General features: G+C 29.7%; 4 protein-coding genes across 4 annotated transcripts; 1 reads left to right on the forward strand and 3 right to left on the reverse strand.

The window, feature by feature from the left end:
* Window positions 1-6,137: 6,137 nt before the first annotated feature.
* LOC113865496 (3-ketoacyl-CoA synthase 9-like) lies at window positions 6,138-7,664 on the reverse strand. Its single transcript, XM_027500091.1, has one exon. The coding sequence runs from the start codon at window positions 7,662-7,664 to the stop codon at window positions 6,138-6,140; it is 1,527 nt and encodes a 508-aa protein (XP_027355892.1).
* A 4,494-nt stretch (window positions 7,665-12,158) lies between these two features.
* Window positions 12,159-22,112, reverse strand: LOC113865803 (protein RADIALIS-like 4). Its single transcript, XM_027500567.1, has 2 exons — window positions 21,855-22,112; window positions 12,159-12,173 (listed from the first exon to the last, which is right to left on the reverse strand). The coding sequence occupies exons 1-2, from the start codon at window positions 22,110-22,112 to the stop codon at window positions 12,159-12,161; spliced, it is 273 nt and encodes a 90-aa protein (XP_027356368.1).
* A 14,808-nt stretch (window positions 22,113-36,920) lies between these two features.
* Window positions 36,921-40,002, forward strand: LOC113865279 (transcription factor bHLH63-like). The gene is made up of 7 exons (XM_027499723.1): window positions 36,921-37,606; window positions 37,713-37,943; window positions 38,028-38,162; window positions 38,476-38,547; window positions 38,683-38,916; window positions 39,005-39,107; window positions 39,669-40,002. The coding sequence occupies exons 1-7, from the start codon at window positions 37,199-37,201 to the stop codon at window positions 39,704-39,706; spliced, it is 1,221 nt and encodes a 406-aa protein (XP_027355524.1). The 5' UTR covers window positions 36,921-37,198; the 3' UTR covers window positions 39,707-40,002.
* A 6,427-nt stretch (window positions 40,003-46,429) lies between these two features.
* LOC113865665 (probable pinoresinol-lariciresinol reductase 3) lies at window positions 46,430-49,076 on the reverse strand. The gene is made up of 5 exons (XM_027500373.1): window positions 48,723-49,076; window positions 48,340-48,474; window positions 47,486-47,729; window positions 47,027-47,230; window positions 46,430-46,844 (listed from the first exon to the last, which is right to left on the reverse strand). The coding sequence occupies exons 1-5, from the start codon at window positions 48,900-48,902 to the stop codon at window positions 46,678-46,680; spliced, it is 930 nt and encodes a 309-aa protein (XP_027356174.1). The 5' UTR covers window positions 48,903-49,076; the 3' UTR covers window positions 46,430-46,677.
* Between the last annotated feature and the right edge of the window lie 11,066 nt (window positions 49,077-60,142).

The raw sequence follows: 60,142 nt of genomic DNA on the forward strand, positions 1-60,142 counted from the left end.
CTCATTGGGCACTTCAACGATTATTCAATTGAGTTTCAAAGTGAAATAAACAGTTGATCCTCCATTGTTTGTTTTTATATTAGTGGTTAACGTTCCATACTTAACATCCTGCAAATTAGCCTGATTAATAAAAACATTGCTCAAATCCCCATGAAAAGAAGTTCACGTTGATCATCTCTTGTTTGTTTTGTATCAGTAGTTAACGTTCCATACTTAACATCTTATAAAAAGTTAGCATGATTAATAAGAATATTGTTCAAATCCCCATAAAACAAAAATCTTACATTGATAGTCTATTGTTTATTTTGTATGAGTAGTTAACGTTCCATACTTAACATCCTGCAAATTAGCGTGATTAATAAGAATATTTCTCAAATACCCATAAAACAAGAAGTTCACATTGATCCTCCATTGTTTTTTTTGTGTCAATGGTTAATGTTCCAAACATAACGCTATACAAATTAGCATGATTAATAAGAAGATTGCTCAAACTCCCATCAAACAAGAAGTTCACGTTAATCTTCCATTGTTTGTTTTGTATTGATGGTTAACGTTCCATACGTAACGTCTTCATGATTAATAAGAACATTGCTTAAATTCCCATAAAATAAAAGTTCAGGTTAATCTTGTATTGTTTGTTTTGTATCACTGGTTAAAATTCTATACTTAATATTATGTAAATTAGTAGCTTGATTAATACGAACATTGCTCAATTTTTCATAAAATAAGAAGTTCATATTGATCTTTTATTGTCTGTTTGACTTTGTCAGTGGTTAACGTTCCATACTTAACATGCTCGAATTCCTATAAAACTAGAAGTTCACATTAATCCTCCATTATTTATTTTGTATCGGTGGTTAACGTTCCATACTTAACATCCTCATAATTAATAAGAGTATTGCTTAAATCCCCATAAAATAAGAAGTTCACATTGATACTCCATTTTTTGTTTGGTATGAGTGGTTAATGTTCCATACTTAACATCCTGCAAATTAGTAGTGTGATTAATAAGAACATTGCTCAAATTTTGATAAAACAAGAAGTTCACATTGATCCTCCGTTGTTTGTTTTGTATCAGTGGTTAACGTTCCATACTTAACATACTGCAAATTAGCGTGATTAATAAAAATATTGCTCAAATCCCTATAAAACAAGTTCATGTTAATCTTCCATTGTTTGTTTTGTATTAGTGGTTAACATTGTAAATTGCATCATAAGTAGTCACAGAAAAAGGTAGTAACATATACATACAAATAAAAACGCATAATAAACCCCACAGCAGAAAAAGGTAGTGACATATACATACAAATTTAGGGCCTTTTATTTGAGTCACTTGCAAATCATATGCATAAAATAATTAAAATTCATGCAGTTTAATTATGTTTGATAGCGAGTGACGACCACCTTTTCTTTTATTACTTTCTTGCCAATCTTATATATAAAGCTCTGCAGCAAAGACAATAATCATAATTCAGAGTTCATAATTCATACACATACACACCATGGCTTCCAACACCATGAACTCTAATGACAAGCAAGGTCTCCACATCAACCACCCTAGCAAGCTCCCTAACTTTCTACATAACCTAAGCATCACATATATAAAACTTTGGAATTTTAATTGCTTTGAATTTTAACAATAGCACATAGAAACATGCAAGTTGCTCAAGAATCTACAATAATTTCACTTTCAAAGGATGAAGATGAACTGAAATGCTTATCAATTTCACAATGAAATGCAACAATCCATACATTCTTGATTGACACCTTGTTCATGTAATGTTGATGAAAGTAGACAGAAATACAAAATTAAGATTAAGAAAGTGAGATTTATGTTTTTTTTTTTAATTTTTAATAAATTAATAACTAACAATTTGTTATAGAAGTAGTGTCAGGAGACGGCAAGATAAATTTCAATTATCCTATCATAGAGCGACTCACTTGCACTAAAAATTGACTAAGCAAATTGAAAAAAACTACAACTATTGTTAACCTAATATAGTAATTATTGTAATTATTATTGAACTATTTCAATTCTCACCAAAGCTCCTAACACTTAATCATATACCATTTATCATATAAAAATCATATATTCGCACACATTGAGTGTTACGTGTGGTCAGAGAGAAGAGAAAGATAGGAAGAAAAAAAAAAGCTTCAAAAGGTAAAAGATGTGATAGAAAAGAGAGAGAAAGGTAAAAAGAATAAGAAAATAATAAACAATATAAAAATAAATGTGAAAATTTGACGTTATTATATCTATTTGTTTGTATCACAAGAGTGTATATAATTACGAATATGTCAAACAAACGTTACTTATTAAATTATATGATCTATAAGTGGATTATCTTTTAACACTAATACAAGTGAACTTATATGTAAAATAAAAAGGGTTATTTATTTTTAAAATTTTATGAATTAAAATTATTATATACGCTAAATTAAATTAAATCTACACATTTTTTACTTTTTCTACTTTATAAATAAACCAATTTTAGTAGTAAATTTTTATAAAAAAATAAACGAAGACTTGGAATTTGAAACCCATAAGAGTCACAACTAGATCCAAACAAAAATTTGTAAAACAAACATCACTTACGGAATTATGTTATTCCTTGGATTACCTTTTAAGATATTCATCTTATAACAACCTATTTTAAAATATAATTTTTCTGCAATATTATACAGAATAATAAATTATATATAACAAGTTTTTAATAAAAAATTTAAATTTAATGCAATTCAATGCATTAATAGTATTAAATACTATAATTTTAGATAAAATTTTATAATATATAATTTTTTATCCTGTACAATATTGTATAAATTTAAAAAATAATTTAAAATATATACATAATATTGATAAAAAAATATATCCATAGAAATATTTTAAGACATACAAATTTAGAATTTTAAATAGCTTTTAGTGTCATAAATGTAAATCCGAACATATTTACACTTTATGTGATAAATCGACCTAGTGATACATAAAAATATTATTCACTTTTAAAATTAAACAATTGTATAAAAAAGGCTAAATATACCAAAAGAAATAAGTAATTCTATGGTTGAGATTTCAAACTTACTCACAATGAATACAAACAAAATTATTGTGTGTGTTTTTTATGGTAATTGAAAATAAAGATATGTGCAAGTTTGAGAAGTAAAGCTATTTTCAGCAACTTTAAAAATATGAATATCGACTTCAGTGGTACATTAATAAAAATATCGCACATTGAAAACCGTTTCATAAAAAAAGGACAACTTATGTAAATCAAAAAGGGTAAGATAATTAACCTTTTTCAATCTTCTTCTTTGCGTTGCACATACTCCGCCCCTTTTCTTTCGATTCTTTCTTCTTTATTCACAATGCCCACACACAGTCCAATTCTTATCGTCCTCAGTTTAGTTCTTGCCCCTCACGCACGGCTCAATTCTTGTCCACCTTAATTTAGTTTTTGTCAGATTCTCTCTTTTTTTTTAAGGTGAATATTCATTACTTTTCTTTAACTCATCCTTTTAATATTTAAATTTTTTTTTTATATACATCAAGTGAAACTATTCTTGTCAAGATTAATTACAACATAATATACATCAAGAAAGGGACTATCTTTTAAATAGAACTACTCTAAGAGAGAGTCCGCCATTAGGAGAATAGAGATATCAATAAGGTGGATTTGCCCTAGACTTCAGTTCTCTCATGAGTGATTCTCATAGTATTACATTGACATTTACTTTTATGATGTTTTAAGAAATTCTTATCATTTAACTTTTGTTTATGCATAATTTATTACAACACTCTTGATTGAAACTATATTGTGAGAGTGTGACTCAAAATTGGTTAACGGTTGTTTTAACCAATAGATAACCACCTACTCTGTATTTTTACTACTTTATCCTTGCACATTGTATTTTACTTTTCTTTTGTCTTTTACATATCATCACAGCTGAGCATATATATGACAACTAGTTATATATTTTGCATGGAGAAAAACAAAAACAAAAAAAAAGTGAGATTATAGTTCATCATAGAGAGAGTGAGAGAGAGTGAACTTGGATTTTCTCTTGCAGAGAGAGGTTGTTGAGGTTTCAAGCTGAAACCTAGAGAGATCAACAAGTCTATAGCAACTTTGTTGCACTTGTAATACTATGGTGAATGAGAAATTAATTGGCAACTCTTTCCCATGAATGCAAGTCAAATTGGCTAAACTACCTAAATCTTTTTTATTCTTCTCCTTCTCTTTATGCTGTTCTTGACATAATTTTGTTGATATACTATAGATTTCTGTAATTTGTGATTTTCTAGTTTATAAATTGTTACAACAGTGGTTGGTTATCTATTTTTTGTTTTAGATTGATTGTCTGTTGGGTTGGTTTCTTGTTCTATTTCTCTGTTTCAGGTTCATAAAGATAAACTTATTCAAATCAATTCTAACATATATTTTTACTTAACTATGTAAAATTATAAACTTTTGATCATAATCTAACTTTTAAAAGAATAGTTGCAATGAATTCCTTTTAAAATAGTATGTTTTAAGTAAGTTCCATGATTGCGAACAACTCGTGATATATTTGTTTCGCTTTCTTACTCATTGTGATTATTATGCTCACATTGAGTATGTGTGACTAACAGCTGTTTATTTAATATTTACATATCATCAGGTAGCGGAGTTACAAATTAGTAGGAACATCAGTCCATCTCAGTAGAATTTCTATTGATAGGTCTCTATTGTTTCAGTGATATTGATACTTTTCTTTTTATTTTTGTTATATTTTGGACATTTCATGGCTCATTAGAAGTTATACTTTTTATTTTGGATATATATTAGATGTTCTAGTTTTGATATTATAATATATTAGAGTTTGATTAATTTTGGTTGAACTATAAATCAATCATGATAAGTTATCATATTTTGGGATAATGAAAATATAGAAAATATTCTACCAAAATTTTGATAATTTTGTCATACTACTTGATTGAAAAAGTTCATTGTCTAGTGTGTTGGTTTCTAAATAGATTTGATAGTTTAAGTAGTGTTTCCCGTTAACATAGCCTATGCTTAGCCACGGGTCCATTTTTGAGTCGTGACACACATTTAGGTTTGATTAGTAAAACTAGCTAAAAGCTCATTTAACTAAAAGTTGTAAGCTTCTAATCAGAAGTTGTAATTGTATTTGAAAACTTATATAAATAATTTTCATATTTAAAATTATTTGGCAAACTAATTATACAATTATCTTATTTGTGTTAAATGAATTGAAAGGATATATAATTTTTCATTAATGTAGTATTAAAATTAGATATTTTATTTATTTACTATCAATTAATTAAATAATTATATAAAAAAATAAAATTCTCTTTATATATTTTGAATATGAAATATTCTAAGTTATATAATAAAATAATGAGTTTGGTTTTTTTTATAAATATTAATTTTTATATAATAAATTATAAAAAATAATGAGTCATTGAGGCATTGAAAAGGAATGTTACAGCACTGCATTGAAAAGGAAAAATAAGATTTTCTATTGTCAAATGCTAGTTTGCAAGGGTTGGCTGTGTACTTTCTCATGCTAGTATCTAGATTACGTGTAAGAAATTCTTTGTCGATGTGTGGGTATAAGATGCTTTTCACATGCTTAATTGTAAAATGATATTGATGCTTCAATGAACTAGCAGTACTATTATTCATTAACAATTTCGATATCACAACAAAGGGCAACTTTATGAGTTGAAGTTCCAACGAAATTCTATTTTTGGCAAGCAAAGTTATGGCAAAGTTGAAACCAAATTAAAACAATTACTTTTGTCAATTTTTTATAAATAATCATTCAGATAATAGATGTGTGTGGCTTCTATGCATAATAATATGTTTCAAATGGCAACAAACAAACAATATAAAAACTACTTTTATTACATATAATAATGACTAAAGATAACAGTTTATAAGAAGTACCAGAGGTTGCATAAGACACTAGCAACCCAATACATTATGGACCAATTGACTCTAACTTCTCAATAACAAACAGAAAATATCATGTGACAATAAGTTGGTGAATAAACAAAGATAAATACCTGGCTGAACAAGACATTTTAATTCTTTTATTCTTTTAACTCATAATAGCTCAGAATAGAACTATGAAGTAACCTTAATAGGGTACCTATGAATGCAATCATCCCAAGGACTTTTTGGTGAGGGCTCCACATTGGTCAAGGCCTTCCAGACTGCGCTGTTACACTTGAATCCACTGCCAAATGCAACCTGCCAGACTCGGTTTCCCTTCTTTATCCTGCTCTTTGCTTCCATGTAAGCTAACTCATACCAAATAGAGCTGGATGAAATGTTCCCAAACCTGTGCAGAGTCATTCTCGATGCCTCAACATGCTCACTCTGAAGTTGCAGATTCTTCTCAATCTCATCAATCACTGCCCTACCACCAGCATGAATGCAGAAATGATCAAAAGCATGCTTGAAATTTGGGATGTAAGGCTTTTTAGTTGAACCAAATATCTTCTTGATCACCAAATCATACAAGTAGAGAAGTTGCTCCCTCATGGGTAGCACAAGGGGACCCAAAGTTGTAAGGTTAGTCCTGAGGGCTCCACCAGCAATAGTCATGAGATCCTTTGACAAGGACACACCAATTTTTCCAGCATCATCCTGCTTCTGATAGACACATCTGAATGCCTTCTCATCTGCACCTTTATGAGTCCTCACAGTGTGAAGAAGCTCATACTTAGCTTGAAGCCTATCACAAGCCTGGTTAGAAAGCAAAATCGCTGCACCACCAACGCGAAACAGACAATTTGGTATCAACATGGATTTCGTGTTCCCAAAGTACCAATTCTGAGTGATGTTCTCAGTGCTAACCACTACAGCATAACTGTTCCCATAAATATGAAGCAAGTCCTTAGCAAGATCAATAGCTATAACACCGGCACTGCAACCCATGCCCCCTAAGTTGAAGCTCCTGACATTGCACCTCATCTTGTACTTGTTGACAATAATAGAAGCTAGGGAAGGGGTGGGATTGAACAAGCTGCAATTCACAACAAGAATCCCAATGTCCTTTGGATTGACTTTGGTGTTGGAAAAAAGTGCATCTAGAGCACCAAACATGACTTGCTCAGCCTCATTTCTTGCAGCAGCCATGGTTGGCGTTGGTGGGATGTTGTGCATTGCTTGAGGGACATAAGTTTCCTCTCCAAGGCCAGAGCGCTCGAGAATCTTCCTTTGAAACTCAAGTGAAGAATCATTGAAGTCCCTAGTGAGAACGGTGTGATACATGAATTTGTCATAGTTAACTTTAAGTTGAGCAGGGGGTTTGTAACATGCAAAGTCTACCAAGTAGATAGATCTTGGCTTCCTTATGATGTAAACAGTGATTCCAAACACAAAGACAGTGCAACAAAGGACAACACTGACCAAGTTGTCTAACAAGTGGTACTGCAAGTTGAGCCAAAGCTGGTGAATCTTGTCTAGAGTCATGTTGGAGGCTTGAAAGATGATGAGAGCAGTGAGAGGAATCAGGCACAGAGTGAAAAGGTAGGAGATCAAATAATGGTATACAACTTTTACATATGTCATGTTCAGGTTATGTAGGAAGTCAGAGAGCCTGCGAGGGTGGTTAATGCAGAGGCCTTGGTTGTCATTGGAGTTCATGGTGTTAGAAGGCATGGTGTGTGTATGTGTATGAATTATGAACCCTGAGTTATGATTCATGTTTTTGCGGCACAACTTTATATATAGGATTGGAAAAAGAGTGAGAAATGAAAAGGTGGCATGTGGCTTCTAACTATAACTCGCTACCAAACAAAATTGAACTGCATTTATGTAGTGAACTTCTTGTTTTATGGAGGATTTGAGCAATGTCCTTGTTAATCACGCTAAGTTGCAACATGTTAATTATGAAAAGTTAACTACTGATAATACCAAACAAACAAAGGAGGATCAACGTGAACTTCTTGTTTTATCAGAATTTGAGTAATTTACAAGATGTTAAGTCTGGAAAGTTAACCACAACACCTCTAACTGTCACTCGCTACCAAACAGAATTGAACTGCATTTGTCTCATGAATTTGCATGCACATGATTCGCAGGTGACTCAAACAAAAAGCCCCAAATTTTAGAATAAGACACACCTTTCCCGATGCACTTTTTATTATGCTGCGTTTTTATTCGTACGTATATGTCAGTACCTTTGCAGTTTACATCGTTAACCATCAATACAAAACAAACAAGAACTTCTTGTTTTATGGGGATTGAAGCAATATTCTTATTAATCATGTTAATTTGTAGGATGTTAAGTATCGAACTTTGACCACAGATACAAAACAAATTAACAGAAACTTCTTGTTTTACGAAGAATTGAGTGATATTCTTATTACTCACGTTAATTTACAGGCTGTTAAGTACATAACGTTAACCACCAATACAAAACAATCAATGGAAGATTAACACGAACTTCTTGCTTTATGGGGATTTGAGCAATGTTCTTATTGATCATGCTTAATTGCAAGATGTTAAGCATGAAACGCTAACCACATATACAAAACAAACAAGGGAGGACAAATGTGAATTTTTTGTTTTACGAGGATTTGAGCAATGTTCTTATTGATCAAGCTTAATTGCAAGATGTTAAGTATGAAATGTTAACCATCGATACAAAACAAACAATGGAGGACTAACACGAACTTCTTATTTTATAGGGATTTGAGAAATGTTTTTATTAATCATGCATTTGCACGATGTTAAGTATGGAATGTTCACCACACCACCGATACAAAATAAATAATGGAAAAATAATGAAACTTCTTGTTTTATGGGGATTTGAGCAATATTTATATTAATCACGTTAATTTGCAGGATGTTAAGTATGGAATGTTAACCACTAATCCAAAACAAACTATAGAGGATTAATGGGAACTTCTTCTTTTACGGGAATTTGAACAATATTCTTATTAATCATGCATTTGCACGATGCTAAGTATGGAACGTTAACCACCGATACAAAACAATCAATGGAGGATTAAGGAAACTTCTTGTTTCATGGAGATTTGACCAATATTCTTATTAATCATGCTAACTTACAGGATGTTAAGTATGGAACATTAATCACTGATATAAAAGAAAAATGGAGGATTAAGGTGACCTTTTTGTTTTATGGAGATTTGAGCAATTTTCTCTTTAAACAGTCTTATAATTTTTTAATGTGTTCGTATAATTTTTGTTACAACTTATAAAGATAAGAAAAATTATGAGAAAATAGCGATATGATAAAAAAGGATAAAATAATTTGTTGTACAAACTTTTTATAAAAATGTGATAATTTATTTTGTTTTTTTATTCTTGTTTTTTATAATTTTTTAATGGTTAATCTTTTTTGATAAAAGATAATTAGTAAGTGATATATTAAAATATTTAAGTAATATTTTTTAGTAAAAATTAAAACATCAATCATTTTTAATTTTTGTGGAAATTATTATAATTTATTAATAATATAAAATATTACAGATATATTTTTATTTTTTGTTATAAGTTCATTATTAATGTATATAAAATTAATATTTGAAATTTTAAAATAAATTTTTAATTTATTTATATTTTTAGTCTCTATATTTTAACGTGTGTTTAAATTTAATTTTTTAATATTAACTATTAATATTTAGTCTCTTCAATTTTTAAATTTTTAAATTAAATTTTGTAGCTTATAATTTTATCTTATAATTAATAAAATATATTAGAAGTATGACATTTTATTGATTACATAAGTAAATAATAAATAAATAAAATATAATTAAAATTGTAACTTTTAGATAACCTTAATCTCATAATTTGAAAAATTAAAGAAATTAAACGTGAATAGTTAAAATTAAGAGATCCAGTTCTTTAAACTAAAAGAACCAGAAATAAACTTAATAAATCTGAATTTGTTTAAAAGTTTAAGCCTATTTTTTTTATTTAACAGATCAAATTATCAATAGTGAGATTAGTACTAACAAATTATTTTTCGTTAAAAAATTACAGTATATTTATTTATAATAAAATATGAAAATTAATTTTTTAATTCTATAATGATAAAATATAATTTTTTAAATTAGTATTATATATATATATATATATATATATATATATATATATAATACTAGATATGATGAAAAAAGAAATCGTTTTTAAAAATATTCATGTTTAAGAGTAGTTTTTAAACATTTCTTGAAGTTGATAAAAATGATTTATAACTTTGTTTTCTTTTTTAACTATGCTGTATGTGAGTTTTTTTCACCTCAAACATTTAACTCTTTTTAATTTAATCAATTTATGATTTAATTTAATTTTTTTTGACATATTCTTTTATTATAATTATTATGTAAATCAATTAACATAAGATTCTTCTATCCTAATTATTAATTCTAAGCTTGAGTACGTATACAAGGAAATTGTACGACAAATACTTTAAACGTCAAAGAATTATTTTTATTAACTAAATTACTTTTAACAGTTCCATGATTTCTTTATAATTTTAGTTTGAAATTAAAATGAGTCTCTATTAACTTAATTTTGTTGAACTAATTTATGTTTATAAAATTTAAATTTAAAATATTTAATTTTTATTGCCTGACATTTTATATAATGTAAAAAAATAAATTTTATAAATATAAATGTAGAAATTTTATAGTCATTAACCATTAAGTCACTATTATAACAATATTACGTATTCATTAAAATAAAATATTTATTATAATAAAAATTAACGTCACTAATATATATATATATAAATATTAATGATAATTTACTATTAACATACATATAATAATATATGAGATGATTATTAGTCACTATTATTCTAAAGATAATAACTATTTTGTTCATCATTACTAGAAATTATTTTAAATAATATTTTTATAACAATTTTTTTTTTAAAAATATTTAATCAATAATTACTTTAAAATAATATTTTATATATTATTACTTAAATTTATTATTATTAATGATATTAATTATCATTTTTTAAAATTAACGTTGCGATTACCATACTAATGTTGTTATAACAATTGTTATTTTAAATAAAATAAATATAAATTAAAATTATAAATAATAAAATAATCATCATATATTAAAATTTAAACTTAAATATAATAAATATCCAATAAAAGTTTACACATGAAATTATAAATTAAATTAAAATGCATCTCTTATTTTATTTATACAATTTATGAAATAATTTATGTTGAAGAGAGAAAATAAAGTAAGTTTACTTATACTCTTAATGTAAAGTTCGATAAAATTTAGAACTTTTATCCTTGTTATTCATTTTATAAAATGTATAAGTATAAAAAATGATAAAAGATGAATATGTATAATTTCATTACAATTTATAAATAAATTTACATTAAGGTTGAACTAAAATATACATATATTAGCTTTAATTAATTACAAGAGTTGATAATTACAAACTATAATTTCAAAAATACATTAAGACTTGTATACATAATTTACAAGAGAAACAAAATAATTCAATTCTTACTGAGTAGTTTGTTTTCACACCAAAATACTAAGGAGTTTTGAGTTGTCATCTTCAAACTAACCCTCAATCGTAGGTCAGATTCTCATCCTCATCAAGATCACTCGTATCAGCCCCAGCCTTAGTACCAATATCTTGCTCAAAGGTGAATTGAGTTGGTCTTCCAAAGTAGTCGTGGTCATGAAAAGTGTATACAAAATTCGTAGCTGATGGAGTTCTCAATATCCCTCTCTTTCTCTCTCTCTCTCTTTCTATATATATATATACTAAAAGTGTGGTGAATCCCATTATTTACAAGATAATCAAAAAGAACATTATACTTTTATTACATTTCTAAGGTAAAAACGTCTCCTGATTCATTATTACAGTCAACAACAAATCTACAATAACATATATGTTATTACTCCCTAAATACGCAGTTTAATATACTACTAACTAACCACTGAGATAGCCTAACAGATCTCTCTTCTCACTACTAAATATGATTAAACAATAAATTTCAACCATACATAAATGACTAACACACCAATCAATCCTTAAATGACATATATTCCACAGCAATTTCATATCCACATAATGTTCATTAATATTATATTTTATTTTATTGTCATTCTTAAACTTTTCAAGTCCTTGTCTCAATTGTTTATTGCCTCTAGATTCCTTTGAGGTTTTTCTTAATATAGATAGTTGTTGGTTAGCCATAGCAATACATATATAATGTGTACCAATGCGGTCTCCTTCTAGTAAAAGTATGGTTAGAAGTTTAAGTTAAGAAATAAGTGTTATTTATTTTTATTAATCTTGCGCAATCAAAGAAAAGCATTCGTTACCCTCATTTTTCCTAAATTTTTAAAATTGCCTCCATCTTCCACACTCCCAATATATCTTTGTACTATCCATATGTATCCTTATCCCCCTATCATTTCTCATTATAACTCCTCTTGCATTTCTCATCATATCATAAATTTTTCATTTTCATAATAACATAATGTTCATCCTTTTCCTTTTCTATTTTATTTAAGTTTACTCTTATATCATAAATCAATCAACCATACTGGAGGTCAGACACCTTCGGACTCGGTCAAAATTGTACATATTCAATACAACATACAATTGAAGTCATCAAGAATAAGAAAAATCATACTTTATCAAAAGTTTAATTCAAACACATATTTTTAAATAAGAAACACACAATAGCATTCTCGTGAGCACAAAATGATTACTATCAGATGTTCATGAGTACAAAAATACCTCATGTTCTTAGTAATTAAATAGAGCTCTACTTACATCAAAGAGAGTTTTGTGGAAGAGATCGTCTAAAAGATCAAGATCTTCCTAAATATCACAAAAGAGAGTATTTTTTGAGAAAGAGAAAAACAAGAAAAATAAAGACGAGATTGAAGAACAAAGCTCTGAGAAACTTACCAGAGATTAAATAGAAGGATGTTTGAGTTCAAATTCGGGACAAATTTGGAGCTCAGCGGTTTTCTCTGGGAGAGAGGAAAGAGAGAGTTCAAAGGAAAAGTTAGAAAAATTTTCATGAATTATAATGCAAGTTTTAAGATTAGAAATTCTTTAAATACTCTTCAAAACTCGCGAGTTCTCGCTTGAACAAAATTATTCTTGCTTGAGCGAGAAAATCAGATAGAAGGATTTTCTCAATTTTTCTGATATTCTCGCCTGAGCGAGGTATTCTCATTTGCGGGTGAGAATGGGTTCAAGGAGCTCTACTTTTTCTATGACTCCTTACCTGAGCGAGCCACTTCTCGCCTGAGCGAGAGGATAGTTGAGACAGTACTATCATTTTTTGCTTGAGTGAGACTTATCTCGCTAGAACACCCCTAAATGCCTCGTTCAAAATACTTTGTCTTGCTTGAGTAAGCCATATCTCGCTTGACTGAGATCCCTACAACTATCACATTTTAAATTCTTCTAATTCCAAGCAACATACGCAATCAATCAACATAAAATGTAATAATAATAAATAAATAAAATAAGGGTGTTACATCCTCAACATATTAAAATTCTAAAATAAAAAAAAGCCTAGTATTAAATTAAATAACTAAAAGTAGGGTAAGAAATGCTCTCATGGATTTTGATACTGCAAACAAGGATGAAAGAAAATAAAAAAATTAATATTAATAAATACAAATCAATCAATTAATAAATATTTAAGAATGTAATCGTACAATAATTGAATCATGATGACTAAAGTAATTAATAAACTTACATGAATAGTTGGAGCACGTGAGACACTAAAGAGATCATTAAATGACAATTCTTCCAATAAGACACTAAATAGACCATTGAATGATATTTCATATGTGTCATGAGTTTGGTCCTGAGTTTTAGAATTTTGATTATGACATGCATATGATTCACAAGTGACTCAGACAAAAGGCTCCAAATTTGACAATAAGAAACACCTTTCTGGTTGCGGTGTTTATTATACTAAATTTTTATTTGTATGTATATGTCACTACCTTTTTCGTGACTAGCTACTTATGATGCAATTTACAACTTTAACCACCAGTAAAAAATAAATAATAGAGAATTAACGCGAACTTCTTGTTTCATGGGGATTTGAACAATATTCTTATTAATCATGCTAATTTATAGGATGTTAAGTATGGAACGTTAACAACCAGTACAAAACAAACAATAGAGGATTAACAGAAACTTCTTATTTTATGAAAATTTGAGTAATATTCTTATCAACCATGCTAATTTACAGGATGGTAAGTATGAATTTTGCAATTTTCAAAACACGTTTGAGCAGTTTGAACCTATGCTTCATGCATTGGTTCATTTCTTAAACGGTCTTATACTGTTTTACTAAATTTGTTTGAGAAACCTTAATGATATAAAAAGTTGTATAATTTTTGTTAATACTTAAAAAAAAAAGAAAAACATACAATAAAGCAGTGATATGATAAAAAGGATAAAATAATTTGTTTGTAAAAATTTATTGTAAAAATATGATAATTTTTTTTTTGTATTTTTGATAATTTTTTAATGATTAATATTTTTTTATGAAAGATAATTAGTAAGTGATACATTCAAATATTTAAGTAATATTTTTTAATAAAAATTAAAACACCGATCATTTTTAATTTTTGTGCAAATTATTAATAATTTATTAATAATATAAAATATTATAGATATGTTTTATTTTTCATTTAAGTTCATTAATAATGTATATAAAAATAATACTTGGACTTTTAAAAATAAATTTTTAACTTAATTATATTTTAGTCTCTATATTTTAATGTGTGTTTAAATTTAATTTTTTTAATATTAATTATTAATATTTAGTATCTCCAATTTTTTAAATTTTCAAATTAAATTGCATCCAATAATTAAAAATATATAATAAAAGTATGATATTTTATTAATTAAATAAGTAAAAAATAAAATTGAAATTTTAACTTTGAGGTAAATTTAATTTAAAAATTTGAAAATAAAATAAAATAAAATGTAAATAGTTAAAATAAAGATATTTAAGATCATATTGTGTTAAATTAAAAGAACTAAAAACAAAATTAATAAGTCTAAATTTATTAAAAGTTTAAGCTTATTTTTTTTCATTTACCAGGTCAAGTCATAAATTATCAATTACGGATTATTTTTTGTTAAAAAATTAAAGTATATTTATTTATAATAAAATACGAAAATTTATTTTTATATATTATAACGATAAAATATAATTTTTTTCATTTAGTATTAATTACAAAATAAAATAATCAATGTAAATTACATTGTTATATAATCACTTTGATTTTTTATTAATTTTATATTATAATTTTTTTAAAAAAATTGTTATTAGTGACTTAAATAAATTTTTACAAATATTATATATATATATATATATATATATATATATATATAATATTTGATATAATGAAAAAGAAATTATTTTTAAAAATATTAGTAATCGTTAGAAAACAGTGTGGAAGTTGATATAAATACCGACTTCATGATTGTGTTTTATTTTTTAGCTATGTTATATGTGGGTTTTTTTTTACCTCAAATATTTAATATTTTTCAATTGAATTAATTTATAATTTAATTTATTTTTTCTCCTTAACATAATCTTTTTATTATAATTAATCATGTAAATCAATTAACATAAGATTGTTCTATCATAATTATTAATTCTAAGTCTGAGTACTTATCGTATTTGAGTGAAATTGTACAAAAATACTTTAAATGTCAAGAATTATGTTTGTTAACTAAATTACTTTCTATGTAAAAACTTCTTTCAAAAATGGACAAAACTCGGTCATTTCTCAAGAACAATAGTTAAGAGACCTGATACTACTACTTGGATATGGAACCTATATGCTAATGCTCATTATTTTAATAGCCATATAAAGTATTCATACCAAAAAGGTTATATCTATTGATAAGTTGTAAAGAATTTAACTATAGATATCTGAAAGGTAACTATCTCGATTTCATATATCATATACTTTCCTATATGATATATCAATTTTTATAGAATCCTTAAAAAAAGACTTTTTTTTATAATAAAGAAAAAATTTACTATCTTTAGGATTTGATACTACACCATTGCGAGGGATCCACTTTATTACATAAGTGAATTCCTAACTTTTCTATCATGATATAAATAAATAGTTCTTATTGTATCTGCTCAAAACTTCGTTAATTGATCCTTACGATGCTTCCTCTATCAATTAGATCTTTTATCCATAGAAAAAAAAAAAGTATCTAAACATATATATTTCTTCATATTTTAACTTTTATGAGGTTTCTCTCTATGCTGTAGTTGAGAAAAATAGTTATTTTGTACGATATATATGTAAAAAGTCTATCTTTTCAAGTATTTATTAAACTAGTATTAGCGAATTTGCTCGTTCTTTTTTTTTTTCTCTATAGTGGAGATAATTGCACGTAATGACAGATCACGACCATATTATTAGAAGTTTGAGATAAGTAGGGTTTCATTCGAGTGCCCTAAAATAATATTCCAAAGCTTTTTTATGTTCTTTGTTATTTGTGTGGATAAGACCTATGTTATAAAGTATATAACTTCGATCCTAGGGATCAATTTCCAATTGCATAGTCTCATATTTATTTCTATTATTTGACATTTTATATAAGGTAAGAAGATAAATTTTATAAATATAAATATAGAGATTCTGAAAGAATTTAACCATTTATTTATTCTATATAAGAGTAAGTTAATAACAATTTTAATTTTTAAAATTTAGAATAAAATGAATAAAAAAGTGAACAAAAAGTAAACCATTATAAAAAAAATATAAGTATATTTTACATATTATTTTCTTACAATTTTTATCTTAAAAAAAATACATGAAAAATTATGAGAGATAGTAGTTCCACCTATCCATATAAAATATTTGGTATCAGCATGAATTTCTTGTTCCCAAAATTCTTTTCGTGCTAACCACACAAGATAATTGTTCCCATGAACTAAAATAAGTCCTTAGCAAGGTCAATAGCTATAACACCCCACACTTTAACCCATGCCTCCAAGTTGAAGCTCTTAACATTGCACCTCAGTATTTGTTGATAATCATAGAAGCTGGGGAAGGGGTGGGAGTGAACAAGCTGCAATTCACAACATGGATTCCAATGTCCTTCGGATTGACCTTGGTATTGGAAAAAAGTTCATCTCAGCCTCATCTCTTGCAGCAGCCATGGATGGTATTGGTGAGATGTTATGCATTGCTTAAGGACATAGGTTTCCTCTAGCCAGAGTTGATACATGAATTTGTCATATTTCAGCAGGTGGTTTGTAACATTTAAAGTAAGTCACCAAGTAGATGGATCTTAGAGGTAAACAGTGATTCCAAACACAATGACAGTGCAACAAATGACAAACCAAGTTGAGCCAAAGCTGGTGAATCTTCTAGAGTCATGTTAGAGGGACGAGTCAAGCACAGAGTGAAAAGATGGGAGATCAAGTCATGGTACCCAGGTTTTATATATTTTATGTCGAGGTTATGTAAGAAGTCAGGGAGTAGGGTGGTTGATGAGAAGGTTGTCATTGGAGTTCATGGTATTATTGGAAAGACGTGTATATATATGTGTATGAATTATGAACTATGATCTATGATTGATGTCTTTGCTGCACAACTTTATATATAGGAATTGAAGGAGTAAGAAGCAAACATAATTAACTGCATTTATGTAGTGAGTTTGAGTAATATTCTTATTAATTACGCAAACTAGTGGTTAACATTCCATATTTAACATCCTCGTTATTAATAAGAACATTGTTCAAATCTACATAAAACAAGAAGTTCACATTGATCCTTCCTTGTTTGTTTTGTATCAATGGTTAATGATCTATACTCAACATCCTGTAAATTAGCATAATTAATAAGAATATTACTTAAATCCCCATAAAACAAGAAGTTCACGTTTATCCTCCATTGTTTGTTTTGTATTAGTGGTTAATGTTCCATATTTAACATCTTACAAATTAGCGTGATTAATAAAAACATTGCTCAAACTCCCATCAAATAAGAAGTTCAAGTTAATCTTTTATTGTTTGTTTTGTATCGGTGGTTAACGTTCCATACTTAACATCCTGGTGATTAATAAGAACATTGCTTAAATCTCCGTAAAATAAGAAGTTTACGTTGATCCTCCTTTGTTTGTTTTGTAATAGTAGTTAAGGTTTAATACTTAACATCCTGCAAATTAGTAGCATGATTAATAAAAACATTGCTTTCTATAACTAATCATTCATTGTGTTGGTGGAATGCTGTGCATTGCTTAAGGAACATAAGTGTCTTCTTCAAGGACAGAACATTTAAGAATCTAAGTTGAAACTCAAGAAAAGAATCATTGTGAAATGATACACAAATTGATCGTATTTAAGTTTATGATAAGAAAAGGGTTTTTAATACAAGAAGTCCACCAAATAATTTAATATATAAAATAATTTAATTTAATATACAAGAAGTCCACCAAAGTTTATGAATCTTTGCTTGATAATTTCAAACATATATTAGATAGGGATCAAATAATTTAATATACAAAATAATTTTTATCTATCTAACTATTGAATCATAATTATATATTACCTATATTATTAATGTCATATTTTTATCAAAATCGATCATAGATAAGATTATGATTCTTATTTTTACATATTTTAATGTATATACTATGTTAAATTTGATGCGTATAAATAAGATATTAAATAATTTTGAATCGAAAGTTCTTAAAAAATATAAGAATAAGTGTAACTTACACTTGTATAATTTGATCCTCAAAAGTTATTAGTGTTAAGCATGCAAAGCTTAAACTTGACCCATGTAATAATTAAGTCTAAATTTAAACTTGTGTTTGTTTGTTGGAATATATAAACAATCTTAATCAAAGATTTAACAAACTAAATTTTGATGGTTTTGAATATTTTACAAATAATTTAACTCATTTACATCCTATTAGCCATTGTAATCAATAGTGCAAAGCATTTTATGAAAGAATCCACTTTTGAGAAATCATCCCATACATTAATAGGTAAAAAATTGTTTTCTTAATTTTTAAAATATCTCTTTTGTATATTTCTGTCTTAATTTATTTTTATCATTTATTACTATAATATTATATTTACTACCATTAGCTTTATCTTTCTTGATTAATATTTAAAATAATTAATAGTTGATGAAGATAAAAGTATAATTAAGTGAATATATTCTTACATTATAGATCAGATTCACTATTCTTAAATGGAAATATTTGATTTTTTTTATTAATTCATATAATTTAATTTTTTTAAATAAAACGTTTTAAACTAGCTAATAATAACTATGAATTAACCTCTGTATATAACTTTAAAGTTCTAATTCTTGAACTATGCTATTTTTCAAAAATATTTTTAAATACAAGCATTTGCAAAAATTACTTCTTTAGAGTTTAGCATGATAAGTAATGTTTTCTCTATATTATATATTTATTTTTTATTTTATTTTATTTTAAAATTTTATTTATTATAATAAAGTATTTATCATTAATAATTATAATATTTACTTTTAAAAATATATAAATTTTATTAAATTTAAAAATAATTGTATAATATTTTTAACTATTTATTAATTTTTAAAATTTAACAATACTTGTACTGTGCATGTATAGTGCACAAAGATTATTTGCTAACATTATTAGCAAATTTACTAATTTCAATCAGTTGAAACTTAAAAAGACATTTAAATCTTGGGTTACAAAAAAATTATTACTATTTTGTCTTGACTGTATTATTAAAATTCCAAATTTCAGAATAAGAATAAACCTTCTCTGGTTCTTTAACAGTCCTAACAGGTACCACTAATGTGAAACATATATCATCCTAAAGCATGTTGTTTTTTTGCATTCCATAAAAAATAATATAATATCTGTAAATTATCATAATAATTATGTCATTAGTTATAAGTTACATGTATATATCAGACACTTGTGTTGAAGCATTTTCGCAAGTTACATGTATATATGTAGAAAAAGAAAGACATGATGCACTGAGACACTCTTCTGATTTAACTTCTAATAAATTATCTATTCTTAAGTTATGGTATAAATAATATGAAACCAGATGAATTTTATTAATTGTTCACATGTTATATATATATATATATATATATATATATATATATATATATATATATATATATATATAGTTAAGCTTTTATAAATTTTGTTTATACTTTGTATGTGTATGTGTGAATTCTTTTTATCAATTTAAATTCATATTTTTAAAAATATTTTATTTTAAATTGTATTTAGATCAAATAAGGTTAATTGTTAGCATATTTTTTTAGTATACTGGTATCTTTAGCAACTAGTTAAACAATATTTAATTTTGCTGTTAAATACTGGTTTGTCTTGGTCCTTAAATCAAGTTTTTCCATAAAGCCTGAATTCCAATTTGTTGGTTTATAGAACTAGTCCTAATTTGCAAAAACACCGTTAGCCGAAAAAGTAAAAGTGTATCCTGCACGACAGACACTCCAATCCAAAGTTGAACAACAACAAAATAGTTCACGTGATGACTATGGAATAGGGCTTCGTTTGTTTGATTTGTACGAGGGAATATTAATGGGACGGATACTGTCTAATGTTTTACTAAGCTACAACATAGAGTCATTTTTTACTTTTCTCTTTTTATTTTCCTTTTTTTATATATTAGTTAGAATGACATTTTGCAATTAATATGTTTTTGCACAAGACAAATATGGTTAAGAACTTGATAATGTTTCTAGAATCGGATAATTCATTGAAAATTTGAAATGATTTAAATTACAATAGCAGGAAATGGAAAAGATAAAGACATAGGACGCAAGACATTTATAACACCACATGAATGCTGCCAACAGCTGATGATAATTGATAACACACATTGCTTCCATCAATCCAGCTTAAAATACTTCAGAAGCCTGTGGCAACAAAAAAATTAAAATCAAATAAAATTACTTTGAGTATATAATAAAATGACACATTCGAAAACAACAACAAATTGTGACGAGTTGAGACAAATTGTGACGAGTTGGACAAATTCCAGAGCAGATGTATGACTGAGTCAATTTGTCGATCCCGTGATTTATCTGAGAGGGACTCATTAGTTTGACGGTGAGTCCTTGTTTTGTGTTCTGCTTTTTAGACTAGAATAAGTTAATTTTTTATCATGATAATTAATTCTTTTGGTATGAATAAAAAGTTGCATTGAAATATTTTCACTTGCTTTTATAATACTTCATTTAGTACACTTCTGCGTGCAAGGAGATTTTGTTATGACTTACTGTGTGGTGCAATGTTCTTTGCTACAAATTTCAAAAATAATTTGACATAAAGAAATGATTTAACTGAATGCATATGGTATATCTAATTGCATTTGCTAGGCTGTCAAATTGAAAAGGTAAGTGTAGAAATTTGAAACCGAAATTTGTAGCACATAAGGGATCATTTTTATATCTCATTGTCAACAAGTTTAAGTGTAAAAATATTCAAAATTGACAAAAATGCCAATGGTTTTATATCTCATTGTCCTTCTTTTACGCTAGCAATGAATCATTTTGTATCAAATATGATTTTGCAAAGAAGTTGTAATGATCTTTATTTATACGTTGGACTGTAACTTCAAGTCAAGTCAAGACCCTTTTGCTCAGCCTTTATGTATAAACTAGAGTTATCAGAGAAGTTTAATGCATGCATGAGAAGGATGAGAATTTAGAAAGGGTTGTGAAAAGGTAATTAGTTAATAGTATATCACTTAGCATTCAGAAAATGGAAGAGAAATGAAGTTTTTCTGTTAGGATGCATTACCTCTCTTCTTCATCAACATTGGTACTGCTTCCTGTGGACTTGTAGTTGGGAATAGGAACACGACCAGCTTCTATGTGTCTGAGATCCTCCAAGAGGATCTCATAGTGTCTCTTAACTTCTTCTTCTGATTTTTCACCAACTGCTTTGGCTACATTCTGCCAGCGATCAGGGGTGTCCTTATCAAATTTTGCTAGTGCTTTTTCAAACAGCTTATTCTGTTTTGGTGTCCAGGAGGAGTCGTAAGATTGTTGTTTGCTGAGAGAGCTTGAAGCCATAAGTAATATTTAGTTTACTCTCTTAATAGGTAAACTTGTTGGAAGGTAAGAGACTAATGATAGTTGGAAAAAGAAGAGAAAGGTTAATAACGCAAGGAGAAAGGAAGGAGTTTTTATTTGAAGAGAAGGCTGTGTAAGAACATGCAGCTGGTACTCTACTTATATATTGCTCAGGACAGTGGGTTGTAGCTAATTAGGGAATCTAAATTGCCAAAAGTTGGAAGGTCTTGGGACCTGTCTACTTTGGAACCACGAAATGAAGCTGGACAAAGAGATTTTATTGGGTAAGTCAGAGAGGGGAATCAATTTCAAATGAATACGGTTCCAAAGAAGACTTGATTAGCTTCATGGTTGCATATTCTGTGAAGTTCATTAATGCTTGGGAAATTTCAAACTTAGCTTTGTTACTTTACAAGCAATGGTTACAGAATTAATAAATAAATATATTTTATTAAAAAAATTTATTAGAGTGAACTAATAACATTAAATATGTATAATCAACTTGTTAAAATTATTGAATCCAGGTGCGTGTCAGGTATGCCTAGGCTGACTAAAGTTATGAAAGAATAAATAATCTTGTCATGTTTAAAGCATGACATTGTTTGATTTAAGCATCAAGTAAGGAGGACCGTTCGAAGAAGAAAGAAATTCGTAAATACCAGCAATTAAGCTACGGCAGATGAAGAACACAAAAGAATCATAAAATAGAGGGTAAAGAAGAAATGAAGAGTACTAAGAATCCACTCTCAATCACAACTTATACAATGCAATCCTTTTAAATCAGTTAAAATTTATCGAAATTCACAAAATTATACAAGTTTACTTTTTATGTAAGAGTCTATCTCATAATATCACAGATCTTAAAAAATTTCAGTTAAAAAGAATGTAAAAATAATAGTAGAATCTAAGTATATTCAAGTGGGTCAATTTGCTAGCTGGACTGTTATGCAAATTTAATCATCATTTTACCTTAAAGGGTGTATCTGACTGTGATGTAACACAAAACATTGCTAAATTTAACAAAACTCTTAAGTTCCCAAATAAGGTTTGCAGGAGCCAACATTAGAGAATCCTCTCTGTCATTTACTGCTTGCTTGGATTGCTGGAACTTGTTGATCTTTAGCTGGCTAGTGTGTTTGCATTAACTGGTTTATATTACTTGGACAACATTTATAAAAATTATTTTTGGATGTGTAACCAAAAAGGGTTGTCTGGTTTTGCATGATTGTTTTAGACATTATTTTTGTAAAATATAAGCCAAAATCTAGTGGAACAGTATTTGAAACAAACAACATTTGAGTCGTTAAACGTCATGAAACACTAGTGAATCTTCCGTCTAGTGTACATGAAGATGACCATCAATAACATTTGTTTTGGTATTGGAAATGTGATCACTACCAAGACTTTTATCTCAATTATAACTTGAAATTAGATCCACCATCTCAATTCTCAACTATCACTTCCTCACTCTCACAAATGCAAAACATCAAACAAATCAAAGTAGCAACGACCAAGCTACATCATGTAACTTGATTGGATAAGACTCATTTCTTAATGACCATTTTGGTATTCCATCCTAGTTAGACTCAAATCTTTGGCTGTCAGAGATAAGTGTTCATCAAGTATCTGGAAAAAGTAGTGGTCATGAGTCATCACTTATGTAATCTTTTGGACAGAGAAAAACAGCCAAGAGGGGGAAGGGGTAAAGTTCTCGGATATTTGAATTGAGTTTTCCAATCTTTGCTCAGCAACATTCCAAAATGTTTTAGCTGGCTACCTGAAACCGTACTAAGATATCACCATCACATTGTTTGTATCTGCATGTTTTTGGTAGGATTTTAACAGGTCCTACTTCTTTTATCTTTTCTGTTGGTTTGTGTGTTGAGGGATCGCGTGTCAGCTGATTGGTGGAAGACTAAGGTACGGTTTTCATTAGTTCATGACAAAGATAAGCTGATAAGCTATTCCACTTTTTGTTCCTAAAATAAATCACATTCTGCCAATAACCTTATGACTTTCCTACATAATAATCAATATAGTTAATGCGGTAACTTTCAGAGGTTGTGCAATCTTTTCCTAATGTTAGTGATCATTTCTTCAAGTCTCTTGTGCAGTCTTTCCTGCATATTAAGGTTACGATCATTTCTTCCTAATGCAGAGGTTGTGCAGTGCATGTGCATGTCATTTCACTTTTATATTTCTCATTTTTTATTATTATTATTATTATTATTTTTTGTTTTCAACATGAATTTTCACCCAGTTTTACTCTGAATTCCCAAGTCCAATTGCATTGCTCCTTTAAATTTTCCCATAGCCATCATGATGATCTCAGTAAATTCCATAAATTTTGGCCCTCGTCTTCATTAATATTCCTAAACATAAATGATGAATTTAGATTTTCTGTTACAATAACCTCTATGGTTTTTTTATGAAGAAAAGAATGAAGGTTCCTCTTTCCTGTTCATTTTTAAGAGTTGTCCACATTGTTGCAAAGCAAATAGAATTCCAAGTTTGATAAGCATCTTTCAAACACAAGTTTACTTGGCTAGTTAACTATTAGTAGTAGTTATGTTACTTTCTAAGGTGTCAAAAGGGTTGATACACAAGTTTCCTCTACCTATTCTTCTTTTGCATTTTCTAAATCCTCTAGGAAATGGCATCTCCACCCACCTAGCACTTTTTTGTGATACGAACCTTGGAAAAGTTTATATTCATTCATGAATTATTAGTTATTCCCTTAAATGGAACTATCTACTAAGGTGGAGTGGTCCTGATTTGCATGGTCTAAAATTTGAATAATGTAGGTTAAGTGAATTATGGGAGTGTCTACGTTGCTCAACAAAATCCAAGGTCCCAAATTCTTCGGTATTAAAGCTCACAAAAAAGAACTTAAAAGTTCACCGCTAATACCTGGTCCCTGCAATCCTTAGCAAAATTTCAAAGAGAATCTTCAAGAGATAGAGTAATTGCAAAGTAGAGAAGGACGGATTGGTGATAACTAGATAAAGGTTCCAATTTTGGGAACCAACCAATTAGAATCATAATATCTCAGTAACTCTTCCTACATAGGTGATAATTATTTTTTTATACACAAGGTGGTGTTTATTATAATGTTACATGCTAAAAGTGTAATGAAACAAGAGGACAAGGTGACTGTAAAAAAAAGCTATAAAAAGATGTGTAACAGTTGATAAAATATTTGCCGCTTAAATTATAATCAGTCATGCCACTTGATTTGGGTACAGACACTAGGTATTGACACTTCAATGCATCAATTTGGACTTATGCTACAGTAAAATATTAATAAAATTGTTAATCGATTCAATGATAGCCTTGGAAATAAAAACAGAAATTTAGTTGCATGACATTCAAAGAGGATTAGCAAGTCTTATGGTGAGCTGGTAGATATGCTAAGAGTATTATAAAGAAGTTCATTTTGATGAAACAACTATTGATGGCACTCTCATAGGACCCAATAGTTTTGCCCCATCTTAGGAATAATTGAGGATTATGAAGATCACATTACACCTGTTTTGTTTATTTTTTACATTCTAGTGGGCTAAGCATGGGTTCCATTTTCGGGTTTTATCTGCTCTGTCCCAACCCTATCCAAAATGGGCTTTAAATTTAACTTCTATAATCCATTAACAATTTTTCTACAACACAATCTTAGAATTTGAACTTGTTACTCCTTGAAAAATAACAATGATAAAATTTGATCCCAAAGAAAAGCATAAAATATCAACAAATCATAAATTAATTTTGTAAATCACTTTCATAAATTAATAAATTCTTAAAAGGCTCCTAAATCATTCTCGTGAGTTATTCAATTCTTCTTTTTTTTTGTGTAATTCACTTTTTTTTTTCTTTCATGTAAGTCGTTAGTAAATTATGAGTATCTTTCTGAAACCTTGCATAACGATTAAATTTACATAAAATTAATTTTTAAAATATTTAAATTTAAAAATATATAATTAAATTAAGTATACTTTCAAAAATATAAATTAAACTATTTTGAATATATTAACAAATTAAATAAATAAGAAAGTATTAACTGAAAATAAATTTAATTCATGGCATTGCATAATTAGGGATAATTTAAGTTATCCGTGGCTGTAAATTTAGATAAATTTTCAATAAAATGACATTTTTAAAAAAATTTATTCAAAAATTACATTTATGTATTACATACACACTTGTTTGAAATAAATTTATAATGAAAATTCAATGAGAGTGGTTTTAAAAAATTATTACTGCCGAACCAAACATGCAATAAGACAGATTGACCCTTGCATCTAGGTTTCTCTAATCCATTTTGAGCACCAGTTCAATCAGTTGCAGCACTAATTTGCAAAGGAGTGTTAGATCTACAAGTAATAAGACATTAGTAGTTATTTGTTTTTACCAAAAAGAATATTTTATGCACATTTGGATTAATTTACATTTATATTAGTTTGTAATAAAAAAAATATCTTTTGAAAAAAAAAATTGTCAGAATCAAATATGCAATGGTACATAGAGCATCTAAGTATCTGATTTTGGAAACCGGTTGAGTGAGTTGCAAAACTGGCCAAATGGAAGGTGCAAGCAGAAATCTAGTCACATTAGATTTAGTTTGATGCTTAGTGTGAACCAGAAAGGATGGGTCTATATATCTTTCTATGAATTAATCATTTGATGCTCCTAGAAATTCATTAAAGCCTTCTGGACTCTGATATCCAATCTACAACACATGACCTTTCTATAGTCTTTTCTAACCATCACTTCAGATTGAGCATCTAATATTGAGAATATCTGGTGTACTTCCACCATTTGGAGTGGTGTACAGACCCTATCTATTCACAAATGTTGTTATATGCTTAATAAAATTAGGATTTTTTTTTAATATGTACATTATTGCACTGGATAATGGCAATGGCAATAATAAATTATATAGGATAAGTTTTTATTTATATGGAAAGTTTTTATTAAAAGTTACTTAATTTAATATAAATTAATGTATTAATAATATTAAATATTACAATTTTTATAAAATTTATCTTGTATAAATTTTTATCTTGTTGAATATCAAAAAATAGATAAAGTTAAATACAACAAGTACAGCTGGCCCCCTGAAAATCATATTGACTTTGCTTACACCTAACCAGGCATAATCATATTATTGAATGACTTTATTCATTCCCCACTATCTTTTACTTTCAAGGACACAAATATCAATAGTTCTCTTCACTTCACCTCATCCTCAATAATGTGTCTTCGAGGAATCCTCTTCAGTAATTCCACATAATTTTGGGAGATTATTGTGTCATGAAAGTAAAATTTGTATTCCTAGTGTATCAATGTGCTATAATAATAATATCAATCGAAATCATAATTTATTTGTATCTGAAAGGGAGGATGTCTTTTCTATGAGATGGTAACAGCTACACTGTGGACCACATATGGATCACTGAATTATCTTTGGTTCTGAGGACTATTAACTTACTTCTTCTTGTCCAATTAGTTAAGGTACTTAGTTGAGACAATGGTCTTGGAAGGCAAATGAAACATTGCATGTGTGTTTGTTGGGGATGGGGTCCAAGGGAAGGAGGTTGTGATCTAACAGCAAAAGTAAAATTTGAGGAAATTGATTATAGAATGACTTCAAAGGAGACATGCTTAACAATCATCAGTCAATTAACCATTTGGATTTGATTATGATGGCTGGCCAGCGAACATGTGCAACTTCATGACGTTTAGGAGGGGGTGATTGGTCTCAACATGATGTTCTTTTCCAAACATTACAATATGGTACAAAAAGAAGTGCGAAGAGGGTCGATCATTTCGGGCTACTACTTGCCCATTTATTTAATCCACACACGACATTTGCTAACATAGTAGATAATAATAATAAAAATAAAACTGGTTATTTATGTAAGTGCACGTAGGCAGATACATATATGTATATCTTTAGTAGGTATACAAGGGGTTTGGACAGAAACACAAATGAATAATGAGTTGGTGCGCATAAAAAAAACTAGCAGAAATACAATGAAATGAGTTAGTTTTGTGCCTGCAAGAAATGGGAACAAGCCCATATGCCTTGTTAATTAAATGTAGCAAAGATATTGTATACACTCCTTTGAGATCTCACGGTCCCTCTAGTCCCAGTCACTTGTTTCTCTCGGTCCATGATCTTCTAAGAGTACCTCACTTTGCTGACTACAAAATTCTATCTTTTCAAACATATGGTATAGTCCTACGCCTTTCATGTCTTTGTTATTAATAGTTGTTCCAAAACCTTCATGTGATATTGTCTCTATCACTCCATTCATATATCCTTATTTTTCTCCAGTTCTGTTCTCAAGCTACATGGGTTTCCTTCTTCTATGTATCTGATTTTAGGAGCATTAATTTAACTAATGAAATTAGTATGATGGTGGTATCCCCAAAATATATGAATCTGAAAGAGGTTAAGTAATACTAGAAATGGCATTGTTAACTAAGGAAACAGCTTTTGAGAATATGAATGTCTTTATGAGGTTCCACCTATTAATCCAAAGCCACTTTAAGTGAAGTTAATTCACTGGGAGGATCAACTCCCAAGCTAGCTGGAAGAATTGGAATCGAAGGACGACTGTATTCTTTGAAATATGCCAATTCCTTTGTTGCTGGTCGATACTAATGCATCTTATTCCTATTCGTACGTGTAGTTTTGAAGGTAGAGGGGTTGAGATTTGAGTAATAAAGATATGACTTCCTTCATTTATTTTAACCATATAAAATTAACACGCATGTGACATAGTATATCATTAAATCAAGGAAACTCAAGTCTTATCCTACTCAGCCAGTTGTTTATACCCATCACACAATATTATTCACTATTTTTACTGGTGTCTCACAAGTCACTTTCTTTTGCACATGTTTAAATTATTTTAATTAATTTTTTATTATAAGTATTCAATATTTTAATATATATAATCAGTGTAAAGGCAATAACTTGGAGTGAAAATATGGGAGGTTGGTCAAATCTTGTCACCATCATGCCTTCAACAGTTAATATGTTCTCAAACTGTTAATTGAAGGCAGCATTCATTGTGGACAAAGCTTTTACCGCTTACCAGTGACCCTTTTCAGTCTGGTTCAGCCTCCCCCTTCCCTCCCATAGCAGACATTGTGCCAGTTATATCACGTTGCAGCTGCAGCAATACTGCTATTCATTGTTTATGGTGTCTCCACAGTTGAATTATGTTACTCTTTTAAGTAGTGAAAACTTAGGAATACTTGATTACCATTTCAGTTATAAAAGGCTGCAAAAAGGACAACAAATTAAATAACAATGTGCTTGCGAATTATTATACACTATAATTAGTTTCTTTCACTATAATATACGATTTAATGTATCTAAAAATAATTTGATATAAATTTTAATTATATTTACTAATTCAAAATTAATTTTAATTAACTTTAAAACAAATAGCCCTATGTTGTCAAAACTTGGCTTGATTGTTAGATATGATCAACATTAAGCATAAAGTACAGTTAAAACGTAGTCCAATACTGAACCTAGTTGAAACAGAATAGCAAAAACACAAATTAATTGTCTTCCAATAACACACTCTTAAAAGGTAATATTTTAACACATATTTATCATAAAATATACTTCATATTCCCACCGTTTCATATGTTTTATGTTTTAACCTTTTAATTTTGTTTTATTGTTTTAGTCTTTCAAGAATTATTTAATTCTTTTTTTTAATTTTACCCTTATTTAATGATTATAGATGTACAATTTAATTCAATTAAAGACTTCATATCTTATCTATCATATTTAATTTATCAGCATAAACTTGATCTATATAATCAAATTTAGGAAACAATTTAAAAAATTCAAAAATTAGATTGAGTGAGAAAATTTTAATTTTTGTAATAGGAAACCAACTATGCAGGACTTGGTGGCAAAAATTTTGATAAGAAACAAAATATAAATTATACTCCCGTAAATTTAGGGAAAAAAAAACTGCCATTAAAACTCATTTCAATAAATGAGAAAAATAATATGACTAAAGATATAAATGAGAGTATTTTAGTAAAAAATATATTAATATACTACATAATTAATATTTTCTAGTGTGTAGAAACCTTAAACAAAAAAAAATTAAATACACTTTCTATAAATATCATTACATGAGATTCTATGAAAGTTCTACCCAATAATAATATTGACAGAATATATTAAAAAATTAAAATATAAATTTGATCTCTATATTAATCACATAATTTTAATTTTATTTATTCATAATTTTTTTAATTTAGTACTTATACATTAAAAAAATTTGAAATCCAATCCCTAATTGTAAAAAGTATTTTAGAATAGTCCTAATATTTTTCACAAAAATTAGCAACTAAATTAAAAAAAAAAAACTATATACGTAAGGACTGATTAAAATTGTGTAATACATATAAAAATCAAATTAAAGTATATTATAATACCATTATAATATATCTTAATATTAGAAACTATTTTTACAAAAATCACTTGACAAATAATATAAAGATAAAATTTATATATTATTACATTTTTCATGTGCCCAAAATAAGTGTAAAAGGATATATCTATGAATTGACTTTGGGAATCCGTATGGCATCCTTATAGAATTAGGTTTGAACTGAATCTTACTCCTATTCCTGGAGTCATGGACGCCACTAGATTTATTACGGGTAAAATCTGACGGACCCAATTGAATCACAGGTTCATGGATCCAATTTAATTTAATTAATAATTTTTAATTGTAAATATAATTCATTAATTTATTTATAATTTTTTTGTAAATTTTGAATAATATATTTAATATTTTATGAATATTTTTATACTAAAAAATAAAATTACAATAATAAATTTTAATTTTATGTACATAAAAATATCTTAAAAATAAAAAATATTATAAAATAATATAGTTTCTTAAAACAAATTACAGTAATTTAAAATACAACTCTTAAAAATTATAATTATACATATATATATATATGAACTATTATAAAATTTAAATTTAATTTATTTATTTAAATAAATTTAATCAAATATTTAACGAATCAAACTCCAACAATCTATAATTAACTCAATTTGCATCTTTCACCCTCAACCGTGATATGTTACAATCCATGTTTGAAGAAGAAGAAGAAAAAAACAAAAGGAGTGTGCTGAGATTTTAAGAGGTTGGAAAAAAGGTATACTCACGGTGTCACTCCCTTGCTTGTTTGGCCATTTTGTAGCACTGATAGAAAGGCACGAGGAATTGTTTTAACCAGGGAATTCACGAATCAACTAACTAAACTATGTTACTTTTTTCAGTTAAAGATAACAGTTTAGTAGTAAAAACAATTAATAACTAAAATAATAATAATAATAATAATAACAATATTATAATTGTTAAATGTTATTTTTAAATTAACAGAAAGGACTGCGATTAATTGGAATCCAATTATCTGGAGCAGGCACATATGTTGTCATTGACCAACTCTTCTGGGCATTGACTTTTGACTCATCTTCTACAAATGCATGCACCCATGTCGCATTTCTTTTTAAGAAAAGTTTATAGTCGCATTCATGTTTCTTCTTATCCTTGTACTGTTTGCTTAATTATTATACTTTTTTTTTTGTCTTTTTTATAATTTTGATTTATTATTAGCACATTTTTTTATATTTCATTAAATTATGTCATTGTATATCAGAGAATTTCGCTGCAGTAATAGTATTTAAAATTGAACTTATTTAGTGACATGATAACATATAAATGCTGATAATAGATTTTGTAATGTTGGTTAACACTTATGATAGATTTTATTTTGATTGTTTCAGGAACTTGGGATTAAAACTTGCATTGTAGGAAAAACAATAAAAAACTGTATTAATCCCTTATAGGACTATCAATTGTGAAATGGTTAGGGCAATATAATTAGCAAATTAAAGCTTATACACAACAAAAGTATCAAAACAAAACTTAATTTAAAATACAAGATTAACAATATTTTTAGTTTTTATTGTTAACATTTACTTTTAAAATTTCTTATTTGTTAAAATTGAATATTTCATCTCAAAATTTTGTTTAATAATTAATAAAAGTGTAACAGAAATATGAAAAGTATTATTTTGAATGTATTGACAAAAGAAAAGTATAAAAATTAAAATAAAGAAAAATAGAAAACATATGGAAGTTTTTATTTTTATATTTTTTATCATCACTCCATATAAACCAATATTATATTATTCTTTTTTTTAATTATACAACAAAATTTTAAGTTGAAGGAATTATTTTTAACAAAAAAAGAAAAAACTAAATATGAATGATTAAAATAAAAAGAGTATGAATCCAAAATTGACTGCTGATGGTACAACTTGTCTTTGATGAAATTATGGTTTTTTAATTGGTGGGCGTTTTATCTAACATATATTTCATGTGAAATGGGTTCAAAGTAAAAGAAATAGAAACACAGAATCATTTCCAACCGCGTGTGGAGATATATTGTGTTCACTTTCGAATGCTTCGCCCTGTCTGCTATCACAAAGAAAGATACCCTTCTATCATTTTCTTGCTCGTACTAGCTAGGGACACTCATTTTCATCTTCACAATTTGGAAATTAATTGGGGGATTGAGACCCACTTCACCACCTCATATTATCTCTTTAATTAACTCCCTTCTTGTCTTCACTAGCAACTCTAAACATCTAATTTCCTTTCTAATTATGACCTACAAGCCTAATGCTTTCCTTTTAAAAATAATTATTTTAATTTTTACATTCGAGCTTAAATGTTTAAAAACAGTACTATTTTTATTAAAAATATTTATCATTCTTTTATATCTTTAGTGTGATGTTTTAAATATTTAAACTCAATCTTAAATTAGAATTAACAAAATCATCAAAATAAATCATTGCAACTAAGGAAAAGGCTGAATGAATTATTCACATTGCTAACAAATTGTTTTCATTCTGAAAGGCTCAGGAGCCAGAACAAGATTGGAAATAGACATGGTAGTCTATTTGTTCTTTCCATTCTGTCTATATTGAAGACTCTGCAAGTCCTGAAATTTAATTGATTAAGACTACAAGTTCTAAGATTTAATTGATTAACCTTTAATTTGTGTCACTTGATAATACAATAAGGTACAAAGAGTGTATGAGTATATGACTATTAAACTCCTATAAAAAAATTTATGATTATATAATAAATACTCAATTAAATGATTTACCAAACACACCATAATCTAAGAAAATTATGAGTTTTATTGTCAGGTTCCATGTCCAGCCAATTCAGATGCTGGAAACACTTTCAACTATAATAAATTTGAATTACTTACACAATCTAACATCCATAACTTTTTATTGTATACAATTGATTTAGTTAATGTACTTTGTGTTGATACAAGGAAAAAAAATGGTTGATATCATTGCCAGATATTATAACAAAAAGCAAGACAAAGTCAATTTTAATGAGTAGAGAGGGATTGTTTGGCGAAGGCATTGAGCATGTTTGTGCATTAAAGAAGAGAAGGAAGCCCATAGCATCCATCTGTTTGATGATGAACTGCAGCTAGCAAGTGGACTAATGGAGCAACAGATTTTCCAAGAACCCAACTTTTTTCTTACTTTTTGGCCACTGGATATATTTAATAGGGGAGGGGGGGGCCTGCAAGAACTAGGATTCCCTATACATCGGATCTGCTGCTCTCTTCCATTGCTTCCTCATATGCCATCTCCCTCTCCCAATTATTATTTTGGTTCATATACATACATATCAGTTAGATAAGATAAGAAGCCCTCCCAATTATTTTTCCTATATATTAACATATGCCAGGTGGGACATTTTTGGAATTTAAAATTGGCCTTGAAGGGGGCAAAGCCAACAGCAGATACAGAGATACTTACAATAAAAAGATACAAGAAGAAAAGCAATTGCAATAGGGTACTATTACTTTGTGACAATAAAATGCTAATGAATTGTAACTAAACTAAACAGAATTAAGCAATGGCTATATCATAATATTTTGTCATAAATAAAATATAGTTACGAAAATGTGTAGGGGATTGATCATGAATGCCATTTTGAGAAAAATACACAAGGAGAATATGGCAATTGCCTAACTGCATAAATATGACATTGTTTATACAGGGTGTAAGGTGCTGCCTCAATGATAAATGTAGTGTGTAAGGAGAGATTAGTCAAAGAGAATATAGGATGGAAAGCACTCAAGAAACCAAAAGAATGACTCACTAGAAAAACAAAGAGGGGGGACATAGTAGTTTTCTGTTGATGTATACCACAAAGAAAATGATTGAAAAAATGAGATTGAGAAAGCAGGACCCATTTGCCTTTAGCTGTGGTATAGGGTCATTTTGAAGTGTATGCAACTGGTACATAGGAAGAGGGGACCTAGAGAGAGAGAGGAGGCGGGGAGATAGAGTTGATAGTGATAGAGACTTGATCAAAGACTAAAGTTAGAGAGAGAGAGAGAGAGAGAGAAAGGTATAGGTAAGAGAGGGCCCATTAGGTGATAATGGAAGTTGCCTTCATCCTCTCTGGACTTGTTCCTACCAATCTGAAATTATATTTGGTCACCTTTACCTTCCTATATTGCTTCAAGCTTCAAATCACAGCACAAATTTGCAAGCAAAGCATGATTTAGACAATAGTGTTAATGTCATGTGGCTGCGTTGAAATGGTTGCAGAGCCTCATCCTAATGCATGAGATTTTACCTACAAGAAATCTACCATTAAGATTGCAACAACGTGTTATAGCAAATGTGATTTCATTGACTGCTTAATTTGTCAGTGACAAGTAACGAAAACAAAAATATCTCTGTGGTGTTTAGCAACTAAGTAAAAGGTCAATTCCTAACCTAGGATTGGATTAGTAGACACAGCTGTTAATCCATCAATCCCTTTCCTTAAAGTGTAACCTCAAATGTATGTAGACTTTCTTGTTCCTTAATCAAACATAAGTAACTCGTTGAAATAGATCTGTGTCCATAATTCAACGTTAGCTTATGCTAGAACTTTCTCGGGATCTATTGGAATTTTTTTAGTTGGGATACATTCTCATCCTTTGGAATAAACTTCTTTATCTAATTTCACCAATTTTGAGGTCAGATGCAAACAAAATATAAGCCACAAAGATTAGATTATTATTGGACTCTGGACAAATCAACATATTCTTTGAAAATACAAACGCCACAAGTATTTGTTTGAAGAAGAACTGAGAATAGAAAGAAACAATCATTATGAAAGTACTGTTATTAAATTATTTAATTAATTAGAAAGTTGATTGAGAATATTATTTTGAGGATGAAAGGGGTTACTACATTTAGAAGGGGGCTGAGGAATGAGGAATGAGGATGAGACCTTGATTCTCTTTGAATGTAGAAGAGAATCTCAAGCAAGCAAATAATCAAAAGTAATCACTGCGCAATACAGTTACATCCACGCGCCTCGGGAGGGAGGTGTACGAGTTTGTGGGAAATTGTGTGTTTTCTCTCAACTTCTGTATTTACAAATATTTTCAAATTAAATCAGTCATTTGTTTAAACTTATAAAATTACTAATTTACAGTTTATTGGTATGATCATAATTTATCTAAAGTCAAATCAGTGATGATAAAATATATAATTTTAATATTATATAATATTAACTAATATATTAATATAAAATTATAAAAAATAAAGTGAAATTATACTTAACATAATAAGATGATGTATATATACAACTAATTATAAAAATTCATATATGAGTTTTATTACGAGCATTTATTTATTTTAAAATATTTTAGAACAAAAGTAAAAAAGTTAAAAATTGATTCAAACATATCTTTTTAATCAGTTCTAAATTGATTTTTATGGATTTTTTCATGTTGATGACTTATCCAGTTTATAATTGTTCTAGTTCAATTTTAGTAACTGTCATGCCTATTCAACTTTCCTCCATATTATACATCAGACTAAATTTAATAATATCTTCTTAACTAAAAGGTGTTTTGAAGAGAATATTTAACTTCAAAATCACAAGTAAAATATGTTTATATAAAATTTATCTGTTTAAACAGTATTTTGGATTTTAGAATACACTGTTTAATAATCTCAGTTATTTTATTATGCAAGTTTTTTTGGGTATAAGTGCATTCCACTTTTTCGGTCGATATTATTACTCTTTATATAATTTCCTTTTTTCTGATGGATTATTGGAATAGGGACAATGTAATATTCAAAGATGCATTCTTTGATATTAATTTAACACCTGATTACTCAAACCAAATATAGTTAAAAAAATTATTTTAATTTTAAATTTGATTAACTTAATTCGTCAAACAACTTATTTGGGCAATAATAATGTTGATAATCAAATAAAATAATATAATAAAGAATATTATGAAAAAACAAATAACTAATATAGATAAAATAAAATAAAACAGGTATAAAATATTATCATCAACCTATTTCTACATCTTCATTTTATGGATAATGGTGCCAGTGGCAGTGGCAAAGCCACCATAATCCATATGCAACGTGAATATGGAGAAAAAAGAAAAGAAAGAAAAGGAAAACACCGTCGTTTTGAAGTGTTGGACATGCCCACGTGGCGGTCATGTCAGTGGGGCCCAATACCCACAGCTTCGGTTATGGATACATCACTTGGCACTCTTTTCCTCTCTCTCCTAATTATTCCGGCCACTACTTCACATATTCCGGCATTCTCCGGCCTTTTTTTTATTCTCTTTTATTTATTTATTTATTTATTTATTATTATTATTATAAAAGAAATAAATTTATTTCCCTATACCTTTATATATATACTCAACCTCTCTTCCTCTTCGTCCTTAACAACATTTCACTCTTTCTCCTCTGTTTTCTTTTTCTCACTCAACTTACCTATCCTCTGTTCTGTACCTTCTTCTCCCGAGACCTTCACGCGTTGGGAACGAAGGATTGCTGACCCTACTTCGTTTTTCTTTTTGTTTTCAACACAGCGCATAGAAGCCACTACTTTTACTCTTTTTCAAGAACTTGGCACTGCTTATTCCTAATAAAGATAACGAATAACGATCACAAGAACACGATGTTGCATTGTCTGAACACTTCGGGGAATCTAGTAGGAGCGAGCTGTTCGGAAATGACGGTGTTGGAACGGCAAAGGGAAAGGGTGAGGTGGCAACAGCAGGATCACCATCACCAACCCTTCTTCTGTTCAACGGAGCTTAACGCCGTTTTCTCTTCTTCTTCTTCTTCTACTTCTGCTACTACTTCTCTGCAAGCTCTGAATATTCCTCACTTAGGTGACTCCGCGCTTGGAGAGGTGCTAGCTCATACCGTCAAACCCGAATTGGGAACCGGGTTCGGATCTTCTTCTGGTTTCGTTGCCGCTTCTGCTATTTCGAGGACTTGTAGCAGAGACAGAGACTTGGTTTCAGCCACGGAAAAGATGGTGGTTGGGAAAGAAACCTCTAAGAAGAGGAAAGCTGAGAAGGTATTATTTTGGATTGATTCTGTTGCTATTTGCTAATGTTAAGGTTGTCATGTTATGAACCTTAGATTAAAAAGAGGTTAATTTATGGTTTGGTTCGTTGGTTAAGGTGGTTGCGGATAGCGATAAGAGACTGAAAGTGAGTGGTGAAGAAGGGGAATCAAAAACAACGGAGCAAACGAGCAACAAAAATGCCAAGTCCAACAACACTAACAGAAACAACAGGGAAACATCCGCGGATACTTCAAAAGGTTCAGAGGTTCAAAATCAAAAGCCTGAATACATTCATGTGAGAGCGCGTCGTGGTCAAGCCACTGATAGTCATAGCTTAGCTGAAAGAGTGAGTGCATATCAATATCATAACTTGTTTTGATTCACTTTTTCTCTCTACTTGTAGTTTAATCACACGTTCTGTCTCGTGCAGGTTAGAAGGGAGAAAATTAGCGAGAGAATGAAGTATTTGCAAGATTTAGTACCCGGGTGCAACAAAATTGCAGGAAAAGCTGGCATGCTTGATGAAATCATTAACTATGTTCAGTCTCTTCAACGACAAGTTGAGGTTAGAGTCGTTCCCATTTCATTTTCTGCCTTTCACGTTGCTTCATAGTAAATTAATCAGCTCCATTACCACATAGTGACAGTGCCCGTTTCTTTTATAATTAAAATTTTAATTTTTATACCTTGTAATGGAAAACATAGGTTTTCTTAATATGATTAATTTTAAAACTCATTTTAATTATATTCAACAATTTAAAATAATTTTTTTTCAAAACTTTAAAGTTCTGTATATATATTTATATATTAGTTCAGTTTCAACTTTTTGTACAATTAAAGATCACGTGACTTACTGTATAATCCATCCCCGCATGCAGTTCTTGTCAATGAAATTAGCTGCTGTAAACCCAAGGCTTGACTTCAACATTGATGAACTGTTGGCCAAAGAGGTAAGGGCAAATGGGCAATGGCATATTTAGCTTGTTGTAGTTCCTTCCTTCCTTCCTTCCTTTTAGATCGATTACATCGAAAGAGTAAAAATCTGATACATTCATTATATTATATCTTTGATTTGATCTCAACAGGTGTTTCCTTCTTGTGCACAAAGTTATCCAAACATGGGGATGGCATCAGATATGACTATGACTAACCCCAACAACGCCTATCTTCAGTTCAATTCAGCACAACAGCTTGTCTCGTGCTGTGGTGGGTTAATAAATAATATGGGTGTAAGCCCTCCTCCCAATATGGGGCTTCGGAGGAACATTGGTGCTCCTGTGTCTTTGCCTGAAACCTTTCTTGACACATCCTGTTTCACTGTAGGTTTCTCCTATCTGAATCTGTCTTCTAATGTTCTTGCTCTAATGATTAGTTTTCTCAAATTGATATTTTTTACCTGCACTGCAGCAAATTCTACCCTCCTCAAATTGGGAAGGTGATTTCCAAAACCTTTACAATGTGGCTTTTGATCAAGGGCGAACAACATCCTTTTCTTCTCAGCCATTTACAGGTAGCTACAAATTCATGACTTGTCAAATCACTTTTTTCATTACACAATATCCTAAAAGTAGAAAGTAGAAGCAGCAAAGCACAGTGGATTTTGAATCATAGATGACAGACACACGAGAGCCCCACAGATATTGTTAAGTCCCTTTTGATCAAAACCAAGAAATTTATTTTTTATTTTTTTTTTAATATCCGTTAATCATTCAGTCATCAAGCCAAGTTGTCTTTTATTTGCTCCCTTCATCACTCTCCCACTACTTTCACTCCTAGAATAAGTAAAGGTTTTTGCAGATTGTGTCAATGCATTATGGGCATATAGGACTCTTGCTATAGATAAGCAAGCTGTTTGTAATACAAGACAAAAATCACTTATAACGTTGGAAGTGTATTATATTTAGTGAAATTAAACGGGTACAAATAGCAGCAAGCTTCTCATAGACTTGTTGGCCATTCCACAATAACCCTTATTTCAAACAACATAAAATTATCCTCTGATGTTGAAAGTAGTTGCACTAAGCTACTTGTGAATGTAAATTATTAATTTGTTGTGTTTATGTGTATGCAGGTCTAATTGAAGCTAGCAATCTAAAGATGGAGATGTAAAGCACATGATGTGCTACCATTTGGTTGGATTAGCTGGCTGAGAATGCCTCTTATCAAAATTCTTTTTCGTTTCAAGTACATAACATATATTGGTTGTATACTGCTCCGTAGAATAAATATGATCATATTAATGCCTATTAACTTCAGTCACCTGCTTTTGCATGCTTAAAGTACTATTAGCCAATTATAAAAACACAAAAAGAGAGGTTCATCACAATGAACAGATGTGTGACCAGGCACCTAATCCAATGTACATAGGGCGTTGATGGCAACCTTCCACTGCTTTTTTCCCCTCTTCATTAATATGATTTTTGGTAAAATAAAAGTAACATCAGCTGAAGCTAAGGTGTAATAATAATAATACATCAGGATTATTCTGGGGGGAACCAGAGTTATTTTATTTTATTTTATTTTTGAGAAAAAGGATACAATTATTTTACATTGTGTATGTTGTAATGTACATATAGATAGATAGCTAGAACTTACTTCAATTTTATAATAAATATGATCTTTAATTTATAATACCCCTTTTTGTTAACACGGATAAAATATGAAAGTTCCAAAATATTTATTTATTTGTAAAAGATTCAGATTAGAAATTTAAACACAAATTAACTGCATATCTATTATAATAATATTTAAAATTTAAAGATTCATTATGATAAAATGAAAATTCAAATATCTATTTATAAAATATATAAAATTTAAACAATAAGGAGTTGTTGGATTTGACTTTTTATTTTTATTTATAAAAATATTGTTTTATTTTTTTATTTTTTATTTTTTTTTTATTTTTTTGCTATTAATATTGTTTTATTTTTAGAAGTTTATAGAAGGATAGTAAAAAAAAATTAAATTCATTTTATAATTTTTAAAATATAAAATGACGTGATAGTTTTATAATTAAAGTAAAAATGAAAAAAAAAAGGTTCAATTTTGTATACATATTTTATACCTTCAAGGATATTAGGCCCACTAGTAGTAAAGCTGGGAAAACTCGATGCAAACCCAAGAATGATCAGAGTTTCATTGCACTTTTCCGACTTTTCTACCCTATTGATATTGTTCCTATTCTCTCTCGAATACATAATTTTGATTTTTGAATGTTAACTCGTCAATATTTATGCAATTATTATTATTATTATTTATGACTTTATTCATCGACACTCAGTAACATCAAGCATGAGCGGTTTTTTAATTTTCAGTAGAATTTTTCTTCAAGTTGGATAATTTTTTTGCTGCAACAAATTGTTCTCAAAATGATTGTCTATTTCGTCTGCCCAATCAAAATCTTACATGTACGACATTCTTACCCGTTTCCTAAGAAGAATCCAACGTACTTAAATCTTGCAACTCGAGGAATGGCCCCATCCCTAATGTTTATTATCTCCGCTCTATGTTATCCGGATTCAGATAATTAGACATAAATATCCGGAATAATATATAAATAATATAATTTGTTTGAAAAAATAAGATACATGTGACAATATATATTAAATAAAATATATATTGTCATACATAAATATACCTGATATTTATATAATCTTAAATCTCTTGAAAAATTATAAAAAAATTAATAGTAATTAAATTAAAATAAAAATACTATAATTAAATTATGAAAACTATCTCGTCATTATTTGAAAAAAAAAAAAAAAAAACGTATACGCTAAGAGGCTTAAAGAGAAATCAATCGAACTTTAATGTAGAGAAACGTATCGCAAATCGATATTTGATACGGTACCATACGGATATCTCGGTGATTTCAAAGTCTCTCTCCCTACATTTGCTAATTTGCTTTTTCCGTAAAAACTTACATATCTCATTTTCTGTCTTTCTCTAATCGAAAAATAAGACCAAGGTCACATGCTGATGCCGGTGTGTTCAGATGCCCTAGTGCAAGATATTGTGAAACTATATACTTGCTCTTGAAGATTATTATTATTATTTAAATGCAATGGGTAATGCAGAAGCATAGGTTTGATATTATGTTTGAAATTACATTGATTCTGAAACTGCAACCAGTAATATTAGAATAAATAAATGTGAACTTCTGAGATTGAAGGAAGTAGCTTACCATTTTGTTGGATGAAGAAAAAAGAAAGATAACATTGAGTATGGTGGTTGAGAGAGACAGAAGCAATGGGCCTAACAGTGGACCTTCTCAAAACCACCTTTGGGGACAGAATAATAATAGTGTGCTGATTGAGACAGTGATAATTAGGCAACATAGTCCTAAATAAGGGGGGAGAAAAAGGGCATAGGCAGACATTTCAACTTCTTCAATTAATTAGAATGATTTTTGTGTCTCTCAAGTACCCAAGGAATTATGATACAGTTCAATCAAAAAGGACATTTAAACTCATGTAAGGTTAAAAGTGTGTGTATATATAATGTATATGGTCATCTAGGTGTTTAAACTTTTAGAATTATATGGACAAAAAACTAAAAGGAAAAAGATGTTGCTATTGTTTATTGAAGTTCTTCAACTGTGAGGACTCATGGGAACTAAACATCACAGTACCCAATGAGTACAAGCTCATGCAAAATGTTGATAACATGATAAATTCATCAAAATTTTGACTATACAAAATTAAATTTGGCTAGCTCAATCAAAGATGCGGATCTCATTTTGAGGCTTAATTTTATTTTATTTTCCAAGCTGGGGAGGTTCTGATGAGACTTTAATGTACCTCCGAAATCATTAAAAGGTATAACTAAATATGTTGAGCGTAGATTGATGTCTTAATATGAATGAAAGGAGCTTTTCAATGTTAGGGTGTGTGGATGGTTACTAAGGGGACCACCTAAGGTTGCAAAGGGCAAGATGGCATGGGAGCGTGTTATTATTTTATCTAGGAGTTACAAGAGCCTCAGGTTTCCTTCACTTTCAAGCCATATATAATGGTGAGATCGGTGGACCTGTCTCATCCATACCCAAGATCTCTAGTTGATTCTCTTTGTTTCTGTGGATGGTGAGAGATGATCTCAGATTTTACTTTCATTGGTCCCACTTCAGAACTTCCCTTCTCAAGTCTCATTCTCTACCCTTTTACTCACATGGGGCGCGGTTTACCAGTTCCAATGTATATAATAATATATAACAACCTAAGCCAAACCTCCAAATATTCCTTCCCATGTAGCACAACCAAAAATTAGAGGAGTGTTGATAACGTATTATTTATCGGTCGATGAAATTTATTGAAAAAGTAAGAGTAAAATTCATTAAATAAAATATAATGTTTACTGAATTTTATATTAGGTTAAATATGTTTTTGATTTTCACATTTTATCGAATTTTTTGTTTTAATCTCTTGAAATTATTATTTTTATTTTAGTCTTTATTTTTTTATAAATTTTTACTTTTAATCTCTAATGTTGATGAGATTAAATAAAAAATTGACATGTAACGATATTTTAATGGATCAAATTAATGCTAGAGACTAAAAATAAAAAATTTATAAGTAAGAACTAAAATATAAGAAATTTATTATAAGAGCTAAAATAAAAAAAAATTCTAACATATGAAGATTAAAAACATATTTATATTTTTTATATTTTTTTATTATTAATAATAAATATATTTAAAAGAACATATCAAAAAATGTGTTATTAATATATTAAATAATAGCAAAATTTAAGAAGTTAGGATTCTAACATCTTTTTTTGGTAAAAATAATTTTCTTTAATAATTTATATTATTAAAAATATGCTTAAGAAAATTCGTAACAACTTATACAACTTTGAAGAAATAATATAGTATATGAATATAAACTAATAAAATTTAACAAATTCATAAAACTTATCAAATTATAATTTTTACTATCAATGAAATAAAAATACATAAATAGATTTATATATATATTACATTAAATTAAATATATCTGAGCAGTTCTTTTCTCACAATCTTTGATGAATATGACCCTAGAACGGATCAACCATCTTCATTTCTTTTCTTTCATTACTTGAAAAATGTAATAGTGAGTATTTTCTGCCCCACTAAATTTCTTTTATTACAGATTAACTTAAATGAAACTACAGTTATAGTCTAACATCCTATTCTAACTCATTACCAATAATAAACAGCTTACATTAACAATCATAATATTAAAGCACATACAACAAGACAATCACCAATCAAAACATATGCAACAATTCACTCATTCTACATACATTTCTATGTTAACCTATATGTTATAATATATGTATCATATCATCTCAATTAATATGCTACAGTACATGTGTCCTAGTAGCACCTGTCGATATACTATAACACATATATCATAACAACATAAATTAATTTGTTACGATACATATATTATAATCATACAAATTCTATACTATTTCACATCTATAACCCTTTCATATCCATCATATTTTCATAATAATTGTCCCTACGATCCCTTGAGAACTTCATAGCATAGATAGCTGCTGATTAGCTGTAGCATCACTGATACATGTGTGTCGCCTCGGCCCCTTTTAGCAAATGTATAGTCAGGAGTTTTGTCAAAAAATGAGTGGATGGCCAAACGATGCATTCATAATTTTATAAATGTGTACACTCAACCAAATGTCATCCCTCACTCTACGTTTTACCTAGATTTCTTAAATCTTCTCTGAACTCTATACTCCCAGTATATCTCTGTAACTATCTATACTTATTCTCTTTATCAACATATCTAACTTTCAGTTCCATATCCTTTTTATCGATCAGCATGTCATACGTGAGTTTTGATATATATAATCTTATGCATCACCATATATATATATATATGTGTGTGTGTGTGTGTATCGTAATCACACTTTTCAAATCATGCATCTCATTGTTTGGTGAGAAATGAATATTTTTGAAGCTGAGGTTCCTTAAATATCCTTCCAAAGACCTCGTTTGAGCGATAAGATTCTTGCTTAAGCGAGATCCACCCTAGCCTAGGCGAGACAACTAGACAGCAAAACTATTCATCTTTCTGATATTCTCGCTTGAGCGAGATACAATCTCGCCTGAACGAGATCAAGTCCACAGAGCACCCTATCTTTCTTGCAACTCCTCACTTAGACGAGCTCTATCTCGCTTGGACGAGCTGCTCTCAGCCTGAATGAGACCCCTTTTTTTTGCCTAAGCGATAAGATAGTTGGGACAACTTTATCTCATCTTGCTTGAGTGAGATTCATCTCGCTTTAGTGAGAAAGTTCCAGAACGTTCTCTTTTAGGAAATTCTACTTCACTTGAATGAGATCTATCTCAATTGAGCGAGATATCTTTAATCCATTTTCTATTTTTTTTACATAAGAGCAACAAAATTTAGGGTGTTACAAGGATAAGTTTTATTTGGAAAGAAGGGTAAAAGTAATTGTTATTTGAATTACTAAAAATTAACAAAGTATGTGATAATATAATTTTACATTTTTCATTTATTTATTTATATGCATACATTTCAAACTACATATAAATATTCAAAAAAAGCATATGTAAGTGTCCTGTTGATAACAACAAACAAATATTTCTCAATCAAAAGAATATAATCTAACTTAAGCTTTTAACTTTATGTCCCAATTAAGGATCTTAACTTGACAGGCACAAATGACAAATACTCGCACCTGCTTGAATACCTACACTGCACGAGTACATGTTAAGTTAAATGGATACTCAAAAATATTTATGACATTTTATAATTTTTATTAAAAATATAAAATTATAAAATAATTTTAAAAAATTTACTATCAACTATCTACGTAATAGTAAAAGAGAAATTAAATTATTCATATAACACTAAAAAATTAATTAAAATATAACATAAAAATTATTAATTGGTTAAAATTATGTTATTTTTATTTATATATAAAGAGTAATTTGTAATTTCATCTGTAAATGGATAGAGACGGGTATCTAAATACCCAAAGTCGTTCTATTTAATTAACAGGTAAAAACTTGTAAAAATTCGTTTACTACACCCACAGATGCCGGTTTAAAAATCCACCCGTGACAAATATTACTCGTTGGCAGAGGATGCTTGTGGGCTAGTGACCTAATATGGCCCAGGTAATCTGATTTGGGTTGGACTTAGGTGAATTTTGAAACTCAGGTACATTCCAGGCTCAATTATATACCTCATAAATTAATTGGGCTGCGCTTCATAATTTATAGACGAAATTCCATTGCTAGCGCATCTCCAAGTAATAAAAACTTTCGACTCTTTGTACAAAAATTTTGAACCTCAAATGCAAATTCACAAATAGCCTTGGGTTTTAAACAAATGCACCCTTTATTAAGTTCCCAGATGTAAAATAATTTGACTTCCACAGCTTAATATTTACATTATAAAAATTTCTCCTATTTAGCCCCTTTCATGTAAAATCCTGAAGAAACAAAGTTTTGATGATACGGAACATTAAAATAAATTTTATAGAACCCCAACTCATAGATAATCCAAAATGACATGCCTCCTCTTGCTCAATGAACACCAAACCAAAAGCTCATCATAACATCAGCAAAACTTCAAATTTCACTACCATTTCAAAAATAAAAAGGAAAATAATACTTAAAAACAGCTCCACAAAATCACTACCGAGCCATCAAACCTGTGACAAGCAAAATGATCCTGGATCTCTCTACCTAGTAATTAATGCCACCTCGTTCCACCACTATGTTAGAACTACTATTGTATGTTGACAAGAAAGAAGGACAAAACTACATTGTACCAGCATCAATCTAACCATTGTGTTGGTCTCCATCTTCTCGAGTTTAGGGTTTAGAAGAACAGGAATAATAATAAAAAAGTATAGCCTATTTAATAATGTAAAACGACATTGGTGTCATTATTGTTAAGTGCATTGCATTATTAATTTATTCAACACAGTTATCTAAAGTTGTGTTTAGAAATATCAAACAAACAAAACTTGGAAAGAATGGATATTTTCAACATAAAAATATGTGAACTGCACACTTTCCCAACATTCCCAATCCTAAACAAAGCCTAAACTAGTGTGTCTAAGAATTCACTGACAGTGGTATATTTCAGATGCGGATACAGTTCTGTGCCATTAACACCAGAGGATGACTCAATATCGAAGTATGTGTGATCTCCCCTTATAAAAGCAGAATATATAAACAACATCTCAAAGTTGGCAGGGAAAGAAGTTCCTACAATGCAAAAAAGAAATAATAGAATAAGATTTGGTATACATATGTTTAAAAAGAGACTTCATATATAATAACATATGAAGCATCCTAAAGTCTTAACTGACAAGTGCGGCAACATAGTTTACAACTTACTAGTAATTCATAGTCAAGTGATAAATATGTTGAATATATTACCATAATACCTTTGATTTTCACAAGCAGCCCTTCTTCTGAAATATGCAATTTCTCAAGGTTCTTGCCAATCTTGGTCTCCCACATCTCAACCAATTCATTCAAAGAACAGACGTTTCCTGGGGGTCTCAAGTACAACACTTTATTTAAAGTACGAGGATCATCAACTGCATTGATAGTGAAGGCAGCAACATCACTTTCCTTCATAAAGACACCTGCAAAGATACAGTTCATGAGTAAAGCAAGCACCAAGTAAAAAAAAAAAAAAAAAGCTATTTTCAGCTTATTTTAATAAGCTTCTTAGTATAACTTTCTCAAACAAATTGTTTTCAGCTTATTTCAATAAATTTCATCATTAAATTTATAGTATAAGTCGTCATTTAGAAATAACATTGAATAAACAACTAAATAAGATATGTATCCAAACGTACCCTAAATATCATTCAATGGTCTTGATCAAGCTAGCATACCTTTTGTATTGCCATCACCAAATATGGTGACTTTGTCTCTAGGTGGAGCATCTAAGCCGGGCTGAACAAGAGAAGGAAGCAAAATCTTCATAAAGAAATTGCAGGAGATGTAAGTGTATGGAATGCCTTCTGCCTCCACAAGTCGCCGAATTTCAACTTTGGGTGCATAGAAATTATAGCCATCATCAAGTTCAGATACTCGAACCCTGGTAGGATCTGATCCAAATTCAGATGGGATAAACCTCTGAACCACACAATTACCAACACATTAATAAACACAATTAACAATGCAATCACACTAGGAATGGATTCTCCATCAATAAGGTTATAACTTAAGTACATGAAGATAGCCTAACCCAAAGGGGTAGTTCATTAGGAGAAAAAGCTCCTTGTCTTAAGTATGACATTAAGATTACAACAATAACGACAATTTTATCCAGGTGAAGTCGGCTACATAAATCACACGATACCATTGAGCTTTCAATAGTAACCCATTCAGTTTCTTATCCCACTCAAAAATGAAACTTATAACATGGACACTCCCTTTAAAAGCCGAAGTCTATAGTAACCCTTCTCCTTTACGTTGGTGGCTTCGCTCTATTCAGTACATTGTTTCTTAATCCAATCTATAGGTAACCCTTTTTGTACCCAATTATCAATGAAAGCACAAATTGGTATGACTTAAGCAAATAAAGAGAACCTAACTCAAATATACTACATTAAGCATCGTCTTATTCTATTCAATGTAAGACTAATAACAAATACAGATATGTATATTGAGAATTCTGGAAACATATACAATTGTAGTCTGAAAGGGATAGAGGATGGATAAAAAAATTAGTATGGATGATCACCTTGATTGAGCCAGCTTCTTTGATAACCCGAATAAGAAGCCTTTGCTGTAGAGTTTGTTTAGCTGAAACGGCACAAATGACCACATCTACTAACTTCACAGCCTCAAATAAGCTGGCCTCATCTTCGAGTGAACCCTGACCATAATATATGTTAACCGCAATAATAAGTAAGGAGAAAATTTACATATGGTTCTTCAAGTATTTTTCTGTTATTTTTAATTAATATTAAAATTTTATCCTCCTAACTTGTGACAACCTTAAATACTAGTAGCTTTTATTGGGCAAGCGAAATTCTAATTAAATTCGAAAATAACATTAAAATACTCAAAAGAAGTACACGTGAGTTCTGTTCCACACAAAAATTAGAAAAAGAAGAGGGAGACTTTGAGAAGCGTAGCTCCCGCATGAGAAAGGGAGTGAAGCTTTTGGGCTTTGCTTGGGTCAGAGAAAGCAGAGTCTCTAACAAGAGCAAATGTTGGGTGACAAAACTTAATGCTTGCTTCTGCTAAATGGTAACCCAGATTTCCCGTCGCCCCAATTACCAATATTTTGCTCTTTCCCATCTCTCTCTCGACCAGTTTATGTAATAGAATCTCACTTTTAATCTCAAGTATCAGTTTCACTCTCTCTCTCTCTCATGCGAATCGAAATAAGGTTGTAACGAGCAATGATATTAAATTTTATAGGAACATTGAAAGTTTTTTCACAGATATTGCCGTTGGACTATTTTTTAGGTTAGGAGAGATAGGAAATAAGGTTCACTGGTTATATAAACGTTATAATATTTAAAAATTTGATTAAAAATATTTAGAAAAAAATTAATGCATTATATATTTTAACCCTATGGTTATATTAAAAAAAAACTGCATTCAAATCTTATATATTACGTTTTTAAGATGATTAACTCAGTAACATTTTATGTTAAATTTGAAAATTGTGAAAGATTAACAAAAGAACTTGGTGTATTTTATTGAAAGTTTAAAGGAATACGGTCAAATTCCTTCAATGGTTGTTTTAGTTATGATGCCTTCATTCGTTTTCCTTCTACATTATTGATATAAGTGGAACATTACTTACAATTTTACTCTCAATCTACACACGGAAGTATGTAGGAAGAGAATTTAATAGTTAAATACTGAAAAAATATGCAACGATACATATAACAAGAAATGCTTTTAAGGAACATTTGGTTTAGAGACAAAGACACTATAACAGAAACACAGAAGCATACGTATCATGTTTGACTAGTGTCTTGCTGGAGAAACAAAGACACAGAAGGACACATGGGAACACAAATTCGAAGGATACTAGTGTACCTCCTAGAAGAAAGGACTGGTGTCCCAACTCTCTCAGCTCTAGGGTCACGGAAACTATACTTTTATAGACCAAAATACCCCTAATACTTTTACAAAATTACATATACTACCCTTACATGTTTTTCTTTTATCTTTGTCTCTTACATATACTACCCTTACATATATTATGTTGTTTCTCTAATTTTTTTTCTTTTTATTCCACAACTTCGTGTTATATTACTACAGGATAGGAATGCAAATAATTCACTGAATAGAGATAAGTTTCTCTAATTTATTATAGGTACTGAAGATCACAATTAGCAATGCAAAAAGATAGAAATAGAAAAATCCAAGTCAAACATAACATTGGCCAAGAGATAGAGAAAGGAACAGAAAATAGAAGGGAAATTCAGACAATAGTTACACACTCACAATACAGTTACTACTTATTATATATAGGACACATATTATAGTTACTAATCATTAACCATTCCTTTTTACTGCTTCATTGATCAATAACTTCCATGTTTTGCACCTTTCACACTTACTACGCCTTGGTTCAGTTATGTTATTTTTGTCCCCACTTGTAGTTACCACATAATCCATATCAATACTCCTTCCTTTGAAATTGACTATGTCCTTAAGGTCAAATGAAGGAAACTCAGCTTGTATGAAGGAAATTGATTCCCAAGTGCTTTTGGCCACATATAGATTAGACCACTGAACTAAAATTTGATTATTCCAACAACCCTGCTGCCATATAAGACGTGAATCTAGATTTTTGACAGGTTGCAAAGTAGAATCCTTTTTTTCAGAAATCATAGGCAATGAAAATATTGCTAGATGGATCACCGATGCACTTCTTAAGTGGAGATATGAAAGACGAAATGAATACGAGCTGTAAGAGGCAATAACAAACAATAAGCTACCTTACCAATACATTCCACAACAGGAAAGGGACCAGAATACCAAAGTCCCAATTTCTAATGACGATGTGCACGTAAGGTAATTGGCTGATAAGGTTGGAGCTTGACACAAACAAAGTCACCCACATGAAACTCAATATCAACTCATTTCTAATCTGCAACTAATTTCATTCGATTCTAAGTACGAGCAAGGTTAGTCTTAAGAGCTGTTAAAATTACATCACACTATTGAAACAATTGATCAACCTCTAGAACAACAGAAATTGCAGAATCACAAATCAAAGAAGGTGGAAGGCGCCCATAAACAATTTGAAATGGTGTCATGCCCGCAGAAGTTTGATAAGCAATATTATACCAAAACTCTACCCACAATAAGAACTGTAGCCAACCATGTGGATGATCAAAGACAAAACAGTGAAGGTACATCTCAATGCAATGATTAAGAGCTTCTGATTGACCATCCATTTGCAAGTGATACGTGATACTCATGGCTAAGGTAGTCCCTTGACATTTAAACAAATGCTGCCAAAAATTGCTAGTGAAAGTCTTATCACGATCTGAAATAATGGATTTTAAAAAATCATGTAATTTCACCACACGTTGTATGAATTACTTAGCCACTGTAGAAGTCATAAAATGAGTCTTCAAGGGAATCAGATGATCATATTTGAATGATCAATGACCACCATAATTACTGTGTATCTGTTCACTTGAGGAAGTCTTGTGATAAAATCTATTGCAATATTGATAAGTCCACATTTTTATATACTTTTCGAGCATGCTCATGTGCACTTGTTATTAATTTGAAGGAATTTTTACACTAATTACTCTGTTAATTGTTATGGATGAGCATGTGTGAAGACTCACAGGAATTTTGGAGATTTTGGGAGCAATTTGAAGAGAATTAGGCAATTAAGTAGCAAGCATGCCCAGTCCTATGTTTTTAGCACGCCCATGCCTCATTTTCATGCACTGTCGTGCTAACATGTGCAATTCATTAAATTTACATGATTTTAGATCTAAAAAGTCACATAAAAGAAGGTTGAGAGGTAGTAGTTCATCATTCAATTCTTGACACTTGTGTCCTAAGTTCTACGTGATTTTCTCATCTCTTTTGTACGAGGTCTCTAGCACATTCCTGAGGATTTAGATCTTCAAGAGACCGGACTTGGAGAACTGGATCTTCCTTCTAGTTTGTTTTCCATCCTTGTTTATGATTTTGTTCATGGATTATTTACAAATGCTTAGGTATTTTTCTTGAGTATGAGAAACTAAACCCATAGTTAAGGCTATGAGAACTCTCGTTTATGATTTTATGAGACTTTTATAATTAAATTTAGACTTTATCTCTATTGTGATTAGTGTTTCTCCTACCACGTTGATTGTGTATTGTGAATTGGTCACTCGTAACATAACTTAAATTAATTATATTGTTAGGCGATCGTATCTCGATTAATTAATGGATCTGTAGGAATAAACGAGACAAAAGATTAGGTGGACCAAACAGATCTTTCTCTTCCAATCGTTATTAGATTAACAAGTTCATAAGACTTTCATGCTTCCTTTAATTGATATATTGCATGATCATTGGAGGTGTGATTTAAAGGAAAGAATGTTAATATTATATGACCATTGAATATTAATAGCAATCGTATAAATGATTGGTAATCACACAGATATCGTACCTAGAGTTAACTAGAAATGGAACATAAAGGAATGAACAAGTAAACCAATATGCCCTAGGTCTTCTTCCTATAATTTTTCCTTAAGGCATGTGTTTTGAGATATGATGATTGGTATTTTAAATGCTTTAATTTCAACAATTTTGCATCTCTTACGTTTAAACAATTAGATAAAGAAATTCTTAGTAATTGAAAGATAATTCTTATGGGACGATAATTTAGGAACTTATTTTAGAACCCCTTTACTACTTCTCGACAAGTATATTTGCCCACTGAAAACAAATATCATCCCAAATTCTCTCCAGAATAGGCAGTGGATGAAGTAGCCCACCCTTTAAAGAATGAGAAACTTTTGCTTGTTAACAAACTTGACAGTGTCGAACATAAGCATGCACTTGTTGTTTCATCCCATGCCAATAAAAATGAACAAGAAGACGCTAATATGTATGTAGAAACCCAGCATGACCTTCAACTAGAGAATCATGAAATTCTTTAAATAACTTCAAAGTGAGTGGAGACTATTTTGGCACTACTAACCTATCCTTCCAATATAAGAGGTTATCATATTCTCAAAAATAAAGAAAAGATTAACTAGCACGTATACCCAATAGTATACGATTATACTTAGTATCATCAGCAATCTAAGCTTTCAGAGTAGGAAGAAAATCACAATATTACATAAACAAACAAAGCAGTCCCTACGCAATAAAGCATCAGCCACAACATTTTGCTTACTAGGCTTATATTCATTAACAAAATCATAAGCCATATGCTTGTGCATTCATTACTATTGCTCAAGCGTTAATGTAACATATTTTATATTTATATTTATAGTTTTATTGTAATTAATAAACACTTTTTATATATTTTATTTTTAGAATTTTTATCATTTTCTAGTTATTTGAATAAATTAGACTTGTTACAAATAAATACTTTAATTTCATATTTTCGGTTATTCTAATAGCTGACTACTCTTTTGGCTATAACTTTGTCTACAAATATCATTTTTTACTTATTCCAGTTGCATTGGATTCTAAACATCCACGACTTCAAAATACATAAATGGATTTGGAGTTGTTTTCAATTTTTTATGGTTTTTATAAATTGAGGCAGATTTGCTGAATATTATTGCGGATTGTATTTAGACCTTTGTTATTTAATAATTATATTTAGGCTTTTAGATATTATTGAGGCCCAAATTTTGGTCACTTAATTTACCCTAATTAGAACCTATAAATAGACTATTAAGGTTCTGAATTAAGGGAGTGCGCGATTACACACTTTGAGTTTTTTAGATTTAGCCGAAATAAGAATCCTTATTTTTACTTTTTCTCAAATTCTCTCATTCTCTTCTTATTCACAAGTGAGTTAAGTGTTTCGATAGAAAGCTAAACCTCCCGTTTAATCCACGAAATCCAAACGTTGTACATCTTATTTGAGTTCTGAGTCAAATTGCTCCGAGTTTATTCATTTTTTTTTCTAATCTTATATTTGTGTATTGCAATCGTGATTAACTTTTCTGTGGTTAAAATTCAAATTAGGATTCGATTGATATTTTAATTTGATAATTACTTCAGGTTAGGTTAAATGATAATTTAATTTAATCTGTGATCTAATTCAATTAGGTTGTTCGATTGAATTAATAATTGAATTGAGTAAATGTTCACATTTAAATTAAAATATTTAGATACCGTGATAATCGAAATTACACACATTTGATATTTTGTGGATTGATATTTCTTAATTTTTTTTTCTCAATTTTAATTTGTTCGTAATTTAATTTAATTAATTCGTAGTTTTTAAACCCTAAAACCTTACTTGCATTCTTTTAAAAAAAAAAAAAAACTAAAATTAAACTTAACTGAAGATGTGTTTCTATGAATTGACCTAGATTGAGCTCTATATTACTAATGAATCCACACTTTATAGATATTTTGTTTGATTTTTTTTATAGAGTTTTACTAGGAAAAATAGACTTAGAGATTGTAAATAACATAAAAATCTCATTTAGGTCAAATATTATAACTTTCTTAATTTTTACCTTATTTACACTAATTTTTATGAATATATTTTCCAATTCTGAGCATTTAAATAATTGTGCAAGAGATTCTAGACAAATTTCATGAATTTTTAACTCTTTGAGAAAATATAAACTGAGAATAATCACTCTCAGGTTCCATAGTGATCACTCCAGGGAGCTAATTCTGAAGGATAAGCTAGAGTAACCACTTTTAGAAGCAGCAGTTATCACTCTAGAGTTAAAGAGAACTATAGTGTCTGCGAGTAATCACTCTCATAAGTGATAGTGATCACTCTAGAAAGTCTCAGGATGAAGGACCTTGCGTGTAATCACTTTAAGAAGTGGAAGTGATCACTCTAGTGAAGACCCAACTAGAACACTCTGCGCGTGTTCACTCTCGTAAGTGAGAGTAACTATGCGCACCCAAAGTAACTACTATTATACACAAGAGTAATCACTACAGAAAGGGAGAAACCTGAGGAATACTGCGCGTGTTCACTCTTGTTTACAAGAGTGATCACTATGATGTGGTGTCAGACTTAGTATATATAAATTTTTGGGAATTAGGTTAAGAGCTTTTACACACTTTAAGATTTCTTAACAATTTAGGAATGCTTGTAGAGCCTAGGTCATTCTTGGGTGACAGCCAAAGACCGAATCTAGGGTTTAATGTCTATTTTTCTTGTTAATTCTTCTTTAATTTCTGCATTACTGTCATTTCCTTCTCTTTATTTTCATTTGATAATTGTAAGACTCATCCTCATGGAGGGCTAAAATCTTTTTGTAATTCCTAGAGAGTTCATTTAGACTCTTGAATTCTTAGGTTTTGAATGTTAATATTGTTCTTTTTCTTCCATGAATTTCTTCTTCCTAAACTCTTGAATTGAATTAATGGTTGAATGAGGGGAGCATTGCATAATGAACCCTAATTCATTTTAATGAAATTCTAAATTTAAATTTGAATGTTAATATTGTTCTTTTTCTTTCATGAATTTCTTCTTCCCAAACTTTTGAATTGAATTAATGGTTAAATGAGAAAAGCATTGCATAATGAACCCTAATTCATTTTAATGAAATTCTAAATTTGAATTGCTTAATTCTTGTTTAATTCTAAGATTGCATAATTAAGGAATGAGAGATTGGAGTTCATTGGGTTGTTTAATTCATATCAAAACATAAGGTTGATTTTCGCTTGTTAAATTAACCTAATTCTGGGAGGAGAGGAAAAGTATTAAAATCTTGAAAGGAATGAGGATAGAGTCCATATGAATGAACTAGGGATTACTATTTTCTATTGATTGAATATTATAATTATGTTTCTTGTCCTTCATATTAATTTTGGAATCACACAAAACTCCATTTTTTTAATCGCTTTTGTAATTAATATTCTTAACATATTTGATGCATATTCTCAACCATTATCGTTGGAGTTGACCTAGGTTAGCACCCTAGTATTACATTAATTTATGTTTATATTTTAATGAGGATTCACGACAAATCTCTTTTCATCAATTACAAAATTCTTAGTGAAAGCGACTCGACGTCGTCTATCGAGCATTTGCAGTGTCTGATCCATTAAAGGGCACAAACTTTTATGATCAGTATAGATGATAAAACGATGTCCCAACAAGTAATGACGGAACTTAGCAACTGCCTCTGTTATTGCCAACATCTCATAAACATACGCAGATTTAGATTACATTCTATTAGAAACCTTCTTAGAGAAAAAAGCAATAGGGTGTCCTTTCTAACTCAAGATAGCACTAATACCTATACCTAAGGCATTTGTTTCTAATTCAAACGGAAAGGAAAAATTAGAAAGAACCAGAACAGGAGCTTGTGTCACAAAGTGTATTGTCAAAAGCAACTTGAATTGTATCAGACCATAGAAAAGTATTCTTTTCTAATAAGTCATACAAATGAGAGGCTAATGAAGTATACTCTTTAATGAAACAACGGTAATAACTAGTGAGACCAAGGAAACCTCTAAACTACTTAAGAGTAGTTGGAACTGGCCACTTTAGGACTGCTTCAACCTTATCAAGATCCATATACATGTCCAAAGAGGAGACCGTATGACCCAAATAAGCAATCTATTGTGTACCAAAAGCGCATTTTGACAATTTAGCATGAAGTTGATGTGCTTGCATAATAAATAGTACCCTCTCTAAATGTTATAAATGATCATATCATAATGCATTGTAAATTAGTATATCATCAAAAAATACCAAAACAAACTTGCATAAGAAATTCTAAAATATCTTTTTCATAAATGCCTGAAAGGATGTTAAAGCATTTGTGTTTGAACGGCATCACCAACCATTCATAATGCCCTTGGTGTGTGCGAAAGGCTATCTTATGAAGGTCATCTGGTTTAACAAGCAACTGATGATAACTAGAACGCAAGTCCAATTTAGAGAAGAAACAAGCACCATGTAATTCATCCAATAACTCATCAATAGTTGGAACCGGAAAGCAATTTTTAATCATCACTGCATTAAAGGCCTTGTAATTAGTGCAAAATCGCTAAGACCCATCCTTCTTCTTAACCAAAATCACTGGAGATGAAAAAGGACTCATACTAGGTTGAATAAGCCCTTCCTGTAACAAGTCACTAACAATCTTCTCTATCTCAACCTTGTAATTAAAAGGATACCAGTAAGACCTCACCTTCATGGGTGGAACATCCAATAACAAGGGAATTGCATAATCATGACTCTGTGGTGGTAGTAAGCCGTGAGGCTTACTAAATATTGAAATGAACTTCTGAAGTATGACCAATATATCAATTGGTGGTGTCAACTAAAGAATCCACGCATTAGCAGACATTTGAGGGTGTAATGTGAAAATTGTTGAAATTTGCATAAGTATGATGTAGGCGGCAAAGGTGATGGTATTGTGCCTGAGTAATAGAAGTTAAAATGTGAGAATCTCCCTAAAGCATAACAAAAACTAAACCGTCAAAGAATTTAATTGAAAGTGTGCTATAGTTTGCCACATGAGGTCCTAATGTTGCCAACCAAGAAGCGCCAAGAATAACCTCTGCACTAGAAACTGGTAAAAGAAAAGCATATAGATGAATTGCATAACCCTGAATGGAAAGCAAAACCTGTGTTACATGGCCTTCACATGTCAGATAGTGTCCATTGCTTACCAAAACCTTGAAATCAGGCGGATGCTCAATTGGAAGATGAAGAAATTTTGCCTAATGGGGTTGAATAAAATTGTTCGAAGACTCACTGTCAATGAGAATTTGAACTTCATGTCCAAACATTAACCCACGAAATCGCAAGGTACCTAGACCAGAAGCACCATTAAAAGCGTTATGAGATAAGTGATGAAATTATGTAATTGTCTCGTTAACTACCAGAACGGAATCATCTTACAGCACAATCGGCAAATTATCTGACAGTGGTTCATCTTCTTGGAGAAGGAATAGAAACTGACAATTCAAACATCGATGGTTAGGCGTAAATTTCTCATCACACGTATAACAAAGACTGCAGTTATGATGAACATGCACTTAACGACAGTCATGCACTTTACAGAATGAGATGAAGTGGGCACTAGTAAGACCAGCATTTTCACGTTTGAAAGCAAACCTGGTAACAATGATGTTTGCGATGAAGGAAAAGGGGAAATATTGTGGTTTTGGGTCAAGGCAAAAAATTAGGTCCAGGGATGGTGCGAAATTGACGTGATCTTAGCATTATACAGTTTTGCTAACGCCACTGCCTTGACCAAAGAAGTTGAAGACTGAACTTAAACTTCCCTCTTTACATCCGTTTTGAGACTATTGATAAAGCAATTCAGTAACACAACATCGGTAAGTCCTTCCACTCAATTCGCCAAAGAAAAGAATTCATGATAGTAATTTTGAACCAAATCAATCTAAAGAAAGCTTGAATAAAGTCGTCAAGGGGAGTAAAATGGAGAAAGACCAAAATGTGCTTTGACTGCCTGCACAAGAGCCTGCCAAGTGGGAAGGAGATTTGTCCATTGAAGCATTTGAAACCACGGACTAGCGTCACCTTCCATATGGATAGTAGCAATGGCCAATTGCTGCGGTTGTGGTGTTTGATAAAAAGCAAGGAACTATTCTACGTGAAATAACCAATTAAGTGGTTCTGAGCCATCAAACTTAGAGAAATCCAACTTCACAGAACAAATAAGTAAATTGTTATTCTAAACTCCTAGAGCGGCATCAATACAAACTACGTGGTCCAAATTACACAAAATTGTGTCAATCGAATGCGTAATGATACCCATTGATGATTCCAAGTGTTTTGCATATTGGATCTCCTTTATGTATGCCTAATATTGATGATTTGAGATAAAAGATTTTGAAAAAGGATCAACATTCCTCTTACACCATGCATATAGGTAGGTGCTAATAAAATGTATCAGAACATGCAAGGAGTTTATTGGTGGAAAGGAATTGATGGAGACCAAGCCTTGTGAGATCATGAACAAGCGTCAAAGGACAAGGAGCCCAGTGAGCCCAATACATTTCAAGGACTTGGAAGCCCAATAACAAGAGCAAGAACCAAAAAGATTAAGGAGGCCCTTCAACAAGTCATAATCACATTATTTGGAGAGAAGCCCAACATGAATCAAGAGAGGTCCAAGATGGTGAATTGCATTCAAGAGTTAGAAGAGTGATGGCTTAAAGTATGCAAAGAAGGCTCAATGCTTATTTTTGGCGTGCACATGTTTTTGTGCTTAAAGAAGGCTCAAAACAATTCCTTTAAGTTTGTGGCTGAACTAGGAGTGCCAAAAATAGCCATTGAGGGTTATTATTTTAATTAATTGTGAGTTGAATAATGCCTAGGTGGACCATCCATTGATTGGCTGAATTATTGAGAGAGAGTGTGTGTGTGTGGTGCTTTTAGTTACCTATTTTGGTTACAAAATAGTCATTAAGTGAAGCTTGATGAGTGGAGCTTAATGGGACTTTGAATGAACATTATTGCTGTAATAATTTTCGCCACTAATTCATTGCTTAAGGGTGGTTAGCACAAAGTTGTATGGATTATCAATTTGAAGGAAAATTTAGCCTTTGCAAACTTGGAGTGATTCTCTAGATTTCTTGAATGATTCAAGAACCTAGATTTATCAAAGGATATTCATCCCTTTTGTGTGCATGCCTAACCTGATGAAAGAGTGATTCTTTCATTTCATTCCCAGTTTTCTCAATTACCACGTGATTGAACCCTAATTCCCCTATTTTCTCAAATTCGAATTTCAAATATAAAGGAAACCTAAATTTATTTTTAAGAGTCTTACATCTTAAATTTATATTTATTAATATATATTGATTATTAATATTTAATTATTTTAAAACTATACAACAAAAGTATTATTTTAAAATAAATTATATCCTTAAATTATTTAATTTTATTAAATACTTATCATTTTAAAATTATTATTTAAAATAATTTAAAGTTACAAAATATGAAATTTTATTTTTAAATTATATATTTAAAAAATAAACATCATTGCATTAAAGGCTATTAAATTAGGAATAATAATTGATAACCGTCTTGATTTTAAGTAAGTCATGTCATCTGTGGCCACTAGTTGCAACCCCCATTAACCTAATTGTTAATAATACTTTTAAATCTAAGTTTTATTATTAAACGAAATCAATGAGTTTTGTTAAATTTTACATTCATATTTGATAAAACTTACTTGAAATTAATTTAATAATTAAAATGTTAAAAAAAAATTTATATATATATACATATTATTGACATTTTTCAAGTGAGTGATTGTACGCTCCAACCATAGCCGACTTTTATAACGATAAACCCTTTCACCCATTTTTGCCTTTTTAATTTTATTTTTTTTGCTAAAAGTCCTCTGACTTTTTTCGTTTAC

The sequence above is a fragment of the Abrus precatorius genome, unplaced genomic scaffold, assembly GCF_003935025.1.
Source record: "Abrus precatorius isolate BTA unplaced genomic scaffold, Abrus_2018 Scaffold4, whole genome shotgun sequence".
Lineage (NCBI taxonomy): Eukaryota > Viridiplantae > Streptophyta > Magnoliopsida > Fabales > Fabaceae > Abrus > Abrus precatorius.

Coding starts and splice junctions, on each gene's coding strand:
- LOC113865496 (XM_027500091.1), bottom strand. CDS start 7,664: ATGAACTCCAATGACAACCAAGGCCTCTGCATTAACCACCCTCGCAGG.
- LOC113865803 (XM_027500567.1), bottom strand. CDS start 22,112: ATGGCTTCAAGCTCTCTCAGCAAACAACAATCTTACGACTCCTCCTGG.
- LOC113865279 (XM_027499723.1), top strand. CDS start 37,199: ATGTTGCATTGTCTGAACACTTCGGGGAATCTAGTAGGAGCGAGCTGT. Junction 38,163..38,475: donor CTCTTCAACGACAAGTTGAG/GTTAGAGTCGTT, acceptor CCCCGCATGCAG/TTCTTGTCAATGAAATTAGC. Junction 39,108..39,668: donor TTCTTCTCAGCCATTTACAG/GTAGCTACAAAT, acceptor ATGTGTATGCAG/GTCTAATTGAAGCTAGCAAT.
- LOC113865665 (XM_027500373.1), bottom strand. CDS start 48,902: ATGGGAAAGAGCAAAATATTGGTAATTGGGGCGACGGGAAATCTGGGT. Junction 48,475..48,722: donor CGGGAGCTACGCTTCTCAAA/GTCTCCCTCTTC, acceptor TATTATGGTCAG/GGTTCACTCGAAGATGAGGC. Junction 47,730..48,339: donor AAGAAGCTGGCTCAATCAAG/GTGATCATCCAT, acceptor TGTGTGGTTCAG/AGGTTTATCCCATCTGAATT.